The sequence below is a fragment of the Xiphias gladius genome, chromosome 1 (assembly GCF_016859285.1).
Source record: "Xiphias gladius isolate SHS-SW01 ecotype Sanya breed wild chromosome 1, ASM1685928v1, whole genome shotgun sequence".
In the NCBI taxonomy this organism is placed as follows: Eukaryota; Metazoa; Chordata; class Actinopteri; order Istiophoriformes; family Xiphiidae; genus Xiphias; species Xiphias gladius.
Genome location: NC_053400.1, coordinates 10,872,435 through 10,944,523, shown reverse-complemented (window position 1 = coordinate 10,944,523; position 72,089 = coordinate 10,872,435). Strand labels below are relative to the sequence as shown.

The 72,089-nt window shown below is 41.0% G+C and overlaps 3 protein-coding genes and 1 long non-coding RNA gene across 4 annotated transcripts in view; 1 reads left to right on the top strand and 3 right to left on the bottom strand.

Moving 5' to 3' along the window:
* slc6a2 (solute carrier family 6 member 2) overlaps positions 1-18,424 on the bottom strand; it is a 25,013-nt gene extending 6,589 nt beyond the window's left edge. Inside the window, exons 1-9 of the mRNA XM_040135891.1 lie at positions 18,387-18,424; positions 17,487-17,952; positions 15,444-15,575; positions 13,674-13,911; positions 4,898-5,036; positions 4,176-4,310; positions 3,325-3,428; positions 1,753-1,877; positions 1,515-1,627 (exon numbers count right to left, since the gene is read on the bottom strand). Of these exons, the coding sequence (XP_039991825.1) occupies positions 1,515-1,627; positions 1,753-1,877; positions 3,325-3,428; positions 4,176-4,310; positions 4,898-5,036; positions 13,674-13,911; positions 15,444-15,575; positions 17,487-17,784 (1,284 nt within the window). The 5' untranslated portion in view covers positions 17,785-17,952; positions 18,387-18,424. The remainder of the gene's footprint in view (positions 1-1,514; positions 1,628-1,752; positions 1,878-3,324; positions 3,429-4,175; positions 4,311-4,897; positions 5,037-13,673; positions 13,912-15,443; positions 15,576-17,486; positions 17,953-18,386) is intronic.
* A 6,098-nt stretch (positions 18,425-24,522) lies between these two features.
* On the bottom strand, positions 24,523-33,830 carry lpcat2 (lysophosphatidylcholine acyltransferase 2). The gene is made up of 14 exons (XM_040149496.1): positions 33,614-33,830; positions 33,077-33,219; positions 31,419-31,636; positions 30,731-30,843; positions 30,401-30,461; positions 29,892-29,950; positions 29,406-29,440; positions 29,157-29,211; positions 28,620-28,702; positions 28,114-28,239; positions 27,839-27,992; positions 27,056-27,154; positions 26,032-26,173; positions 24,523-25,824 (listed from the first exon to the last, which is right to left on the bottom strand). Exons 1-14 carry the CDS (start codon positions 33,722-33,724, stop codon positions 25,646-25,648), a joined length of 1,578 nt encoding a protein of 525 aa, XP_040005430.1. The 5' UTR covers positions 33,725-33,830; the 3' UTR covers positions 24,523-25,645.
* Positions 29,904-30,819, top strand: LOC120802098. The gene is made up of 3 exons (XR_005709188.1): positions 29,904-29,976; positions 30,115-30,225; positions 30,729-30,819. It is a non-coding gene; the product is annotated as an uncharacterized LOC120802098 (long non-coding RNA).
* A 957-nt stretch (positions 33,831-34,787) lies between the features above and the next one.
* On the bottom strand, positions 34,788-50,074 carry mmp2 (matrix metallopeptidase 2). The gene is made up of 13 exons (XM_040149370.1): positions 48,830-50,074; positions 48,402-48,628; positions 47,254-47,402; positions 46,197-46,325; positions 45,232-45,405; positions 44,264-44,437; positions 43,244-43,417; positions 42,778-42,933; positions 42,484-42,610; positions 38,339-38,475; positions 37,566-37,725; positions 37,146-37,255; positions 34,788-35,985 (listed from the first exon to the last, which is right to left on the bottom strand). Exons 1-13 carry the CDS (start codon positions 48,983-48,985, stop codon positions 35,882-35,884), a joined length of 1,977 nt encoding a protein of 658 aa, XP_040005304.1. The 5' UTR covers positions 48,986-50,074; the 3' UTR covers positions 34,788-35,881.
* Positions 50,075-72,089: the final 22,015 nt, after the last annotated feature.

Sequence of the window (72,089 nt, the reverse complement as noted above, 5' to 3'; positions counted from 1 at the left end):
GAAATTGTAACATTTTAATTTCCAACAAAACTTAAATTTAATTGGGTCATTTTGCAATTGCAGCATCATATGTCCATGTAAACAGTTTGATAGTATCGCTTTCAATTTTGACAGTTTGAAAAGATTAGAAATGCACTGTCCAGCCAGGGCTGGAAATGTGCCTTTGGTCCGATCTCAGCACAACAATAAAGTACAGGCATAAAAATAGGACACGATACGACACATACCCAGTACATTATAATAGGTAATTCATCTGATCTACTTGATTAATGATTCTAAAGAACAAGTTCATTACTCTGGGGCTTTTGCAGACAGATAAGAGGTGGTTTAACTGCCCTTTGTTTATTTAGCATCTGAGTGAGTCATTGCAAGGATGTTTGATTAAATTACTGCTTACTTTTGAAACGTCAAAGAAGAAAGTTTTTGTTGCCACAGACCGTTTACAGTCACTTTAACGCTGACCACAATGACACACAGTTTACTCATGTTTACTTCACTCATATTAGTATATTCTACAACTTGCCCACACCATGACATCAGTCATGAAGAATCAAAATTCGTTTATACTTTTTACCAATTTTTGGAATGCGCTGGACCAGGGTCTCCTCTCTCATTAACTTTATTATTTGGGCTCAATGAACAGTTGGAAAGCAGCCATACCAAATATAAAAGCCACTGGTATTATCATGTTGAATAAAACTTATTAAGTAATAAATTCAGTCTGTATGTTTATTTGATTAATAGTACTTTTTTGTTACTTAACAGCCCATTTTAACGTCAGTTATAAAGGCTGTTACCAGGAGCTGAAGTATAAACAAGAACAGGAAAAAAAACCAAAACACTTTTTTATTTAGAAGCTTCGACTCAAAAGACATTCCACTATGTTTTTTCCCTGTCATTTCAGACTAATTGTTCACGTCATACGTCATGTTAATCTCACATCATTCAAAACAAATAGGTGCTCTTTCTTGGAAATGAACTTGCACAGTGAGTATGCAATGAACTTCGTTTTCCGACAAATGTCAAGTTTAATGGACAACCCAGATAAGAAAGTCTTACAAAACGATGCATGGATATGTTTACTATCCAAGTCTGGTCTTGACAGACTCTGTGCCTGCTGTGTTCTGTGCATGCACAGTAAAGGTAGCACTGTTTTTCTTAGCTCTGGGTCAAAGACAAGGCATGCCTTGTTTAAGAAGAACTTTTTTCCAAAGACATTTTATCAATGTCTGCACCTTTGTACAGGCTGAGGCACTGTGCAAACCTATATCCAGTACTTTACAAGCATATGCTGTATGTATGCATGCATTTCATCAGTCAAATTTGTGTTTGTGCATTTATTCGTGTACTACCTGAAAAATTTTGAAATCTTTACCATTTGTGTATACTGTCATTATCTATCCATGTATACAGCAGGCTCTCTGTCCATTCCATCCTGCTAAAAAGATTCCTACTTGTTTTTATAAGGATATGATCTATCCTGTAGAGCAGTCTTTGTGGTTGTTGGGACTCACCGAGCTGTCGATGCCCAGAGTCAGCAACATGATGAAGAACACAATAGCCCAAAATGTTGAGCCAGGCAGTGTAGAAATTGCCTCAGGGTAGATGATAAACACCAGTCCTGCCCCTGTACGTACACACACAGAAACATACATACACAAAAGTTATGACTCTCCCAAATTACATGTGTTTACCAAATATTTTTTATCCCAGTTTAATTTCACAGCAGGTGAGAAAAAACATTTTGCTTACCCTCTGTTGCCACATCTTCTATTCTAACCCCATGTTTGTAAGCCATGTATCCGAGCACAGAGAAGATTGCAAACCCTGAGAAGAAACTGGTGATGCAATTCACAGTGCTGGTCAAGAGAGCATCCCTACAGAAAGAAGACACACAAGAAAAAAAAAAAAACAAGAAGTTAGAAGCGAAGTTAGCAGTGTTCTTTAATGCATTCATTTTCCATTTGTAAAATCCTCAAGTGTCCAACGTCGTAGGTACACTTACTGTATTTTTTAACAGAGACCATTAAGTCAGTACCATTCTTTTGACCTGAACATGACACTGTTTGTGTTACTAACACTGCTGAAACACTGCTAAAATCAGTGCTGGCGGTTATAGTAATAGTACATAATATACTATATTAAGCATAACAGGTGACTGCTTGGGGCCATATGTTACTTTTAAGTTTTCCATGAGTTGATCTTCAGCCTAACACTGTGTTTTAGAGGGGATATTCAAGTTAATGAGCAGCCTTTGTTCTCGGCTTCTGGTTGGCGGTTTGATCGGTAATTGTGTGCTGCTCTGTGGCCACATGCCTGTGGTTTACAGAATGAACAATTTCAACTTGACCTCGGCCACCTCCTGGGCTGAGGGAGCAGAAACTTTCCCTCGGATTTTTCTTTTCTTTTTGTGTTGTGTGCAGGCAGTGATAGAACCTTTTCAGTTTTTATTCAATTCTGCTCTTCAGTCTGGTCAGGTGATCTCACAAACTCAAAGGAAGAAGGAATCTGTGTCAATTTATGGACTGGTGGAAGCTGCCCAGTTGAAGTATTGTACAATGCTCTGGTAATGTTTTAACAAATTAGCTTTCAATAGTATTTCAGAATTCCTTGATCATTTTGAATAAAAGTTTTATTTTTTATTTTCCTGAATTATTTCACTTGGTTTTTATTTTAAATAGCTCAGTTTAGGAAAAATATTGTAATGATAAACCAGATGATTATTTTGAATTTTGTGTCCCGCTGGCCAGAGGACCTTTTGAAAGCAGGTATTTAACATAATCTAGACATAGTATCCAACAAAGAATGGCAGCAGTACTTTGGCCTCCTCCAGTAATCTTCTGACTGATGTTTCTGGTAAGGAGAACACATTTAAGCCTAGTTGAAAATAAATAAAATATATTTTCTGTGTCTTTTATTCGTATATACATTTTATATTAATTTATTTGAATTTCATTTTAGGAAAAGTTTAATGTATTAAGCATAATGCCAGTATAATCTGCCACTAAAAGCACCACTGTAACCTATTAATGTGGAAAAAGGTTAGCCAACCTCATGCCTGCTTTTTCGGACGAAGAGCAGCAGTATGACCAAACAGTCAACATGCAGCCTTTGGCTATAATCTGGCAACCCTTCCTGGCCTGTACTCTATCTTTTCCTGTTAACACCTGGCCATTGGGTTCAGCTGGACAGATTAGCATCACCTCTGCTGCTTCATTATCCAGTTACACATTGGAAACAGCCGACTGCTTAAAAACAGCAGGATGTTAGTTTGCTGTGGGCTTGTTCTGCATTAAAAATCACTAATACAGTGCAAACTCTTACCTGTAGCAGTTGTTGTCAAATTTGTTATAACTGGCAAATGCAATGAGCACACCAAATCCTGCTCCTAGTGAGTAGAATATCTGGGTGGCAGCATCAATCCACACCTACGGCAAACATAAAAGAAAAAATAAGAAATCTTTTGAATTCCTAAAAAGAATTCCCGGCTAAAATACCAAACAGACAGAGACTGACATGAATATAAATGCTAATTTTCATTATTTTGACCAATATTCAATTATTATGACCAATATGTGTGGCTTTCTTTGTAAAACACCTATACATTTTTATCAGCCTGGCCTCTGCCTCTGCTTTGCAAAACATGTGAATTAAGAATGTCTATATACAAGTCTATAATTCATTCAAGTGCAACACATATTCTGCAAAACGTGAACTTTTTCTCAACCCTAACACATGTACATCAACTCAGGTGGTGGAAGATCATATCTTAAGTATGCGTGTATAGAGTGCATTCATTCATATACATGCTGTACATTTAGTATGGGAGGCACCAATGGGAATCTACCCTTTCATCTACCCTGAGACCTTGACACACTCCACCCAGTGATTTACTGTAACACAGAAAGAGGGCTCTCTAAATCCACATAAACTCTGACGTAAATGTTATTTATAGAGTGTAAGATAAATAGATAGATCTGGAAGTCTCTGAAAAAACAGAGGTCAACAAATAACACGAAACTGGAGGTCTGTTTAGCATTGAATGCCATAGGAATTGGATTCCATACTAAAAGCATTCCTTTTTTTTTTTTTAAATAGTGATCCCGTGTCAACCCATTAAAAACATCTCCAACACTCGTGGATGGGTTGTGGCCAACAACAATACAGTCTCTAACCTCTAGATTGTTGAGACGCTTGAAATCAATGTGGAGGTAGGCCCTGATGCCGTCCATGGACCCTGGTAGAGTTATGCCTCGGATCAGCAACACAAAAAGGACCACGTAGGGCATAGTAGCTGTAATGTACACCACCTGAATACACATGCAGAAACAACAGGCAAAAGCTGAAATATATTTCACTGAACCTTTCTCTCAGTAAAAAGGCACAGAATGTGTTTGACAGTGTATATTAAGAAAGAAGAAAAAAGCATCCCACCCCCTTCTCTTACAGTCTGACTCCAAGAGTTTAAAGATTATATGATGCACAAATACAGCATGTATTACACACAATTTGTGGTGCTATATGCAGTTAGTATGATAACTTAAACGCTATGACTGCTTAGAAATCAAAATGTTTGCTAAAGTTTGTTGCTGGAATGCAAATAACCTTAGTGTATTATATGCTGAACACAAAGACTACATGGGAGATTAGCCTCTAGTCCTCACAATGTTCATCACTGCCTGTTGACTGGACTTTTTTTTGACCCGGTACCATCAGCTTATACTGAACTGTGATACAAGATGTCTGCAAAGGTCTCTGTAACAGAAGCTACAGATTCCTGTACAAATATTATTGTTGCCAAAAAATAATTCAGGTTATGTTTGGTTTTTTTTTTAATCAAAAGAAGAAAAGATTGAGAAAGTGGCATTTATTGTTGTTTAGTGGTGCAGGCCTGTACCTTCCCTGAGGACTTGACACCTTTCCACAGGCTGAAGTAGAGGATGAAGACAACCACAACCAGACACAAGGTCAACTCCCAGCGAGGCAGGCCCAGGTCATGGATACCTTTACTCTCATGGAGATGCAGCACACCCCGTCTGCATAAGGACACACAGAAAAAATGGGAAAAAAATAAATTATAAAATATCTATAAGGCCTTCTGTAATTTTGATATACCGTATACTTTCATTTTCAGCTGACAATAGAATTTCAGTAATTCATCTAGGATAAACTCGACTGCATAATACAATTGTATTGTTAATAGATAACAAAATTGCGCATCATGATTCATAGCACTATAATATGTACTGATATTAAACATAAGTGCCTCGGCAATGCATTTTAATGCATTTAGATGTGTTTTTGTCAAACAGTCCAAACCAGGTTCTACAGAAGCTGGGATCGTCTAAACGAAACAGCCCACGCTGTGGTTCCTGAGGTGAAGATGTGAGATTAAGTATGGGACAGAGTTTCTCAGGACATGCAATACATCACGTCACCTCAGTTTAACACTGACAACAAATGCGTTAAAATGTTATTCAACATGGATATAGATTAAATATCTTTTACCTCAAGTAAAGGTACCTAAGTGTCACTGGATGAAAAAGCCATCTTTTGCCCGGCCTTCAAATGATGGACACATTAGTGAGCTATTGAAGCTCTAGTTCCAGACTTCTGTGAGTGTAGTGTTATGAGTTTCACAGAGACATGGCTATAGGAAGATACTCTGGATCCCATTGCTACCCTCGCTAGTTTTCAGATGGTTCGGGCAGACAGGAATAAATCTGAGAGTGTAAAGAAAAGAGGTGGTGGGCTTGCCACTTTTATTAACAACAGATGGTTTCACCCTGGTCTCCTTACCGTAAAGGAATATTTCTACAGCCCAAACATTGAACTGTTAGCTTTGTGGCTACGTCCATACTATAAATCCAGGGAATTTTCACATGCCATCTTGATTGTTGTATACATTCCCCCCTCTGCTGACCTGGCAACCGCGTGTGACTTCATCCACTTATTCCACGAGACTCCAGATTCTGCACCCCAGTGCTTTCTTCAGGATCTCCGGGGACTTCAATAGTGAGAAACTGGACAAGACTCTCCCTACTTTCACTGAATTTGTGAACTGCACTACTAAAGGACACAAGACCCTGGACCTGCTGTATACTAATGTTAAAGAAGTGTACAGGGGCATTGCTCTCCCCCCAACTTCAAAGATCAGACCATGTCCACCTTCAGCCAAAGTACAGACAACTTGTCTTGGTCAACCCTGCCCGACCAAGACTATGAGGAAGTGCTCTTAGGAAACATACACGACTCTGCAATAGCTTTCAAGGCAATGACTGGGATGTTTTTCTCATGCCAAATGGTGCGGACATAGATGGACTGACAGACTGTTTGACAGAATACATCAACCTCTGAGTGGACACCTCTGCTCCAGTCAAAACTGCCCACTGTTTTCCCAATAACAAGCCCTGGGTTACCAAGGACATCAAAGCTCTTCTGAACAAGAAGAAGATGGCGTTCAAGTCAGGGGACGGGGATTCAGTACAGAGGTTCCAAAAACAGCTGTCAGTGAAGATCAGAGAAGAAAGGAGGCCTATAGGAGGAAGCTGGAGCAGCGGCTGTGGCAGCATGACTGCATGGAGGTCTGGAGAGGTATGAGGACCATGAATGGGTACAAGCCCAGCAGTCAGACGTTAGATGGGAGCATCAACTGAGCCATTGAGCTGGACCGTTTCCTCAATAGTATTAACATGCAGCCTCACATTGACCATTTTGAACAAAAACCACCCAGCAACAACGGCACCTCCAACCCACTCTGCTGACCAGGTGAGGAAGGTGCTGAGTAGAGTCTGCCCGGCAAAGGCCGCTGGTCCTGACAGCTTCAGCAGGAGATCGAGTACTCCTGCCACTCCTCTTTCCACTTGGGGATGGATGGTGGAGATGGTACAGGATTACAAATACCTGGGTATCCACTTGGACTGCAAACTGGACTGGACCAGGACCTCAATGGCTCTCTACAGGGAGGGCCAGAGTTGACTTTTTTCATGCACAGGCTCTGGTCCTTCAACGTCTGTGGCGCCATGCTGCGGATGTTTGATGAGTCTGTGGTGGCCAGTGGCATTTTCTCCGCTGTGGTCTGTTGGGGCAGAAGCCTGAGGGTAGCCCACGGCAACAGACTCAACGAAGTGATTCTGAGGGCCGCCTCAGTCCTGGGGCAGGAGCTGGATCCCCTGCATGTAGTTATGAAGAGGAGGATGTTGTCCAAACTCCTCTTCATAATGAACAACGTCTCTCACCTAATTCACAGTGCTCTGGTTAGCCAGAGGAGCACGTTTAGCAACAGACTCAGAATGACTAAGTGCGCCAGTGAAAGCCACAGGAGGTCCTTCCTTCCTGTGGCCATCCAGTTATACAATTCCTCCTCTTTCTGCACGTCTCCTTCAGTACTCTGCTGTTAAACTACTATTAATTTACTGTTGACCCACATTTCACTTTTCATTCAATTTATCTTTGAACTTTAGGGTTAATTTACTGATAAATTACTGTTAATATACTTTGCATGTTTCCATTTTGCACTTTTGTCCATACTGTGATTCTATCTCACATGTTCCTTTTTACTTTTTGGACATTTGTATTTGTACATTTTTCTATTCACTTAGTGCGTATTTATTTAGATTATTAAGTAGATTAATAGTTTTTACTCTTTACTTCCTTTGATAACTGAGAGTTGAGCAATTGTAACAATGCAATTTCCCTTCGGGGATCGGTCAAAGTTTTTCTGATTCTGATTCTGATAAAGTGAATTAACAACTTTTTTTTTCTCTCTCTCCCCATTACACACAGATGCTTTAAAAGTGTCAAAAATGACCTCTAGTATTGTTTTGCTGTTAACAGCCATGCTCGAGCCAAACACTTATGTCAGATCAAGGTGAGCGTTCAAAGGTTCAAGTGTTTTATTATGACTTAATGAAACAAGGGGAGACAAATAGTGTCTTTCCTTCCCTAACTAAATATTGTTTGCAGCTGCAAGCTCTTTAATGTGGCTGCAGACTGAGTAGTGGGAAGGAAGTGCACAACTTCCGTTTACAATAGTGGAGTAGAGGCTGAGTTCATACATTACATAAAATTGTTCAGGCCACTTTGGTCAGAAGGTGCCATAAGTATGTTGTCCTGTCACCTGGTGACAGTAAAGGCTCCAGTTTACTTAATGTCTTCTCAAAATGTTGTTCATCTCATTTAAAGAGCAGTGCTAGAGAAAATGTACTTTACACATGAGACTGTGTTTAAAGGAGTCGTCGACATTTTCAGAAATATGCTTATTTGCTTTCTGTCCGAGATTGAGATGAGAAAATGGTTATCAATCTCATATCTGACTGGAAGCATAGCGAACCATCATGCCCATAACGGTAAAGGTTACTTATTATCACGTTATAGCTGTATAAACTACATTATATCCATCACTGACTGAAAATGTAAATTAATTTTAGGGTTTACAAGACGTTAGGTGCTCGATCTCTTTCATTACAAACAACAGTAGGACACTGTGACTGTTTAGCTTCGTGATATTTTGTTGTCACAGTGAGATTGCCAGGTTTCTGGTACCATCATGCTTGTACAGAGGCTAAAAAATGTGCTGCACATGGATAGACAAACTCAGAAACTGTCATTGTTACATTTCTGTTTATGTACGGGTTAAACAAGCAAGATAAGCCGTGCTTACTCTAGGTTAGGCAGGTCCTGACTACAGCTCCATACTTAATGTACAGGACACATTTAGGCCAAATAGGGCCATTAAGTTTTAAGAGCCCAAAGAATAAAACTAAAGAACTCCATCAGGAAGTTCCTTTTGCACATTTGTGTTTCCATTAAATCTAAACAGCCATTAAGATTAGACAAATTACACCAATACAAACTAGGGCTTTGTTTGAGAAGTAATTTTTAGGGTAGGACAGAAACTGTTATATCCATTAATATCACTTACAGTAAGAAAAACAACAGGTGTGCCTGAAAAGTACAGAATAGAGTACCATTTTCTGTTGATGATGATGATACATCTTTGAGCCCATTACAGGTATTATATGTTACTTTATTGCTCATTTGTTTTGAAAAAAAGTGACTGACTCTGGCCACGGTTGGCCATTATTGGTTGCCGTCAGCAGCTCCTGGTTTCCATTTCATATAGGTATCACAGTTTAAGATCTTTTTTGGTTATTACTTCTCACAAATACTGGGTAAGAGTGTTTCAAGACATAACAAAAAATGCTGTGTGAAAAGGCAGTGTAAAACACTGTATTCACAAGGCCCTTGCAGATAAAAAAGATCTGTCTGTCTAGGAGTCATGATGGGAAAACATGAATCCTCGAACAAAGACAGATTACGTGATGTTTTAAATTCCAAGATGTCTGACCAGAGCAGAGAAACACTTGCAGCTGGTTGTACTTTATTTGGATATCAATATCCGACAGTAAAAACATTTAAAAGCACTTTTGTTCCCTCCACATTTGTCCTAAGACTTTCCTCAAGAAAGATTCAATTTAGTTGGCATGTGATGTTATGGGTGGATAAACAATGGAACAGGATTGGGATCTGATACTCAGGTTGCTTACACAACAGCTCAACACGAAAAACCCTCAGGAACACGCAAACTGAAGTATGTCCAGACATACCATCCGAAGGGACCAAAGGATCTGTGAAACTCCTCTTTAGCATTTACTTATCGTTGGCTGATAATAAATTCAAAGCTATAAGGTCTCTGGGGAGGCAGATAGCGGCGTGAAGACATCAGTTTATTTGGAGAGAGAAATTTAGAGTCTGTGCATGGTCTGGAGGCCGGGTGTTGTGTTGTAATGCCCCAAGGCCTCCTTGTTCATCTGATAGTATCGATAGTGCACTGCCAGTAAATGCTCACTATAACATCAGTCCAGGTCCCTTTGGCCCAGTTACTGTAAACACATTTACTCTTTTTCGCCACTCCACAAGCTGGTTATGCTGCTATCCTGACACTCAGTGCTGCCATTAGGTAGTCTGTGCATCCTTGAGGCTGGCACACTGTTGCATGCAGGCTGGTCCTGATGTTGGTTACAGAATGAGAAACAGGGCATACGAAAAATAAATAAATAAAAAGGACTACAGACCTGAGAACCAAAACACAGCTGAGGGGTTTTATCTAATTTAGACCTGATTTATTTAATTAATTCTGTCCTCGTTGTTTTAAAAGTAATTATTTCAACAAATATGTTAAATTGACTGAAGTGAAGCAATTTTCTCAAGTGTCTATGTAATTAGATCTTCTAGTTTAAATGAGGGCTATTTATCAAGTCTACTTATCCTTGACGTGAAATCATATGTGGTTGCTTCAGGATAGCTCTAAAGAGAAAGGATATGGGTTTGTGCGAAAGAAATGAATTGGTGTTCTTGTCCTTGTCCCTGTAATTTCTTAATTATTTTTTTAGTTTGAACTTTAGTTGATATGCTCATCTAGAGTTTGAGAAATTTGTCTAACCTTTATGCTTTAGGTCATACATTTTTTTTTAAATAAGTAAAACTAAATATCCTGAAGGTTAAGCTAAAATAGAAATAGTTTTTTTTTCTATTCCAGAAATACAGAAATCTGTTAATGACAGAAATACTGTAGTTGTGTACAGAATGATAATAGCCTGAACGAGATGTTCAAACCCTGCTTATTTTCTCACCTTCACACATCTGGCCAACTGCTGCTTGGGGTGGATGTGAGGGTCGGATTGTCGGTTTTGGAAAGTTACAGAAATTGTTGGACACAACCCTCCAATTCCGCTGTCGGAAAAGTGTTTATGGAGGGGGTTTTCAAAACTGTTCAACCATCCGACTGGCAGCTTAAGAACTCTGTGAAAGCTCATTCCCATTGCTTCAAGATTTGTATGCCTTCAAGCAATGAGACAGCCTTATTCTGTAAAGTTAGTGACATGATGCTGTCATTTAAAATTTTAACATCTCCGAGGTTTCTTTGACCTCTTGAGGCTGCACAAGTTACCAAATTAATCACAGAGAAATGCCCAGATATTTTGTTTCCAGGTCAGTTTTTTGGCAGAGGCCGTCCTCACATAGCTCCCTCCACTCCACATCTTCCAAACAAGCCCTCTCATATGACTTAAAATTCACTTTCATATCAACCTCACTGAGTCAAGTCGTATCAAGTTTTGCACTGTATTGTCACTGTATCATTGTTAAATTCTTACATGTGATGTGAAACTCACACCAGCTTGTTGTTCTCGGCTGCAGTGATTTTGATTGTATTCATTCTTCAGTGGTACAAATAGCAGGATGGTGTAAACTTGAACTTGTATTAGATAACTTTTGGAGAATAAACAGGTGAAAACGGGTTATGATTTGTGTTTAGTTAATGAAAACATTTGTAAAGGTTACAGATACTGTATGGAATTTCTTGATCAGTTAAGTTGACAGACTGATTAATAATATTGAATTGCTCTAGTTAGCCCTTCATAGTGTGATATTTGGTGATGAAGCAGGTTTGGTACTATAATTAATAGTTTTATATTAACAGTGGATCAAATAACTGTTTATGTGAAAGGTATCACTGTAGTGACAAACCCACAGAGAAATATCATTAGACTCTGCAGTTCCCCTCAGCTCTAATGAGCATTTTAGCATCTTTCAGCTCATTGTTTTAGTTTAATGGCCTGAAAATTTACTGCCCAGCACCAAATGGCAAACAGGCAGAGTTAGCAACTAGCTGGTAAACATAGAGTAGCATATAGCAGCTAAAGAGCCAGATAATTCCCCCAGAAGCTCATGGAGACTGAAAAAAGAGCAAAAATAAGAGTGAATACTGAACTGACATTCATCAGATGGCCAGAAGATGACTTCAAATGAATGCTAATGCTGCTCTTTGTCTGCTAGTTTTTTACACGTTCACCATAAGAATGTTGAGGTGATAATATGTCAATGCTGTGTTCACAGCTTGTTCCACTTCCTCCAAGTGGCCAAAAAAATCAATTAAGACAGGTTTAAGGACACCTGGATCACCAAGTAGACTCTTATTTCGGGAGCGCAATGTTTGTGTCTTCTTGTTTTTATGGCACAATGCCATTTTGAAGGTAACTCTTCAGCTAGAAAAAAAGCTTAATTATAATACAGTATATACTGTATCAAGTACATCGGTTAGGGAGCCCAGACTCCACTAACTAGCAAAAGCACACCAGCTGAGGTGTAAAGTCAGACTTTTTGTGTCACTGTTGAATTCCTGCAGCAAACTACATTTATGATAGTTGAAGACGATAGGCTAAAGGGGGCTTGGCGATGTAAAAACAGAGTGAGAGGTGAAGCAAGAGAATTGTTGACTTAGTTGACCTAACTCCTCATGCGGTGTCTTGGCATTGCTCCTTTGCTCAAAGCTAGCTGTGAGGAGGATTTATTGTCCCCTACAGAGCCTGACCCCATGCAAGATCATTCTTAAAGTACACTATTGTTGTCCATCTATGCATAGCTCCTGTTTTTTTCCTACAATTTAAGTGTAATAGTCACCCTGGAACATATGGTCCGCCGTCTGATTTTATGGATCATGTCTCCCCTTTGAGCGATATTGCATCACTTTTTTGCAGGTGTGTCAATTTATAATGAATCAAGTCTGACAGTCCCTGGAAGTTGAAAGATATCCAGGGATACTGATTAAATAAACATACTGCACGAATCACTGCAACCCAGCAGAATGGGCATGGAACTTTAGAAAACTCAATTATTGGCCGGGTTGCATGCTCAATGTATTCAGTGCGTCAAACTTAGCATGTGTCCCTTGTATTGTCCAAATCATTTCACAGACTTCCGTTGGGCAGCACAGTCAGTCTTCACAGAAGCTGGGGAAGAACTGGCTGTCTTTGAAGTATAAATAGATGGGGCTTTTTATGCACTTCAAAGGGGGCATTTGAACTTCTTATGTATACACCTTTTACAGTGCAAACATTTATGGCTGGATAATTTTGGAGTCCTCTACTCACGTGTCAGTGACTGGTCACCCTCTTCACATCGATAGTGGTTCCGTGGCTATGTACATACTGTGCTGGCATTATTCTGACAACTTTCACAAAACAGGAAAGTATCCTTCCGTGTGATGCTGTTGTCAGGTGGACCGTATTCAATACTGAGCCAAATTGTGTCAGTTATGATCGTCTAAATGAAACAAACATCCCCAAATAGACAATAAACAAAATATCCAAATATTGTCTTATGAAGACAGTGGCTACGTTTGCACTTGCAGGCCAATACTTTACTGCAATCATGACAATACTGTGATAAATGTTTTTATATGAGTATAGCATCTATCCCTGTAACACTGAGTAAGATCACTGCATTGTGACATTTACTGGATAGTTTGACTTTTGATTTTTAAATTATGTCAGTATAGATTCAGCTGTCATGTCTTAATAACAGCACTGCCAGAAAGTTGCAATGAAGCAACAGAAATTCAACAGAAGTGTGACAATAGGTTAATTTATTTGATGCGTTTTGTTGCTGTTGATTTGGCAAAATCAATTATAAAGGAGTTTAACTGAGTCTGCCGCTTGAATAGTTGTGATGTACTGGATACAGTATTGCGTTCCTGTCAAAAAAAGTCATGTCACCACAGAGTGGTTCTGTTACATTTTTTTTTTAAACTTACACAGAATCTAAATTATGCAATGACCTACACAGGTCACTATCTGATAAATGTATTGCTCTGACTTTCTGAAATCACTCACTCATAGTACTCTGCTGCCGGGGTGATCTTGTACTTGGCGTAAGAAGTTCCATTGCCAAGGACAGATCCGTTGATGGATTTGGGGTCGGTGCAGTTCTGACTGTTCCAGCTGTTGCCACATTTAAGCCACGGCAGCTCGCTGGTCATGGAGGAGAACAGGTAGTGCAGGGACCAGGCAATGATGACATTGTAGTAGAAGCCTACATACAGGGCTATAAGGATCACAGTGTAGCCCACACCTGAAAAACATGGGGTTGTTAGTGAGGGATATCAAAAATGATGATTTACTCTCACGCAGCGCTATTCATGTAATCACTAGTTTTTGCATACTGCATACACCTACAGTATCTGATCTGTACAACACTAGTTTTCTTTCCAATGATTGTGAGGAACATCAGCCAAGTGCAAAGTCACTTTACACACACCCCCTTTAGAGGTGAAAATATTTTACGTACTCATGGCTGTTAATATAGGTTTTTATATAGGTAACATAGGTTTCCACATAATCTATATAAATACATGCCACATCCCAGTATACCGTTAACTGCACTCAACTTTGAAAAAAGCAGGTGGATTTTAGCCATTACCCAACAAATGGTAGTAATGGTGGTAATCAACAGATCATGGAAAGCAGGTATGGATTGCAAGGTAAACTCATTCTGAAACATTAATTTCATCAACGTTTATCAGAAGCCACATCTCTGAGAAAATCTCACACCGCTAGCTGAAAAAAAAACCCCTTTCGTTAAGTTCTGTACAATTTTGTAAATGTGGATTGGATAAACAGTATATTGACTTATATTTGAGGCCTTGTGAACCAACAACACCATGGCATTGTCAGCATGAGGTACACATATCACTCCCTCAGCAGTGCGTCGGAGTTGTTTTATCTCCACTGGAATGTGATGTCCTTACATGAAAACAGAGCAGTCCATAAACCCATCATCCACTCATTCTCGGCAGGAAGGTAACAAACCCTCCTTAGCACTGGAGCCAACGAAAACAGTGACTGGACCTGATTAAATAGTGCAGACGGAGGTGCTTATCTGACAGTGTTAAATAATAATCTGTTGAATAAGAGACTACAAAGTAAGAAAAAGTCAGGTCTTATGTGCAGTTATAGTTTTTCGAGATATAAGTTGCTAGATCTTCTGTTATTGCAAATCTAATGTTAGTGAGGGGAGTTTAACAGCTTTTTGCAGGTTTGGCTTTATAGAAAAAAGAAAATTTTGGTAATGCCTAGTTGCTATAATTAACTCAAAGTTTAAAGTTTACACAACATAATTCTACGTCATTCAGTTTTTTATAGTTTACGCAAAGCTTTTCATTGTGATTTTTGGTTGTGTTTCTAAATGAATATGAATGACTGACTTGCACTTAAACTGCTACCAACCCTGTTCCTCAATGTGCCATGGACACTATCCTGGTTTGGTTTTGTCTCCCTCATTTGAAATTGACATTCGCACAAACATTAACAGGGGTATAAAGTTGCAAGAACAAGCAGAGCGAAATTATAAAAAAAAAAAAAAAAATACCGAGGTGAAATAGAGAAAGAGGCGATGTGACAGAGATATTAGTTACAAGTGACACTTATGAACGTATAAGGGGGAAAGGACAAGAGCAATGGGATGAAATGAAAGGGCAGGACACTGAGGAGAAGCAAAAAAGAGGATGGCAGAGCAGTAAGGGGTACAGTTTAAGGGGTTAGTGAGAGGCTCAAGTAATATGTGTGCGAGTGTGTGTGCGAGTGTGTGTTTATGTTACAGTTCACCTTTAAAGATGGGGCATATTTTCCAAACTGTAGCTGCTCCTTCCCTGTTATACTGGCCCAAAGCAAGTTCCATGTAGAACAATGGCATCCCCGCAATGACCAAGAAAAGAATGTAGGGGATCAAAAAGGCACCTGAAGAAAAAAAGAAATAGTTACATCTTACAATTTACATTTTGAGTATTTCTCAGCTAATTCCTTGCTAGCGTGACTTCAATTTTGCTTACAGTAAAAAAAAAAAAAAAAAAAAAAAAAAAAATATATATATATATATATATATATATATTTCTAAGGATAGTTGCTACATATGGAAATAAGTTCTAGACAAAACATAATACCAAATAAAGAAAAGGGGGAAAAAAGTTTGTGTGTGTGTGTGTGTGTGTGTGTGTGTGTGTGTGTGTGTGTGTGTGTGTGTGTGTGTGTGTGTGTGTGTGTGTGTGTGTGTGTGTGTGGCTTCACCATGGCAACATGACACCATGCCAGTGTCCACAGAAGTGTGTTTGACATTCTTGGAAAAACAACACACCATAACATATAAGCAGGAAGGCTCGCAGCTATTTTCATGCTGTGCCTCAGTAGCACATCCACCAAAAAGGAAATGACCTCTCATAATTAAATTGTTCTTGACATTGTCCATCACAAATGACACATTATCTACAGTAATGAATACATTTTGCTGAGGGCCAATATGATTGACAGGTCAGTGGTGGAGCTGACCCTTTGGGGCACTGAGCACAGCATGTTGATTTTCGCCATGAGAATGGACACAGGCAAACAGAGGACAGAGCACACCTTCTAGTGAGCACTCTGTTGTCATGAGTGTTGAGGGCAAAACAACACCGTTTAAAACCGTCCTTTGTTGACGCAAACACACGCACTGTACTTTCCCCCCCCCTCTTACTACAGAGCAGCTTCAGTGTTCAATAGCTTTGAAAACAGTAACAAGTTGCAAGTTGGCATCTGTTACTCTCTTGTATTCAGACTTACCGAGTGACCCAGAGCACAGACATTTTTCAAATTTTTAGTTAGTTCAGGCAAATAAACCTCACAGTATAAATATATATTTTTAAAATCAGATATTTACAACAGCTTCCAACAAAAGGAATTCAAATCATTTGCAAGTAGACGCTGACACTTTTCATGAAGAGTCTGACAATATGAATCGTCGGGGGTCACTTTTAGAGCTACAATGGCTTTACATACCTTTATTTCTTCATAATGTAAGCTTAAACGCTTTCTCATTAACAATGAAGGGATTTCGTTTTTGCCCTACTTTCACAACATTTAAAAGGAAAACTGAATTACGTTGGAGATAAAACCCTGTTTAAAACAACCTGTTGTTTTAAAGACCTGCGGAGTACTCATCAGGTGGGACACCTGTATTTACAGTGCGTCTATTTACAAATAAATCTTGCAGGAGATTAAAGTGTGTACGAAACAACAAATTGTGGATTTGCCAGGAGATATTGACACATTTTTATTTTCCCACAGTCTCACATGGTTACAGTTAAGAGGTAGCTGTTTTTTACAGTATCTTTTTTCATGTGCATGCCTTGATGAAATGAGGTATTTCCTTCATCATGTAAGCTAAACGCACTTCCTCATTAATACACCTGGGACTATTAAAAAGCTAATTAAAGGAGATGAAAGGAGCTAACATTAGCACAACAACAGAGAAAAACAACTAAAATCTAATCTAAATCTAATCTAAGATAACAATGCTGTTGTATTTCCTTTGCAAGAGTTTCAGCACATTTCTGAAACATTTGAAAGTAAAAATAGATACGCCTTGGCACCTGACCCCTAAATGAAAGAAGAGAGAACATCAATGAAGAAAAGAATTCTATACATTTACGGTGGGGACTTACTATAAGTTACAGCGTACCTGCGCGACCCAGTCATTCCTTGCAGCTCTTATTTTATGACTACAGGGATTTAGTGCCTGAACCCCGCGGTGCGCCACGGTAAGTTTTGCGACCTCTCCTAAATGTTTAAGCATCTGTGTACGCACATTTCTCGACCAGCAATACCGGGTTTACTCACCTCCTCCGTTTTTGTAGCACAAGTAAGGAAATCTCCAAACGTTGGCCAGGTCCACCGCGAAGCCAATGACCGACAGGAGAAAGTCTATTTTCTTGCCCCAAGTTTCCCGTTCGTCCTCAGAGGGGGCTCCGGGAGGACCAGAGTGGTGGCCAGGGGTGGGAATGATGGAGGAACTGGTGTACTGGACGCCATTCTGGTCCTTCACCAGTATCAGTTCTACTTCCTTTTTCTCCACATTGCACTGTTTCAGCGGGGCCACCGACGAGAGCTTGTGTTCTGGCAGAACCTGGATATTCATCTTCTCTGCGATGCGTACGAAGCCCACGCTGGCCCGGTGCTCTCACGGCCCCCTGCGGGTTCTGGCGGACCTGATGGTCTTGAATAAGGACGGCAATCCCGCAGACAAAAAAGCGGATAAACGAGCGTTCTGCACCGAAACTACAGCAGGGACCTCCGCGTGCATGGGCTGGAGAGGAGGGAAGAGAAACAGAGAGTTTGGACAGGTTTGGTGTTTGTGCGTAAAGTTTCAATACAGTTACGCACAGCGAGAAATACAGGTTAGGACTGCCAGGGGGGAATAGGTGACATTATTCCTCCTATAGCAGACAGACCTAACGTCTTAGTGCTACTAATAGAAGCACAGCATTAAGATCAAACATTGTATCTGTAGTCTGATGCAAAGCAGTAGCAGGTGTCAAGTGAAAGACACTTCAGAGCGAATTCCTCCCTACGTCACCGCGCGCACTGAGCGCATTGTGCGCTGAACAATCTACTCAATCAAACAATCACCAAGCTAAAACATCGTTCACAAGGATAGTGAGAAAGAGAAATGGTTGTCTCGATATGTCAGCGTTCCTAAAGCAATGTAAAGCCGCGCAACTGAGAGGCTCTCCGCCGTACTTGGTAAAGCTAGGGACACCTCTCCATGACCCGATGCTGCTGTTGTCCAGATGCGTCTGAGAGAAGACTGCCCATTCTGAAGGAACTATAAGACTCGCCTTCTCCAGCAGAGAACATATAAAATGCGAGCTTTTAAATCAGGTTCCTCTCTCTCTTCCACGTGATATGTTATAATTGAACACTTTCTCTCCAGTTTGATGTTGACTTGGCATGATCGCTTTTTGTCTCAGCTCAAGTTCCAATAAACTTGTGCATCTGCTGCTGACTTGACAGCGGAACAATCAGCCGGGAGTACAGTAGTTTTAAGATTAATCCATTTGGAGTGGTACATGATATGACGGCTTACCCTTTCCATAAATCAAATATTTTGTTCAGCAAAAAAATAAAAGAAATAAAATAAAATAAAATAAATAAAAAAATAAATAAAAACTTGACGTAAACTTGATAAGCTTGGGGCACGTTTATTTATTTGATGGAAAAGTTTTTCCATGGTAAGAGCAGGGTAGACAAACAGACCCTGTCCTTGTGTCTCAGAATGGTGCTTTAACGGTTACGATTTAACGTTTTGCAAGAGACATAGGATCCCTTTACCTTCAGCTTCACATGAATATTTGAATTTCACATACACCAAAACTTTTTTTAATGTTTTTATTTAGACTTTTATCTGTTTCTTCTCTGTACTAAACAGATTGAATTACAGTTTTCTAAGAAGCAGTAAAAGCATTGTGTTCCATGTGTAATTCAATTCTACAGCAGCTTTTGCTAGGGGCAATGATTTCTATTAGATATGGTTGATCAGTTCATCCCATTAAAGTCAATGAATGTCCTCTTTGCTCTCCAGCGCTTGTTTTTATAAAACCCTAATAGGGCTGGTTTTGGGCGTTTTGTTTGTGAAGATTGAATAACTGCAGTGATGGTAAAGCAAAGGACCAGGTAACAAGGAAGGATAACGTGTTATTACTGATGTTTTCTCCTGAATTACTTCTATTCTTCTTTGCACTTTGTTTTGTATTGTCAGGTACCTTTGAATATGCTATTTCAGGTTAATTCCCAACTAAAAATTAAAAAATGTTTTGTGTTGTGCTACCATCATATGCTATCACGATGTTGAGTGTATTTATAAATATGTGTGATGTTTTACATTCAACAACTTCAAATTTCAAATTCAGCCTCTTCAAATTTCAAGGCACGGGTTATGTATAGTGGACTATGCAATTTGATGGAAACTGTCCCTCAGAAGCAACTTATAGTGCGGGTGCATATTGCAGGTTATATATTGAGAAAGGACAATAACAAAAAGGAACTGAACCCATAACCTTGATAATCATGCTGTATCCCTGGAGGTGTACAGGACTGCTCAAGGCAAAATGATATCATCCTTCGCCTTTTACTTCGGTCATCTTGGACCCTCTCTTCTGGCTGTGAACAGTATCAAAGACCTCACCTCTTGCTCTGTCTGAAGGTTTGGACTCTTCCTTGTCGACATTAGGAGGAGAAGCTAATCAAAGAAGACGCAGCCTCTCCACAGTCACATTATGACCCTCTGGATTTAACCCAAGCATTTCTTTAAGGTCGCTGCAAAGATTCTGTTACTCTCTGTCCTTTTGACTCTCTATATGTCTTTACATTACCCTATTACACACTGCACACTGCACACTGCACACACCCCATCTTGACCCACCTGCTCTGAGTATTTCCTGTATATGAACCCACAGTTCCAGTCTCAGTCTCAAAAGCTACATCGTAAAATATGCGTAACTTCGCAGTGAGAAATAACCCTTTGACATTTAGCAGATGTTGTATGACACAGCTTAAATGAAACTTTTCAGCTTGTGCTTTATATGTGTAAGCCAGGATTCTAAAATTTGGAAAATGCTCGTCGATCCGTTATTAAAAGAGGGACATTCTTACATTGAGGACCTTTGTCCTCACAAATGAAAAAATGCGTGTTTTCTGTTTCTCATTCCTTAGACTTAAAGTACCAGGTCATTACCACATGGTAATCAAGTCATGGTATTAGCAATGAGTGGGATTTGTGTTGTTCTGCAACCCATTCCAAACTCTTTGGTTTAATTCTCTCCAGGCCTCAAGAAAGGAGGGTGTCATTAACCTTCTCTCTGGGCTTTACTAGTATCTGCAAAGATTTAAGCACCTCAGCAATGTTAAGTCTCGTTCCCTACAAGCAGGGTAAATAAGATGCCCAGTTACAGAGAGCAAGAGAAAGTTTTCTCTGCAGCCAACAGCACATCTGGGAAATGCAGTACACGAATTACCACCAAAAGGTGCAGGCCAATAAAGCGAACTCTTTACCAGTACCTCATCTTGTGCTTCAATTAACACCTACATTCCACAACAAACATGTGAGAATGTGGTGCCATTGTCCTCAAAATGTTTAAGATAATAACCAGATATGTTTGGTGGGTTCCTTAATCTATAAATCGGAGAGTTTTATCTTTCAGTAGGTCACGCCCCTTCAATCCCCAAGTGAGTGGTGAATGAGGAACACAGTAGGGGAGTTTGAATGGTGGGTGGTTATTAGGGGATACAAAAAGGAAGGCTTGACAGCATGAGGACTGGCATGATTGTTGTTTGAGCTGTGAGAGTGCTTGAAAAAAGAAAAAAAGGCTGATTGATTGACATGTCTCACAGTTAGGTTCAGACTGAAGTTCCTTCTCCCATAAGAGACAAATTTTTAATTTCAATAAGGACATTTTCTCTTATGTAATTGTTGGCAAGACATATTACTTCAGCCATAAACACTGTAATAAATCATACTTTCCCTCACTTGGTATCTAGAAATAAAAGGAGAAACACTGGTTACAGTGACTGAAATGTTTTTACTTGTCTTGCAGAGTGTAGAGAGATGAGCTTAAGTTTGTTTGGAATTTATAAATGCTTCCACACCTTATTTGGGCGGTCTCACTGACAAGTAAAAGACAAATGTTCTTTTTCCACAACCTCACACTGACCCATCCTCAAATATTACACAGGAAAAGTTTTTGCCCGTCATCCAAAAACTGTCTGGAAAAGAATCAAACACAGACATGTGGAACACACAAAATACTGAGCAAGAAAACAAACCTGGTCTGCAGATACCGGTGGAGATATCGCCGTTAGACCACTGATGTTTCACGCGGTTCCTCAAACCTTGCCCTCACCAGGACCTTCACTGTTCCTATAAACCATCACACAGGAAATGAGGAACAATCACTTTCCTGACAGAATAATAGGGGACAGAAAATCAACAAGGTGTCATCTGGTGCGATAAGGAAACGTAACAATGAGGTTTGGAGGAACTCCCCGAAGAGCTGATGGAGACAGCTTGCAAGCCTCAAGCCTGCAGGAGTCAAGGGTGATGTGTGTGTTGTGTGGTTGTGTGGATGAGTGCGTGACACATAACAGCATGTGTAAAAATTCACACCATGCCCGTGTCTATAGAAGTAAACACCCATCAGAGTTAAATGAACTCTATGCACCGAGCATTTGGATGGAATCCATATCCTCTGTGAGAGCAGATAAAGGAGTGGGTCCATCTTCCATCTTGTCAAAGGTATGTCCTGCTGCCAAGCATTGTTCGAAATCACTCTATTAGATGATGTGCACTTCACTAACCTGTAGGCTCATCTTAACGTGCCCTGTGCTGCCTGTTAGAGGCCCTACACCCATGTTCATCATGCAGGACAAAGAAGGGGTCACAGGATTGTACTGTATGTACACACCCAGGTATCCTGTTATTATAAGGATACCTTTGTCCTCTATAAGGATACCTAGGGAGGTCTATTCTATAGGGTCACACTGCCAAAGTAATTATGATTTCTTCCTCTTACATAACAATCCAAAAACATCCTTTGCACTTATGAAGCCCAATCCATCACTTTTACTTTTTAAGAAGCTGTCTGTTGCACTGTTATTGCACCGACAACAAAGCAGTGCTTTATGGTGGTTTTGTGGAAGGGCAAGTAAAATGTGCATCTTGGATGACTCTGGATAGAATGTATTTACACATTAAATAAATGTATAATGTTAAAAATGTGTTCATACTCTCAGTGGGCGGCAGAATTACTTTGAGTTAGAGTAAATAAAGAAAGTTGGAACGATGCATACAGCATTTACCCTTCTTAAGTCAAGCCAATCAACACTATACAATAGGATAACACCCTCAAAGTCTGTGAAATACACCAATCAGCCACAACATTAAAGCCAGTTACAGGTTCGCGGCTGATCGGTGAAAATGGCTAACTGGATCTATACTTGTGGAATGGAACTCAGACAGGACTCGTCCTCATTTTGCCTGAAAAAGCTGGGCTACTTGGTTAAACTGAGACGCACAGTAGTGTCACATCAGTTTAACAGCGAGGCCTGTCGGTTCTGACCTTTCCTTCCAGCCTGGCACAGTGAGTCCCCCATCCATATGTGGCCTGTGTCCAGCTTGGGTTCACAAACAGAGGCTGCTCACTCACTCAGGTCCTATGGAGACCAAATAAGATTACCCACACGTATCTCCCACAATCTACTGCGACAGGATCACCCCCCAGGCGGGGCTGAAATGGATACAGCAATATACAACAGCCATGCAGAGGAAAGAGGGGGGATGGAGCGGTGTGGGGCCAAAGAGGAGAGCAGGAGCTGTGCGGGTAGGGGAGGAGTCACACTGTTGTAAGCTCGGCAACAGTCTGACTTAATTGATTCCGTGCCACTCATCAATTTTGATTAAAATGAAATGAGCGTCTGTACGTTTGAAAAGGTTAAAACAAATTGAAGGTGGAAATCACAGCTGGTAATCACAGTTTTGTCTAACAGCAGGCATTTAATGAAGCGAGCCGCTCTCCATCATTCATTTCAACCCCCTTTGTGCATATGGAGCAAGACTGTGCATTTTTTTGTGTGTTTGTGTTCGTGCGAGCACAGTCTTGTAAATTGTATTTAGAACAGCATATATTAGGTTTGTATTAGCATTATGGCCTCCTTACAGATGAACCACTCTTCTGACAGCAGTTGAGCAGGAAAAAGCTGATAACACCAAAATGGATTCATGTTCCCAGCACCCACCGTAAAAACGTGTCGGAAAAGGAAGAAACTGTAGAAATGAATGAAAACGTTTATTTGATGCACACTTATTTACATCACATTTATCCTCAGTTTGAGGAATTCTATTCACATAGATAAGAATGTATGGTACGTGAAAACAAGAACAAACATTCACGTGGTAAAAAGTCCTTCAGAATCTGTCAAAAATGTTTTTGTCAACACATACAGTACATTTTTCTCCAGTGAGGCTCTTATGCCCGGTCTATATTGTTAATGATACATTTTCCTGTGGTGCACAAAAACTGTGTCTTTTCATGGTCTTTTTTCACCTCAAGGTAGAAACAGGTTAGGTCAGAGAAAGGCCAAATGAAGGAGTGGAACACAGATAATTCTGTAATGCAGACAAATTGATGATGCTATTATTTATCATTTAGGTTTTCTGGGCTTCAAAGACAAATTATAGATTTCTTGAAATGTTTATGTTCAAAATTAAAAAATCACTTCATTTTCTGCTGCTATGAAAGTATAAAGACGATAAAAGAAATCATTCATATCACATCTTAACTTCTGTTCTTGAGCTCACACGATTCAATGTGACTTGTTTTTACAACTTCAATATTTGCTCTGCACAGTCAATGATTCAGTTCAAAAGGACTTTTAGGTTAAATCAGAAAAAATAAAAACTTCAGTATACACAGAAAACCTACCTATGGTTATTGCTCTGGGTTATGCATTACATGTGCACAACACACCTGTGGTTTCTCCAGCCCTTATCAATGCATGCCACACCTTAAATAGGATTCTCACTCAGGTAAATCAGATCAGATTCAGATCCTTAACCTCAATTTAAAGGTCAGGCCGAAATAATGACAGGTTTAGAATTCAAACTGATACTCACAAGCAGACCAAAAACAAACACACACACACACAAACACAAATAACACTGTAATAGGTAGCTGCTGGCACCTGGTGGTAGTTTAGAGAACCAGCCCATTCGTTGCACTTATGCTTCATCATAAACAAAGCCTAAAAATTCATTACAAGTTTCCTCAGTGGTGCATATAAAAAACACAAGTCAGGCAAGAGTTAAAATTAAATTCTTGTTTTATTTCAAAAAGCAAACTTTGCAGAGTTAACAAAAAAGAGAAAAAAAAAAGAATCACATAATTGCAATCCACCCTGCTAAATAAATAACAGTGCTGCTAATTAATCTGAAAGCCTACCCCACTGGAATATGCTGTGGTGAAGAAGCACTGTTGCCTTTTTGCTCACAAATTGCCCTATTTTCAATGGTTGATTTGCTTTAGTAAACTTAAAGCTGCGTAGATGTGCTGCTGCCTCAGCACAACAATCTTCAGTAGAAATGCAAATAGATACACATGCAAAGCAAACCTCTGGCTAATTATACAGCCGCCTTACAAGGTCTGTGTCCCTGAGCGCTGGAAAAAAGTGTAATACACAGCATGTGTGCTCTGGTAGATATAACTTCAATACAGAACATCTGCACGTTGCCAGATTGGAGAGATCTTGATACAGCTTACAGTACACTAATTATACGGCAACACAGAAGCACAAGGACTCTTTGCTTATATTTAAAAAGGTGTTGGTCTGGCAATTTCGCCAATCATTTACAGAGGAACACAAAGACAGGAGGAGAAGGGAGACAAAGCTGTGTTCATCTAAGATCCAAGCAAATCTAGGCTCAATGAAATGTTTATCCCAGTCAAGAACACGGTGAGGCAGTTTACGGTTATCTGGAGAAAATATTTAAGAATATCATAAATCACTGTCACTAACATAAGAACTCCAAAGCCTGCAGGGTTCAGACATTTAACTAAAACACTGACGGCTTTTCTGACATATTCTTGCCACGTGACTAGCTTTTCATTTGTTTTTCTTTTTTCTTTTTCTTTTTCTAATGGATACATAACCAAAGCGCACGCACACACAAAACTTTACAGGTGGAAATTGTCTGCAATAAGACGTTTGTTGGGCGGTGACTTGGGGAGCTGTTCTTTAAAATCTCTATAAGGCACTAAAATTGGGAATAGAAGCCCTCTAAAAACCACGTTTATACAAAGGCAAGCACATGACCTATAATATGGCTCTGCTGTAGCAGACGACAGGAATTTGCTAGAAGTTGCAGGACACTGCCTTTTCCTTCTCAGTGCATTGAATACAGTTTTGTGTCTCTCAGTGCAGTCAAGCAGGGTTTACGGTGGTCGCATGTCTCAGTCATCTTTCTTGTCAGAGGAGCTGTCTTCCTGTTCGTCCCATGAACTGTTCTGACAAGCCAGTTCCAGATCACTTGAACTCGCCTCCTGGATTGCTTGATATCTCTGAAATTCCAGGTAGGTGGTGAAGAGCTTGGCGTACTCCGGGTGGGTCATGGCGAAGGCTTGAAATTCACCTGAAGAATGACAAGCACCGGGGAAAGCATTAGAATACAGTTCAGCTTGGCATAAGGGAAGTATAAATTAATACTGATTAAATACTATGCATCCATTTACTGCAAATGTTGCCATTCTATAATATCCTGGTGGAAATACAAAAGGAGACTAAAAGACCAAAATGTAGCTTGGCATTAGACCTTTGTCTTAAAGCAGCGTCTACTCACTGAAGGTGATGAAGCCAGAGCCGTCAGCATCAATCTCCTTGAAGAGCTTGGTCATGTTTAGATCTGACACACCCAGAGCGGAGCGCAGCAGAGCAGTAAATTCCTCTCGGGTGATTTTCTCATCCTCGTCTGTGTCAAAGAGCTGCATGAGAGAGGACAGCAAGGGATAAATTTGTATTTGCCTTTCAAGCGTTTGCATGTTCGGTAAAAAAAAAACAGATGTTATTTAAAGGTGTGAATATGGGTGGGTGGGTGAGACAAAAGCCTGCATAAAATTGGGGAAATTCATTTTTGCTTTTCAGTCACATTACATTAACACCAGATCTGTTTGTCCAAAACCACATTTGACCTTATGGCCAGCAAAAGGACTCCTTGCTCTCCCCAACAGATAACATTGTTAACTTGACATTAACTGAGCCTCTCTGAGTGCTGCCTCTGTTCTTCCTACAGTCGTACTGCTACTGTCTGCTAATATCAACTTAAGCTAGTGCTGAGTAATTTAGCTTAAATTTTATACTTTTTGAAATCTACTTGTTAAATATTTATTGCAATATTAATATTGTTATACTCTCTATATTTAGTATAAAAAGTAAACATTACATGTACTGTAGATATACACGTAATTTGTCACAGGTTCTTGTTGCAGCACCTCAACATTGTGTATTTTACCTGGTAAAACCAATGTTTCCCTAGAATAGAGTGATACAATCCAGTCTAAAAAAGATTCAGCAATAAAAAAAAAGAGAAAATCAGCAGGAAATGCATGATTCTGTGTAATCAGCATGATGAATGTGGAAACATTTCCGATACAGTGCCGAATACGTGCCTTGAAGAATTCAGGCTGTTTTCAGAGGCATAAGACTCCTAAAGAAGTTTAGGTAGTACTAGCCTGATTAACCCGGGAAAAGTGGATACCACCACATACACGCCTGTGTCTCTGTAAAGTTGCACATTCAAATATAGTACTGTATTTTCCTTCAAACCCTAGTCGAAGCAGAGCAGTACCAGCATATTTCTGTCCTACCTGGAAAGCCATCTGAAGAACATCTTCAGTGTTGGCTGGTCGACACAAGATGGTCACACCGATAACGTACTCTCTGAAGTCTATGGTGCCATCTCCGTTCTAGACGGGGTGAAAGTGACAGCAACAAAAGGCTTGATTATTATGATGGATAGTCCTTTACCCTTTATGGTCTACAAACACACATTTGTCTAATATCAAGTGTTTAATGTTGAAGGGAGTACTGGGAATTTAAAAGGTAACATGTTATAAGAGACAAAAGCATGAGTGATTGCTATAAATGGAAATTCTCTAACACTGGATTCTTTTTCTTTTTTACTCATTGAAATGCATGTTAGAGGCTGTTTTTATGCTTCCATCCTCTCTTCCCACTCAGACTTCTGGCAGACCCACCAAGGAAAGAGGCCAAACTGCTTTGATCATAGTTTCCCCTTCCAGGGGATATAAATCCTGAATCCACAGTATGATTCCCCCTGTATTTTACTTTCATTGGTACACATGATATGCGGTGATGTAATGTGACCATGATTCTGTAAACTGAATACTAAGATTATTAGAAATTACGTTGTCAGGCATTACGTTTATGGTGTGTATCATGTGTGTAGTGTTGGGGCCAATTTCTTACGGAAATAAGATGAATTCCAGCAGCCTGGCTGTGTGTCAACAAAAGGAACTTTAGTATTTAGTTGGTCATTTCTAATGGTATTATTCAGTGGTCTAACTTTCTGTGTTCTTATAAAGACTATTAGGCAGGAAAATATTTTACGTACAGTACATGTGTCTCACCCTGTCAAACAGTTCAAACAGCTCCTCAAGGGCCGGGCTGACAGGTAGCTTCAGGAATCCGGCAAACTCTGCAATGGTGATCCGTCCTCCCTTACAGGAGCTGGCCATGGCTGCAAAGCCCTCCAGCTCTTTTTTCACATTGTCCCACTTCAGACTGAGTGAGCAGGGTAGAATGAGTCATACTGAACAGTATCAAAAAAATTAAGTAATAAAAAAAGGCATCTTCAGTCTTAATTTTCCCTGCCTGACAGTGTACTTAAGTCAGATGTTCTTACTGGAGTTTGCGGCTAATTTTAGTGAACTCAACCAGGCCGGCCTCCATGGGCAGTGTTAGTTCGCCAGCTGAGATCATCAGGCGGCAGTCCTCATACGTGTGGTCGGTTACTGGAACTCCCAAAGCACTGTAAACAGACAGTTCGCGCATGCAGTTTTCAGCTCAAACGCTTGTGATGCTTGTAACGAGCCGGACGCAGCAGGCCAGGAAGGTATGCAAAAGCTCAGACCGATCAGAGGAATGCAATAACCAAACTTACTGTACACTACTTAATTCCTAATGTCTGCGAAAAAAGCAGAATTATTGGTTTTAATTTAAATTTTGGCCATCATGTTAAACAGCATTCTCTCACCTCTCTTCATTTTCTCATCAGCTCACATGTACATATGTGTTTAACATTGTATTTACCACTTCTATAAGCATATATACTTTTGCTTTTCTATTTTACTTTATTCGACTGCATGCTCGACAATGGAATGTGCACTTAAGACCAATGACTTTACTTACTGGGCCATACTTTCCCGCACTCTGCTGGCAAACAGGGCCGGGCTTTTCTTCTCCTCTTCTGTAGGGATATGCGGCGGCAGGAACTGGAAAACAGAGCAGACACATAAAAAAGGTCACAAGAAAGGTCAAGCAGAAAGCAAACTCCTAAACCTTGGCGTGGAAACCAAATCCCCTCCTGCAGAAAACACATCCCCTCCTTCAGTTGATATAGTACCTTCGAGCACAGCATAAAATCCAACTATATTTCAGCAGTGACAGCAGGAAGTGGCACTGATACTACCAGTAAAGCTCAAATAATTTAATAAGATTTCACAACAAGGTGCTGTGTACACCCACTGGAGTTCACACTGAGTTTCACACATAAACGACAATGAATGAAATATAACATAAAAATGCTTCTTAATGTACAATTTCTTCACATTAAAAGTTTTTTGTAAATAATGTTTATGTTTATCAATGTTGTAAAACCACTTTTCAAGATCTGAGAGAACAAGAAAGATTTTGGTCAAGATAATAGGAAAACAGAATGCGTGTTACCTCTATCTCCACTGTGGTGTACAACTGGCACAGCGTTAGAAGCAGCAGTGTCTTCCTGCACACAATACAAGCAAGGTTTCGATTCACTAGTACCAAAAGCTTTCGCAGTGAAACGCAACGTTTCCGTGTTTTAGTAGTGTTTATCGTCTAAGAAAAAGCAGCAGCAGACACCACATTCAACAAACATGCATACTACAGGTGAAACGTGAGAAACAGCGCAAGATGCACAACCGTAGAAAGCATCCTTACGAGTGGAAACCCTGCCAAGTCCAGGTCACTGTATCCTGGAGTAAAAAAAAAAAAAAAGAGGGGAATACATAAAGCTTCATAAAACATTAACAGTGGGATGAGACAGCTACACGGTGGCTAGTAGGTTTGTGATACAGTTCAGCTTCTAGTCTTGCTATCAGTTTGTCGTTGTGAATGATTTCACTCAAACGTCTGTCAGTGATTCAGTCAGCAAAAGTAAACAACTGAAATATACAGTAAGAGGATGATAACATTACCTAAAAGTTGCTTAGATTTGGTTTACGGACAATCCATGCATTTTGCTTGGTAGGAGTTAAATTCGCGACCGATTAGTGTGTATATCCTAACAATCATTCATGTATGGCTCCGCCTCTGTGTATTTATCTTTTGTGTAAACTATCAGAGTACAGCGTGGCGGTCAACAAACAGTATTTGGCTCTCAAGATGTGGGGTGAAATATACTAATGTTGCATCACAATCACTCACCAGTTTGCTGGGATACCTCAACAGCACAGGCTGCACAGGGACTCCTGGGATAAAGGCACCTAGACGGGGGGGTTTGGAACACACGGTATGAAAAAAAATAAAAACCAACAAAAAAAAAAAACATGTCAATTGCAATATCTCCTTCCAAATGAAGGCAAGCTGAAAAGGTGTACAACTGCGGGACTTTACAAAACTGACATTGCTGTTCTCTCGCATCACTCAGATCGAGTTTCGTGGACTTAACAACAAGACCATCACACAGTGAATGAATGGAGCTGTGCAGTATATCAAGTCTTCTTTCTGTTGTGTGGCCTTTTTGCTCAGTGGATTTGATGTAAGTTAAGTGGAAATGCTAAATGTGCTATAAGCAACAGATGAAAGTGTTAGTAAATACTTTTGTTTTTTTTTTCATTTATCTGTTATCATTTTCCTTATCTTTAGTATGCTTTGTTGCAAAAGACTACTATTTACTACATTACATCACATTGAGTTTGAATGTTATAACTTACCTTGTTTGAAAGTGATGAGACATGAGCGATTTGTACATGTTCCCTCTGGAAATATCAGAACCTGAGGAACAAAGCGTCATTGGTAAATGTTAAAATCACGTTTAATTACTTCTGTCAAGTAGGCAATGATATTCTACTGTCACCACTATGCAAAGCATGTTTATGGAAAACAGTACTTGTGTTTGGATTGACAATGTATTCATTTTGGCTGATTCTGTAAAAGTATTAAAGAATTTTCTCAGCTGACGAGCTCAAAGTTTTCTCAGCAGCTGTACAGACGTCAGAGCTGATAGTCCATGTGGATGTTTTCTTTGGTGTGTTGTAACAGACCTGTGGCCAGCGGCCTCCTGACTTGGCTCTGGATTCAATCTCCTGGATCGTATTCTTCCGTGAGTCTGGGTCCTTTCTGGACACCAGCACTGGCTGGAGACAGCGCACAAACCCTTCAGAGAGAGCCAAACGCATACTGCACATTAACGTACCGTACACAGATAGAAGAGGAAAAACGGATTGTTTTCTGTCATATTTTTCACTGGTTATTTAACATACAGGCCTTGGTTAATTGCATGGTTTTGTAAGCATTAAACAGAGCAGGGCAGTCACCTACGGATGACATCAGCATTATGTGACACTTGTTAAATGAAAAAAGTGCTGTGCGTCACTCCTATCAAAAAGATGGATGAAATAGCTCATATTTGTCATGTCCTCAGCACACTCTTACATTACAAAGCACAATTGTAAAAGTTATGATATCTGATGGACAAGGGTTTATGTCAATGGAATTTCCAAAGTGTTGAAATGAATGGTATGCTATACGCGGCATAAGATAAAGACTGTACACTCAGATGAAGCGAAAGAAAAAATTAACCACATGACAGAAATTTCACACTTCTGTGTATTTTTACACACCCACGTACTGGAGGTTGAGAGAACAAAACAGCCCCCACAAACACATGCGAGCTGATTTCCCTGTACTGAAAAAACAGAGCAAATAAAAAAAAAAAAAAAAGTGTCTCACTGCCAAAGATGGGCGTAGCCAGGTTCTCGACGCGGGAGACGGTGGAGGGCAGGCCTGCAACAATGCACACAATCCCATCAAAAAAGGTGGAGTGGGGGGCTACAGCCAGGATGGGGGCCTCGCTGCTGCTGACCTGCTTGCCCTTGACCACCACTCTGAAGCCCATGCAGAAAAAGTAAGCCCTCCCCAAGGCAGCCATCATCCTCCGACACATGAACCTGGGGATGGGCGCAGCATTGTATATGATGGTATTCACGAGATTACGTAAAGTGTGGAAAAATAAACGTGTAGCATGTGAGCAGTGCAAGGCATGAACTAATTAAGAAATGCATAAAATCCAAACTCATACTTTTGTTTGATAAAGTACTTTAGATGTTCCTCCAGCATGTTTCTGCAGAATTTTTTTGTTTTAATCACAATCACCCGCCGGACTGTTATGTGACAGGGGCCAAAGCGTCAGTGTTATTTTTAACAAGTGGACTAGTAACAGGAAGTTTTGCACAATTTTGTACTTTTCTCTATCCCCACAATTGCACACACTTTTTCTAATACTAGTTACTTCCTCATAATCTAGAGAGAGGGTAGGAAGTCATAGTGTACTTTAGACCGGGGCACTGCGAACCTATAAACCTACGAACATTTAGAGCTGCAATAATCTTTCCGATCAATGGGGCGGGAGGCTTAATGCCACAGAAAGCAGTCTTGAGAGTAGGAAGCGTCTTACACAAACATAAAGAATCATCACCATCCGGATGTACCATCCGCTTATAAAATTATAGTGAATAATATATTGCCTGCTTAAATATGCAGAAGGCACTAAACAACACGGACTTGCATTTGGAGTTTTTCACCACCTGTCTAACACAGGTCCAAAATATACTGGTCTGTATGCACGGCTACCATTCTATCATAGCTCACTGGGCAAGGAGCATTCCTCTTTCTTTTCCGAGAACTGAGGGGAACTGAACTGAAGTAATGCTTACGGTGAAGATACGATCTAGAGTAGCATGATCTGGCAGAAGTGCAAAGCAGATGCACATTCTTCAAGTCAGGCAAGGAACTACTGTGTTGAGATTATGCTACCTTCGCTGTGTTTAAATGTCCAGTTTATGAAGCCAGCAAACACATTGATTCTGCTACTTCTCGCTTTAGTAGAATTAATATAGTGAAAATAAATGCTTGTTTGCTGAATCATAATTCATTTCTTCACCAGTGGTTAATGTTTAAATACACTGAATGGGATAGCTTACGTGCTAAAAAGGACAACTTCGTCTTTGTAGGTTAAGTTTGAAATATGGTGACAATGTTATAACTGGCCGAAGTAAGTTAAAAAAAAAAGAAAGAAAAAAACTATGTCCAGGAAGGTTTCTGATGCCCTAGCCTAGGTAATTGTTACTTGTATTAAGCCAAACTCACTTAACTTGAGCAACCACGTTAAAGAATTTAGTTTAATGTGCACGTAATCAAAACCGCAGACAAAGATTCATACTTTGTGCTACGTTTTTAAGCAATTTAAAGTTTCTGTGAATGTGATCAAGTGTGTCTGATATCCAAAAGGCCAAGGCCTTTGATGGCAGCCTGGGACCGTGTCCCCCTGCGGCCCAGGCAGCTCTGTGGGAGGCTTTAGCGCAGCGGGACGGTGTCTGTGCCCTAGTTACCGTCTCCAGCCCGTCATCGGCTCCACGGCTCCTTTCAGAGGATGCTTGAAGGTTATTATGACAGCCACCAGCCAAGTCACCATGAGAACCAGGGCTATCAGGACGGCGCGGAGCGGGACCAGGAAGATCCCCAGGAGGACACACTGCGCGGAGAGGGGCACACAGGCAGATACACCATCAGTCAAGGGTAGGCCCAGGCCATGAAGGGGACACTGCTGTCAGAGTGAACTACACCTTGGCTTTTGACATTCCACAGAGCAGAGATAGGCACCAGTGTGTAAATCCACATCACTGGACAGCTTTCTAGAAAGCCCTCAACGGCCCTCATTGTTTGTGCTGCATGTAACGAGGCATTACAAGCCGAGGGTGAAAGCCTCTTTGGAGAAGATTATAGGCCCTGGTTGCACAGGAACCTGCGGGTGTAAAACTCACGCATCGGACGAAGCCCTGCAGCGTTCGCCGTGCTTCCATGGGCGACGACTATATCCCTGAAAAGGTCGCCTTTACATGACCACTGAACTGAAATACCATACTCACTTTCGTTAGAGCGGCTTTGGTTAGTTTTGTGTCCTGCACAAAGGGGTTGATGACCGCGGGCAGGAGCAGAGACTGCTGCCTCGGCAGGGCGAACACTCGTTGCGGGGGCATCGCAGTCCAGGGAGCGAGGACACGGGCAGGAACGTGGTCGTCGTCGTCGTCGTGGTCTAGGCGCCGTTGTGTTGCCCTCTGACTTCCTCAACGAGGGCCGTGCGCTCTCATGTCTCCGCTTGTCGGACGAGCGCACCGGCGAGCGCAAGACACCTACCGGCGACTGCGGCGTCGTGCCGCCGACGGAAGCTCCACCTCCAACGTGCTTGCAGCGAGAGGTCGAGTCCGATCGGTGTGTATCTGTGCGTGTTTTTTTTTTGTTTTTCTTTCTTTCTTTCTTTTTTCTTTCTCTCTGGCCCGTCGGCCGGCGAATTCCCATCGGTCTCCGCGGCCTGTGCACCCTCAACACGAACGTCGGAAGGATGCCGTCACGCCGCTGGACTTCGCTCTCAGAGATACTACGAACCAGATGAGAGGGGGGCGCGAGGGGGTCCCGACACGGACCGGACAGATCGCTGATCCGGAAACGCGTAGACTTCACACGCCCGTGCAGAACATTCGTGTGGGTCCGAAGGCACCGCTCCAGATGATGCCCAGGTGTCGAACGAGCACCGAAAATTAAGAGAATAAATGTGGTGTGCGAACATGTTTGTTTACAAGCTCTCGCAGGAGCCCGCGAGATGGCGCCGTTTCATAGCCAATCTCATTTGGTCATGCCCTGCAAAGCAGACCCCGACTCTCCTCCAAGGAGCTGTTACTTAGCAGGGATGGAGATCAAGGACGTGTACTCGAGTACTGTACAGCTCTGAGGTACCCGTACTTTAATTTAGGCATTTTCAGAATGAGTTAGTGAGTAAATATTCAAATGACATACAAATATGTCACTTACAGGGGCCATTCTACATGCATTCCTTTTCCTTTGGAAACAAGTACATTTGTGCTGTTAATACCGACTAATTACTTGAATGCAGGACTTTTACTTGTAACAGAATACTTTTGCACCGGGGTATTGCTGCTCTTGCTGTAAGAAAACAATTTGAAACCTTTTTCCCACCACTGTTATTCAGTATGTGGTTGCTATAGTCGCCGAGCTCCTCCTGTTTTTTCACCGATCCACATTATATTGACCATCTTTCATCTTTATTGATGACAGTAACAAAGTGCACAAGCATTAAAAACAACACAAAACACAATGACTGTACTGCTAAAACCCAAGACAGAAAAGAGAATATAAAACAAACAAACAAAAAAAGATTATTAAACAATACTACTGCGGTACTCTAGTCATGATTCCATCATGCAGCAAACCTATACAGCCTCTAGAGGCAACCTGTGCCTTTAATCTCTCTGTACCATTAGTGTAGGGAACTGCAACATGGAGTTGCCATGACAATAATTTGGTCACCATATTGTGCAGATCCCTTGTATAGTCCTATAAAAAGTGCTAACCAAATGAAGAATAATGTGTGCCTGCGAATACTACCTTCTGACATTCAGAGGATACTAAGTAGTCCCATCAGACATAGTTAGACTGAATATAAGTTGTGTATATACATGTATATATATTTAGGACTATATGCAAAAAGCAATCTCTAAAGCACCATTTTCGGTCAGACACATTGTGCAAATTCATTTTTTCAAATGTATTGCACAACAATGAGAATATTAATTAATTAAAACTGATACATTTATAAAACTGCACTTAGTACAACAGACATAGAAGTCATTCTAAGCCAACATCTCATATGGTGTAAAACAGCCTTTCAGAATCAAATTTGCATAAAACGGCAATATCTCACAGCACAGTATAGCACTGCGTTCAATGCAGTGTGGACATACCTGATGTCTGAGTTTTTAAAAAAAAAAAAAAAAAAAAAAAAAAACTATAAAACACTAAAACAGGGGGTACATGTTGTAATAAATCTGCATCAGCATAACAAATACAATGCCAATATCACACAGTAATATAGCAAATATCCAGTTGCCTTTGTTCAGCCTGTGTAGAAGGTCCCGAGGTGCCTTTCTACAAAGCTGGAGGCTGGTTATACAGGCTGGAAGGCACATGTCTCCCACAGAAGCGTGCATAGTTGCCAGGATAAAAACTTACAACAGTGTGCACTGCAGCGACCTCAAATTGTGTACGATACTATAGCAATGTCCTCATGAGGCCAGACGTCATTACAGGAATTAGCAAGTTGCGAGACATTTTGGAAATGCTCAACAACCGAGCCAGTCCTTTGTGATTTCGCCCAGCTTGACAATCTTCAAGCTGTTGTCTTCCAGTTTGAAATAGTGGTTGCCTTTGAAGAAGTAGCTGTAATCTGTTAAAAATAAGCACAATGCACACTGTGTTCAATATATTTGCTGAAGTCAGTCTTCCACGGCATAAAAATAGTTTGTGTAAAACAAGGGGAAAACTACCTTGTAACAGTAAAATGATCAAGCTAAAAAAGCATATAGACTAACAGTGTAATCAGTCTCAATCAGGCCTTGGGCCTCCCTCTCTCTGAATTATGCTAATCAGGAAGCATACACAGGCACCTCTGTGGAGGGGAACAGACTTTCTTTATATAAATGTGTTTGTTCAATGAGTGGGGAAGGGGCTATGTGATGCTTACAGTACTGTGTGTATGTTAGGTGAGCAGTAATGGAAAAATCCCTGGCTGCTTGCCATAGACAAAAATCTACATACCACTTCTAACCCCAAGGATACATGGCTGACAGTGACAGTCTCAGAGGAAGTTTACCAGTATCATGCCTAAAATACACCGCAATAGACTGGATTTCTTGCACTGCCAATGCCCCGCGCACTTACAAGCAAAGCGAATGTAACATGTCACGTGTTATTCATTCACAGCAAATTCTAGCAATGAGTAAGAGATATAAAGCAACTGCTCTCCCACTGACTGTCTCCTTCTACCACATCAGACCACAGATGACTCCATAACCACAGAACTACCCCCTTTGGCCTGTTTTACTTCTTATGCTCCTCGTGTAGTCAGTTCCTCTAAACAGTTCCCTTCTGGCTTGATGGCATCATCACTGCTTGCTGGGTTCTGGGATATGAGAATTTTGTATTGACAGAGGCACAGTGCCAGCCTCGCTGATAGAGCTGACTGGATTTGTCTGCAATCTCACCAGAAGGAAAGCCAGTCTGGCCACCACAAAAACTCTTTTCCCTCAGCTCAACTTAAAGACCCCCTTGATGACTTTGCTATTTTGTCTCTTTTCGATTTATAACCAGAGCAGTGATCACTGTTAGTCGATTTTTGCACAATACTTGTCATCTCTTCTTGTGACTAGCGGCTATATTGATGTAGCATTTGTTTCATGGTGTAAAATTTATACCCTCTATGTGTCACTGTCATTGTGAGCATTGTTACCAACTTGTTCTGCTAGCCTCTGGTAAAAGTTTGCCTCTTCAAATCATACAGAGCCTCTTCATTCACAAATTATGAAGAAATAAAACATTTTTTTTTACCAATGCCATTAAGACTGAAGGCAGAGTCCATGCCGTCTGGGATGCCATTCCATGAATCAGCAACAAGTTTGGGGAAGCCAGGGTCCATTTTCTTCTTATCTTCATCGTATCTGTACAGATGTGAAAGCAAAAGTGCATCCTTTAATGAGTGTCTCAGAATTCCCTCAAATACACAAAAACACACTCACCACTCATACTTTTCTATGGAAATAAAAGAGTTAGTTGTCAACACTATGAACTCACATGTTGTGCAAGGGCTAACAGGGCTGTTGTGGTTTACAATACAGTTTAGGTTACACCAGACCCTAACTAGACCCACATGTAGCCTGACGTACTGCGATAAGAAGTGACGATACCAATAGCACAAGCTAGGTTATGTCAAACAAGGGTTTTAGGCTCACAAATGGTTGCAAAATTTACCTCCAGAATTTGTCCCCAGCAAATAGATAAGTCTTTCTGTTCTTCCTAAAGTTGAAGGCAGCATCGATTTGCTGCAGGTCAGTGGGAAGGTCAAGGCTGGAGAGCCTCTTGGGGTAACCCCTCTCCAACTCATCTGCTTTGTAGACCCACATCTCGTTGCCTGGAAGTAAAAAGTAAGTAGAAAAGTAGAACCGTGGCTAAAATAAAATTGAAGACTGATGGAAAGTAACTTTTTCAACACTGTTAAAACAAGATTTTATCCCGTATTCCTAAAAACCTACTGACCAAATATATAACATCATCAGTATGAAATCATGCATTAACTATTCAGGGTAGTAAGTCTACACCTATAGCCAAACCAGCTCTGCTGCTAATGTCTTCAAAGCTGACAAATATATTATGTAAATCTCATCAGTATTCAGGAAGATTGTCATATCGGTAAAATGCAAGGAACGCATCATAAACCACTAATAACTATGGTGGAATATCTCAAGTGTCCCTAGAGTGCACACCGCACATAAGAGTGCTCAGCCAACATTCCTGCTTCTCCTAATGTTTCAGTTCGTAGAAATGCTTGACCGTTAAGGGAAAAACATCCAAATGGTAAAAAAAAGTGAAGTCCCTTCTTCATTACTCATAGAAGTGGAACTGTCTGTTCATTAGTGGCACAGGGATGATGTGAACAGGGTGCACAGTTCATGGAATAGGACATTAACACTGAGCAAGGTTTAAATCAGCTGTTTCTTCACAGTTACTTGTCTTCTCCAGCATACCTGAGAAGAAGACTGTTTTTTCATCCACTGGGTTTTCATAGGCAGCATCTATCTTGGAAGGCAGGTCAGGCCAGTAGGTGGCCACAAGCAGAGGGCCGTTGGGCTTGCTTCTGAAGTTGACTGACCTGAACAGGAACCTGTCAGACACAGAATGAGTGGCTGAGCAATCGTAAGGTAGATGAGTTGGGGATGAAATGCGCATGAGAGTGAAAGAGGGGCAGAGGGGGTTGATGAGGAGGTGGGGAGTGTGTGTGTGAGGGGGGGGGGGTTAGTGCAAGTGCTTCACTGGCTGAGCCGGCCACAATGGCCTGATTCATGAGCATCTGGTTCTCGTTAGGTCTAAGGCTGCAGACGCCAGCGGAACAAGACCCATCTTGCCCGGATTTCCAATACACAGCTGCACAACAACAGCAGCTTCCCAAATTTTTTTCCACTGACCTATTTTTTAAATAGGAAAAGATCTACTTATTGCAAAGATGAGTTGTGATAATGATAAAATGAAGATGAGACTAAAACTTTACATACATGAATAGTATATATACATACGACATACACAAAGTTTTGTATACATTTGTCAGGATGGAATAGGAGACATTTTCCAATCTGAACGAATCGTCTATAAATTGCATTATTTAAGCTGTGTTCTTGTGTATCAGTTTGCTAAATTTATGCCATGTACCAACAATATCCAGAGTGCTATAAGTTCGTATCACATCTTTAATGTTATCCTTTCCTCCCTCTGTCTTTTCTTCTCGTATCTATTGAATAAAAAGGCAAAAATATATCTGGCTTAGTGGATGGTTATGAGGACAGACTTACACAATAGAAAGAGATTAGATTAGGTTAGAAAGAGATTTTTCCAAAGCACTGATAATGTTTTAGATTTTTTAATGTGTTTTCAATTTTTGGTCTTACCTTTCAGGCAGCTATTGGTTTCCAGGTTCTTTTTTGTACTGTATAACTATATAATTGCTGAGACTTCAAATCTTCAAGTAGTAATTTATTCATCCTGCCTTTATTGTTATCAAAATAATGCTCTACCCGTGTGCTAATACAGGTTGATGTTAAAGGTCTGCACTGCATTACGATGCAGCGATAATGTAAGTCTGACAAAAATTTTGCTCACTTTAATTGATTCTTCATCTCAGACAAGTTTTACGTTAGGAAACCTTCAAATATCTAAATCATGAGATGCCTTGAAAATGGGAAAAAATTGAAAATGGCTGTGTGTGTTAAGTATGGGATTTTCCATGAATGGACTAAGACATGCAAACACTAGATATATATACAGTATCTCCTCTTTGTCTCCTTGTTGTTTTGGTGGCTAGTTTGGTGGAGAGGCCGACTGGCACTTGACAGCGTGTTCTCAGGACTCTATGTACTAGATTCAGATTGCCCATCTACACACGAGCGATTCACAGGAAAACAATGCATGCATGCAATTCAGTTCAATTTGATGTTATTGATAACAGCTTCACTGTTTACTGTTCACCTTTCTTCACACCACTGGAGATGTATTAAATTACTGCTAATGCAATTGGAAAATGTCCTACTGTCACTGCTTCATAATAAAAGTGTTCAACTAGCCAAAAAAGGTGTCTTTTATCATGACTATTTTTGAAGCAGCCCCACGAAACGCTATGTCAGACAATGGTCATTTTTGCCAGTTTTTGTCAGCGGCTTCACAACTCCAACTCCTGAGCAAGGTAACCAACTTTACTGTAATCTGCTGTTGTGTGCAAAAATACCTGCATCATGTGCAGTATGAAATCAGATTGTGGTTGCAATTATTCTTGACTGACTTCTTAATTAAAACAGCATTAGTTTTTTGGGTTGTATTGTGAAAGAATACACCCGTTGCTCTCTTGATGTATTTCTGACAGAGCGGACGCTGAACGAGTGCTTGTTATAGTATTAAACTGCAATTTCTGTTATCATCGAAACCATGTGTGTTGCCAGATCAACCAGGACTGGAATCTTAAGGATTACAACAATAGGAAATGATGTATATTGCAAACTGCCTCTGCCTAGTGCTACATGATACATGCTACAACACAAGCACATAAGCATGCGTTACCTCTTTGAATATCTGTTCTTTAAAAATACAGACGTAAACACACAAGGAGCCTAATTAGTAGGTTGGACAAAATGTTTCTGTGAGACTGACTTTAAAAATGCCTTCTCTTTAAGCCTCCAGACAGACAGACACACTTTAATTGCTGAGCTAAGGGAATGCTACAAGCATTGCTCATTGCATCATGTCAAGATTTGTCCTGCATTATAAATTTTGTTAAGTCAGGAGAAGAGGAAGGATCCCACTTGTACAATGGAAGAGTCAAGTGAGCATTATCCCTGGGGCCCACGGGGCACTGCTCTTTCTCTGAAGCTATAAAGCTTAGCTTGTACCACAGCTCCTTAGCTTACTAGCCTGACATGGCTCACAACAACAGGCCCACACTGAAACTTTACTTATCTCAGACTTTGGAAAGTTCTACAGTACTGTACGTTCACTTCAGTGACTTGAGAGAACTCTGTCCTCAATTTCTCTCCCTCGCCTTTAGATAAGTGGCTCATTTTCTCGAGCACTGACACATTTTCACATATTAACTGAAATTCAACGCATTTCAAATTAATAACTTCTTGAAAATATCATAAAGTACAAAGCCTTATGATTACACACGAGAGCTAACAAAGACAGTGAGCTGTTGAACAAACCATTGCAATAGATTATGATAGTTTAAATATTGGCTGAAATAGGCCAAGCTGCAGATAACCATCATTCAAAGAGAACACAGGGAATATATTGAATATAACATCTACTGATACCTCAAAAGTATCTAAATGTAATCTTTGCATCTTTATGTCATAGTTAATAGTCATAGGACAACACAGATGGTGATCAGGTATGTTTATCATCCTTTTTCATAGTTGTTACTCAGCCTGAAGCTTCAAAGAGAATAAAGTTTTGAATCAGCTTGATTTCCAACAACTAGGCCAAAGTTTCATGGTCCACAAAGCACCCTGTGAGTTCATGTGCTGCTCTGTTGATCACTGCGAATGTGTGGAAAAGAAGCACAGCAAGGTGAAAAGTAATTCTGTATTAAAGCAGGATTTGTGAGCAGGATTGTGGCTTCTTTCTCCCAGTTTCTAAGTCCAACTTCTCAGGGGAGGAAGACCAGGCAAACTGAAAGACTACACTCTTAGGTATAGAGGTCTGCTGGCTTGTTTACTTTGGACGATATTTCAAAATGGTCATGACAGATATATAGCTCTGTTAACATTAAAATTTCAAGGAGTTGACATAACACAGCACATCTAGAAGGGGTTAAAACATCATAACTAACAAGATTGCTATTTGTGTTTTCTATCAGTTCCTTTTTCCCACATTATTGTTTTTGTTTTAAGTGACCCTCATGAGAATTTGACTGTAACAAACTTCGGCTGTTTTTGAAAATGTTCACCGTCGTACAGGGAAAATGTACTGACTCACAAAGACTTCTCGACCAAACCACAGCACTTCATGAAACTCCTCTTCTACTCAGGGTCTGCCAGTAGACACGGTAATCTTACAAGACTTTGGATTCACTGGCGCCGGTGGAGGAGTGGACTGTAGACTGTGTTTATTACTGATGACTACTTTGGTTGTCACTGCATGCGTAGAGGAATAGTTTGTTTTTCCCGCTTAGTAATTGTCACATCATGAAACAAGCATCTAAACCACAATCTTCAAGTGGCACAAGACTGCAATAGGAGAAATAATAATTAACAGGAAACTTCATATCAAATTGCTGATTGTTTGTGGGAAAATTATAACGAAATCCAACTTGTGTAGGCTGCTTTTTTTTCACTCACACAAGTCATAAAGCCAGAAGTAGGCTATTGGGTTTTGTTTGTCGTTCTTCCCATAGATCACAGACAGGAAATTCAGCCAGACTTTGGCAGTGCTTGCAAGTTCTGAGAGAGTCAACACGGAGCTAATGAAAATATTGCAGCTAGCGCATTCAAACAACGTGATCAAGAGCTTTGAATTTGGATGGATTACTTGTTAGTGCCCCTTCCACAATTGGTCTTACTGTGCCATATGCACACTTGGTGAAGTATTTAGTGTCAAAACGATATTAGGACTTCCTGTATGATGTGATTACCTGTCCTTGAAGAAGAAGGTCTCTCCTCTGATTTGTGCTACAGCATCAAAGACAACGGGCTCCTTACAGATGTCCATTGGAGTGACTGGACCGTGAGTTGGAGGCAGAGGCTTGTCAGTCGACACACCTGATTTTGAGAGATTTACCAGAGTGTTTCATCTTTGAGGGAGTAATTACACACTCATATTACATTAATCTTTACTGACTTTTAATAAGGAAAACACACTTTTTTTGTTCTCCTATTAGACTTAATCGCTATCCAAGAAACTAGTCACACATGACATTTAATCTCACCGTAGAGCTCCTGGATGCCTTTGATGTCATCATGAGAAAGTCTGAAGTCTTTAGTGAAGGTGTAAATGGGGGCCATCAATGCTCCGGGGTCCTGAGAGTGCTCCAAGCCAAGGGCATGACCAAACTCATGGGCTGCTACCAGGAACAAACTGTAGCCTGAAAACACGTGACACAGAGAATCTTCACATCAGAGACAATGCATTTGGTTGACAAAGGTTGAAAAAGTCAGATTAAATAAGTATGATGACTTAACTTTTAAGCACTTACACAATAAATAGAACATCAGTTCCCTCAATTCTGACTGACAGTTGTCTAAACAATTATGGGTAACTATTACGTAGCTTTTGTAATTATCTAAACTGTCTGGCATCCATTTCTTTGTCCTTTGTGGGAAATCCACTTGGCTGCTATTCCCACAACTACAGCAGGAACTGTCCACAAATTCTACTGGCCGATGCCTTCATACCTTGGTCAGGACAGAAACCCCATTTGCGGTCATCATCATAGCTCCTGGTGGTAGCACACCACATCTTGCCATCGCTGCGTCCAGATGAGGTGCAGGATTCATAGTTGTCACCCAGGAAGGTGAAGGGGAAGACACAAGGACTTCCTTCTGCGTTTCCTCCCACTGTTGACATGGCTGGAGGGATAAACAAATAGTAAAACTGTAAAAGTGAAGTGCAGTGCAGTGAACTTATTTCATCTCACTGTCTTACAAACTCATTTGTATGCCAAAAATTTTCCTGCAGAGCAGTTTGGATGGATTATATTGTGAAATCAATGCAGATGATGTTGAAAACAACATCATGAAAGCAGCTGGCACACCGCACACAACATCAATAACTAATCCACTGGGCACAAAACCAAAAAGCACCCGCCCAAACTGATTTTCTTTCAAAGACATCATTTTCAATTTGGCAAGACTGGTTTTGTGCTGTATTAAAGAAAAAAATCATTTCATATTCAGCACAAGCGATCACACAAGGCTTTACAACAAAGCTACATTCCAAATCAATTAGAACCAGATGAAAGTCCCAGTGGCTGTACCTCTCCCTGTCTATCTCACTGCCTCTCCCTCCCTACTACACTACCTCAACCCTAAAACCATTCCCACTGACAGAATGGAAAATAAGCCCTGCCACTGCACATTAAAATACTTTCACAGCCATTCAGCAGACCACGAGCAAGACCGAAAACCTCCAACTAGAGCATTCCTGTAGACCAGCACACGGCAGGGCAACATACAGTGCGTATCAAAATAAACACAGACAGTAAGATGCACTATATGCACCAACGCAAGCCCGTAAACGGGACACATAAACTGAAGACAATGTATACACCTGTATACATGCATACACTGTGTGAGCATCCCTAGGACAGAAAAGGAAACTAAGTTTTTACTTGGTTGTATCCTAGTTGAATAGGAAGTATCCTATTACGTGATGAGCATAGTCTGACATAACAGACAGTATATGACTCCACCTACCAGTTTCAGGGCAGAACCCATAGGTTTTGTCACGGTCATAGTCCTCAGTAGTAGCACACCAGCGGTAACCATCATCCCTGCCCACAGTGGTGCATCCGTCATACTTCTCCCCCTGAAAGTTGAAGGGGAACTTACATGGAGAGCCCTCTGCATTTCCACCCAGGGTGAATAGCACTGTAGAACAAAGGTAAACCAATAAAGATATAGATTACAGATATTATTGACAACCTAATAATATTATTATAAACGTTTTAATTTTTTTCCAATTGCTTACAAAGAATATGCTCCAGTTCCTACATGATTATGCAAGCAACTAAGACGTTTGACCCCTGAGTGACGATTTAAGAAACTGGTGCTCAGAGAGAAAGATAAACTATGATTAAGGAAATAGGTGGAGAGGAACTTTTTTACATCAGTGCAAAAGCTTAACAGAACAGACGGCTCCAGCAGGAACAGTCCTCAGTTGTGTTCTCATCATATAAAACAACTTAATATGTGTACCTTGTCAGTTTGTTGTAATAGGCATGTGATCATGTTAGTACCATGGACAGCAACATAACACAGATAAACAAAATGTTTGACAAAGCCCGGTGTTCGAAAGTGGGGCAGTAACTTGGAAAGGAAATATTCTATACTCCACTCCAAACAAAAAAACAACCGTTTCCTGGCATACTGTCCAACCTACTTTCTTTCTGTCCAAAATCCGCAGAGCAGCTTTGAATATAGCAATAATCTGATATGGAGTATTACTATGCTTCTTTACCAAACTACTTCTTGTTTTTTGTGGTTCAGAAAGATAAAAGTAGGGCAAGACAACAATGCTGCTACGGTCAAGTGGTGCCACAAAAGTATATAAATCTATACGAACACCAAGGAAAAATATGTAAAGAAACATTACAATGCCAAATTATATAGATATTTAGTATGTTATTTCAAAAAAATAATGGGGAACCACATGAAAAACTTACATTCATGAGGACAGAATCCATATTTGCTGTCTTCATCAAAGTTGTAAGTGGTGGAGCACCACAGGAAGCCGTCTTCACGGCCCTGGGACGTACAGCTGTTGTACTCAGTGCCCATGAACAGAAAGGGGAATTTACAGAACTCCCCGTCAGCATTGCCAAACTTCACCTTCACCACTGTTGAAAAGATAAAGGATCATGCCATCGCTTGTTGATGCTAAAACTCATTTACTGTAAATCCTTAACACACTGCATTACTATCATTCATATAAAGCTGACACTGTGTTCAGTATGAGACTACGTACTCAAGCAAGTTTAAAATTCCTCCAAGTAAACTCGGATATTGTTTTGAACTAAATGGAAACAAGTGGCCACCTAGACTATGGTAAGAAATTTAAAAAGTACACTCTCAAAAATGGTCAGCAGTTCAAAAGCAAGATACTGATGTAAACCACAAGCAATAGTATATATCTTGTTAAAGCCCTGATATACTAACAAAAGAGTTCATTCTAAGTGTTGTGAGAGATACTTTTGCACAAGTGATAAATTCAGACAAGATGAAACTGAATAATGGGAAATAGATAAAACTATCTGGGTCAATGCGTGCAGATATAAATGCGGGCAATAGAGATTTTTTTTCTATTCAGCTTCCAGATGGCTGAGATTCGCCTTCTTGAGTGCCAGAAAGTTCAGAGAAAGTTAGGGCAATCAAAACAAAGTATCCAAAAGTCAAACTAATATTATGAATGTCAAAATTAGTGACCTATCATCTCAACTGATATGTACTTAAGCTGTTGAATAAATTCACATCACCTGTACTATAGAGGTCCCTTTAAGTTGTTCTGAATAAAAGACTGAAATTGTCTCTAGACAAACTGATACAAATTATATTGCAACCGCTATACTGAAAAATAGTGTAGCTTTTGCAATACACATTAGCGTTTTTGTAAATAGTGTTTCTCCATTACCTTGGCCCTCTCCCAGTGTCCACTGCTCATCATCATCAAAGTGGGAGTCTCCCCCAATGCCTGGCCCTGGAGCAAAGGCATGAGCCAAGAGGCCATCTTTGCCGTCAAAGGGGTAACCATCTCCATGCTCTGTTAAAGACATCATTCAATATTAACGAATCAAGAGAAATCTCAGAAGTCATTTTCTTTTTTTCAACGGGCAACAACCGGTACAGCTTTTAGCTAGCTAGTAAAAGTCAGAAAGTGGCACAAGAAGTTGTTTTAAAGAGAAAATACTAATTATAAGAGTGGGGAAATATTTTGAACATGGTGTGACATTTCTGTATTTATTAAAACATCAAATATTTTTCTTGCTAAAACAACAGTTCGAATCTTCTGAGGTGGCTGGTTTCTGTTTGTGTGCCATGATAACTGCTGAATTCCTTCTCGACAGGGTCAGCTAAGGCTAAACAGAGTGATATTCTAACCGTGTGAAAAAATTTCAGATGGTTGTTTTAACTGGAAAGACTGGAATGACCAGTGTTACAGCCACAGTTCTCTTTATTTTATAAATTGTTCCTAACATATTGGTTGGCAGGGCGCAGAGTCACTGTAGTAACATGTGTTATTGCTCCTTCACCATTAGTCAACGAGGCACTGAACTTCTGTTCAATCGTTTCTAAACTTGGCGTCTAGGAAGGCAACTTCACCTAATCATAGATTGGTTATTAGAGTCTAAAATCATCCTTGTGGAGAAAACCTTAATTTTAATTTTTGAATTTTAACCTGAGAATTCATCCCATCCTTCTGCCCCATTAAGGCCCCATCAAATTTCGCTGAGATCTGAAAGAACTCTCAAGAGCATTCACTACCGTTGCATACCCCAAGACAAGAGATCAGAATGTGACAGTTAGAGTAAGCAGGGTCTTTTTGAGGTCACATGGGGTCATTTTGCTATAAAATAAAATGAATTTGATACTGAGATTTGAGTTGCAGGCATGTAGTCTCACTGCAGCTGTCTTTTAAGTACGGCATTTCGAAAAATATCGCAAGTATCTATATACTCTACATTGCATACCATTGCGGCCAAAATTAATCATGATGTCAGCCTCTCCATCCATGATGCGGGTGAATTCGAGTGGGGTGACATCACTCCATACTTTGAAGGCTCTGAAGAAAGCATCATTTATGACTTCCTCATCCAGATCAGGAGTGTATCCCAGAATTCTAGAGAGAAAACAGAGGGCATCTTTCATTCTAAACCAAGACAGGCAGGGAAAACTCAGACCAAACTCACCTTAGAGACAAAAAGCCAGTGTGATCAGGATAGTCTTTCGGTGTCACATTGTGAAAGATACATAGACCTATAACTAGATCTCTCTCTCTGCTTAAGATCATGGAAAATAATCTAGCTAAAGCCAGCCAATAACAGTGAGTGAGTCATCTGGTGAAAATGCTTCCTGAAACAATGTTCAACCACAAACTCTGTATTATGCCTGTCTACACGGCCCTTTTCCTAACAACAGTCTAAGATCTTTTGGTTGTTATTGTCTTTGGCCTGCAGTCTTCCTTACAAACATACAGGCAGACGGGCTGGAATGATCAGGGCACACAAAACGGCTGATATAAATAAACCAATTCCACACTTTTGTAAAGCTCAAACAGAACAGAAACAAAAGACCTGACACATACTGTGTAGGAATGTTGCTATTAGCAAGACACAAGATGCAAGCGCTTCGCGGCTGTGTGGATGGGGGTGGGGTGGACTGGGGGTTGAGGAAAGGGGGGGGGGGGGGTCAGGCGGGGCCAAGCTGTGGTCCATCTCTCAAAGCAAACAGACTCTGGCCTTGAATTTTTACTTTTGTGCACTCGTCAAGCACTGCTTTGGGAATTAGATTCAAACTGAAAGACTGTCGTGTTATAATGGATTGACTAGTAGTAGTCAATACTTATGGTTTGATTTATGGGCTGTAGTCCAGTGGGGATAAAGTTATTTTACCTTTGTCTGACATGAAATGTATCTATAGTATTGGGTCTATTTGTAATGTTATTACCTTTTTTATGGGCCATACCGTTAAACACGCCCATGATAGCATTAGATTGTCAGAATGAATTGGAACCCACTCCCATCATAAAATGCCCCTTGCAGGGATTCACTTGAACACTTAAAGTGCAGGATAATCCAATGTCTCTTCAGTAATGTGCGGATAATGTTATTTCTCTGACCTGTAGGTGATGTCTTTATTCTGCCACATGGGTTTCCTGTGGAAGAAGTTGTAATTGGCCACATCTGGGACGCCACAGCGGGGCTTTTTCATGATCTCCACAGTTTTGGCATCGATCTCTCCGGTTTCTTGCAGAGAAAAGAACTTTTGCATTTTCTTCAGGGTGTCCTTGAGCACCATAAGGTTGCATCTGTCTTGCGGGCATCCATAAAACTTATTCAGATAGTGCTAAAAGAGAAAAACAGACATGCAGATGGTTCAACTCTCTTACAGGATTTCTATTAAAGTGGTCCAATACATAAATAAATAAATAATGCACAAACTGTTCCCCAGCAGATCAGTTCCTATACTTCAGAAGTAAAAACTGTTCATTCCCACCTGACTGACCCACTTAGACATAGTTTTAGGAAAAACGACCAATAAACTTACCAGAGCAACTTCTTTGTCTGTTTTGGGGGTAGTATCGTCTCCAGGAAACCTGATAATAGGCGAAGGGGCGGCATATGTTGCATGAAAGACGATGAACTGAACTAAAAACAATTTGAGAACAACCCGACGACAACTAAATATCGTCGGAAAACCCATTTTTCCACGTTAACAGTGTCTTAAGTGGGGTAAATGCCGTTCACTCCGGCTTGCGATCCTTCCAGTCCGTCAGCTTGTGTTGCCTCTGCTCCTCTGGAGGCTTTTTTTTTTTTTTTTTTTCTTCTCCTCAACGGGACATCCTGCACCTCGGCTCTATGAACTTTCTCAGTTCTGCTTGCACATGCACTTTTCCCCGACGCTTTCTGCGCAGTCTCCAGGTTGGGAGAGAGGAGCGGGGGAGCCCGCAAACATTGGGATAATTTCATGCTTACTCATATGCTTGGATTTCTCACTCCCTCTTGTTTTTACTGGAAGCCACGAACGGATAAAGGAAGAGCTTCAAGGATTAAAGACCATGGTGCCCGGACATGACAGCTGACTGCTGCTATCTGATGTACACAAAACCTGTATATGTACTGACCTCGTCAAGTAATTCAAATAATAAGACACTACTTCTTTCTTCTGCTCCCCGTTCACGTGAACCAGTTCAGCACTTGGTAAACCTGTCATCGAGAATCAGCCCTGAGGTCAGATCTTGTCTGCCTCTTTCAGCGTCATACTGCGCTGTGTGTGTTTTGACGAAATGGCCACTTTGCAGGATTGTAGCCCCTCAGAGAGGCTGTAACATGCACGAGGAGAGGTGAGCACGGCGACTGACTTCGTACTGACGCGTTTTGCAAAATGTGCCATTTACCTCTTTTACGTCAAAACGTTTTTCTAGAACTCAGAGGTACTGAGAATAAAGCGATGGCCTACAAACTTGCTTCTGTTTTTGTGTCCCAGCCACTGTTTGTACATGACTTTATAATAACAAGAAGTGGGTGTTGCCTCTATCTTGCACCATCTGTTTATTTCTGTGTCCGTGTTTACTTCACCCCCTGCTACGCATGTGTTTTTACTATTCCCCCTGCAGGCACAGCCAGGTCCCAAAGTCACAATGACGCCGGCCTCATCTTGCTGGGGCGAAACGCTGCCTGTGGTTCATGCCCAAGCCGGACCCATCGCTTTTCCTTCCTCGTCTGGGCGCCACGATCCTCACGGGGAACCGGGGGACTCGTTTCGATCGACTTGGCTTCTGCAGATAAGAGACTGAATGTTTGCCGGGAACCTCATACTGTGCGTCACGTGACCAGACCCGAAGCGTCGCCCAGCTGTAGGCAGGCCGGGAGATATTTCAAGTGCTCGGTTGACATCTGGTGGCAGTACGTGGAAAGTCACCCCGGTATCAGCTTGAAAAGAGCCCATGTAACCATAAAACCACAAACCTGGCAGCACCGGTTTTTTTTTGTGGGGGGTCATCATATCTTACATCTCATTTATTTATCTCGGTTATTTGACAAAGTCCTATGCACTTACACATACGCCAAAACGAAGCAGGCGTAAGTGATTGCCAACCACGTGAGACCATTTATTAAACTGAAGAGATTTCTGTCACCTGACTTCTGCACGTAAGCTTGGAAAATTAAGGGTCTCCGTGCAGGTGAAAAAAAAAGCAAAAGAGGCTGTGAGTGTTCAGAGGCAGAAATGTCTGCTGACGAAGTGTTTACAGATGTTGCTTAAATCATCCCAGTGCACTGGAAGCTCGGCTTCCAGGAACGGCTCCACAAAGCACTGTAAATGCAATATCTTCTGATTAGCTCACCTAAATCAAACTCATCTTTTTATTCATTTCGTATGAAGCTTATGTCAAACATTTGTTTTAAATCGCCTTTTTTCCACCGTCCGGGGCCAACTCAGGGGAGCCGCGTTGTGGGGCTGTGAACTAACCACCGTGTGCTGCGGGAACACGTGTCGCAGGTCACTGGCTCGCTGCCGGGCGAAAACGCTGCCACGAGTTCACAGCGCTGCGCAGCGACGCGCAGCCGCCGGACCAGGGACACATTCGACACAAACTGTACAGGATGAGTTGGTTGCGGCGACGAGGCGTCGGCAGCACTGCCCTCTGGTGGCTGACAAAAGCCTAGCGTCTCCGTCTATTTCGGGGCCCTTGGGGCGAGTCGTTGTCCACGGCACAGATTTAGGATTCACTCTAACTCTCTCTGACATGTCTTTGTTTCCACTCTCACACTGGTTTAATCCGAACAGCATATGAGAGCAGACTCTTTAACAGAGAGAGCTGGAGGACTTTTTTTTTTTTTTTTTTCTTTTGCAAAGAGATCTGACAGATGGATCGCTCACAAACAGGATTTTGTGGTATACCTAGCAAAGCAATTTCCCCTCCCTTTAGCCAGAGTACAGTTAATTTTTCATAGCCGGGGCCGCTGCTGCTGGTGGTTGCAGAGTAAATTTAACATCCATTTGCCAACAATATCCAGGGCCTGTCACTTTGGAGCAGGAGCTTTATTTCATGCACTGATACATGCTGCCATCTCCTCTAACTGACACACTCGCAGTGATCCCTCGCAGAGCCGGGGAACAGAATGGCTACCTATTAAATGTACATGGGCCTGCCTCTCCAAATAGAAAAAGCTGAGATGTGAAAAGTTGAGCCACAGCTACAGTAATTGAATGCCTCTGTGCATATGAATGCAATTTTGCAGGCAAAAGTGGCATAAGGAGATCGAGATGATAAGATTTGATTTGCATGTAAATTGTTTTCTTTTTTTTTTTTGGTGAATTCTTTAGCTTCGTCTAGATTGGAACACCTCACAATGTCTGCGAGTGATTTGATGAAATACTGTTGGCTTTTTTTTTTTTTTTTTATGTGTGTCTTGTTGCCGTTGATTGCCAGTGCATCTCTTCCATTTGTATTTGTTTGTTGCTGAGATAGCTGGTTTAAACACAATCATGGTTTTGTGGAATGCTTTACACTAGCAGCTGATTTGTACTTCAACATTTACACTGACACATATAAATTATACAAGTCACTTTCATTATAAACAATTTCTTTTTAGTCTGAATGAGAGATTTCTACATGAATTACAAATGCAACTTAAAGAAAAAACTGCGCTATGCTCAATCTGGTCAGACACCGTACAAACTCGAGTAATTAATTATGAGGATGAGTGGCTTCCTCCAGCATGCCAGCGCGGCCTCCTCTTGCGACTGGGAATGAGACATTCCGGACATGAAGGCCAGTTGTATCATGGCTCTCCAGCTGGCCCTGGATCTTCAGGCCCACTTGATTGACCCCAGTCCAGCTGAACAGACCGCGGCCCCGGATGTCACCCTCTTCCCCCACCCTGGTCCTCTGGCTCTTGCAAGGACCCAGACAAGATTCTCTGATGGGTCATCAAACCAAACTGTCTGCACGGCTAGCTGGCATCAAGGTCACGAATGACAAATCTCGCGGCCCCTTTTGCTCTCTTCACACTGCGACTCAGAGCTGCGCAGAGTGCTGGGGAGGATAACGTGTAATGTTCAGTGCTGTTTGGTTCAGACATGAATGCATAGTTAGCCGGGCTGTGTAGTCAATTCTGACACTGAGTGGTTTAGAATCAGTGTATTGGCATTGTTTGTTTTATGTGCTTTGCAGGAGTAATTAAGCAATGGTTGCTGAGTAAATGAATGCAGCAACAGCCCTGTCAATAAATCTGTTTCAAGATAACTTAATTTGGCTAAGCACTGTGTTACAGAATACTGTGACACACATTATATCACTCGGTTTGAAACATTCTGATGATGAATTATTGAACATAAATCCATTATCTTGAACATATTTTATTTATGAATGCACCAAGACACTGGAGGACTTTAACACTGCAGGGTAATTATTGTTCCACATTGTGTCACCACTCTTCTCTCAGATGCAACTGCCAGAGCAAACTGCAATGAATCATAGAATTGCGACTTTTGATTGACATTTTGTGTGAGCACAAGGCCCAAAGCGACATTAGCCGAATTACTTTATTTAATGCTTTCTCTCTCATTCTGTTTCTCTTTTAGAACGCCTTGTAAACACTGATGCAATAATGCATTCCATTATACAGAGGAGAGGAGATGAGTGTCTCTCGTGGCTCTTCTCCATCTCAATAATAGGTCAACAGCTGTATTTAAAAAATTAATCACATTCTTGGCAGTTGCAAAGGTTAGCCGCAACGCTCTGAGATGCAATATTGGAAGCTCAGATCAGCAGCAAATCTCGGCGGAGATGAGGAAGAGTTGCCTTTGATGAGTACAGCATGTAAATGATTTGTGTGTGTTTATAGGACACGGGGCTGGCCCTGCCTCACTCCAAGACAGCGGTGTCGGCACCACTCTATGGCAGAGGCTGGCAACGGCAGATGGAAATGAGCAAGAGGGGGAGGGCTGACCCCACTACAGCACTTCACACTTTCTCTCTTTCAGGAGAATGCTTCTCTTTCTTTTTCCTCTCAGTCTGTTTGTCTTTCACTTTAAGCCCTGTTGCACTGGGTTTTTGATTCTTAAATCCTGGATCCCATGTTCTTAATTTTTCCGCTTTGTGTCTTGTATGTTGACAACTCCACTTATTTTTAAGTAGCTGGGAGATTTCAATGTTATAGAAAGTCCCTGTGATGTTACATTTTCAGAGGTTGTTCACCCAGGAAACATGCTAATTTTTTAACACCGAATTTCACACTTTCCCTGTACATCCTCAGGACTCCCAGGTTTACTGTGAGCTCTGAATTGTAGCTATCACGACTCAGAACAACGAAACAGCTTGTTTGTTAATCCTATGTTTCCTGATGGAGACATTATCAGCCTGTGTGGGATCTTTTAAGAAAATAAAATATTGATGCCTTTTTCACATCAAAGACAAATTACTCTCAAAGATATCTTGAGGTATGAGGACATGCAGATGAAATATGCATGTCTACCTTGGATTGCTTTTAGTAATTCTGAAATATTCAAAGTGGTATTTTTGGATTGCCATGGCTCCTGCTCATTGTGCGCAGGCTGACACTTGGGGATGAATTTTTCAGCAGTGATCTGATTTGGCCGTCACAGTAAATGGATAGCCCTGATAAATCAAGAACATTGTTTCTTGGATTGTTGGATGAAAATGAAATGCCGCATGATGCAAGTGACTGAAAGGAGTGTTGAAATGTTGCCGTCTGTCTGGTGCTCTTGACAGCTCTGAGACTTGTGCCGCAGATTAGCTATTATGTTGTTTGCACATGTCGGCAACGGAAACTTCTGTATATTTCCTATTTGCTTTTAGCATACGAATGAATAAAACCCTACGATAATTACTACTTTACCCAAATGTTCAAACTTCACTGGGACAATTTATCTTAACACATTTCTGCTCAATATCTCGGGGTCCCACCACAGCCATAGTTCATGCGTTAACACCGGTTTTTTATGCTAATGCTTTTTTTTCCCCCCCCTTGGAGTGTAATTAAGAATGAAAAAAACAATCAGGAGATAAGTAATCGTCCATTAAAAGAGAATGTGAATAGTGTTTTCAAAACAACAGCGACCCTTTGGGAAATCAGATTCACAATAATTTCCTTTCACTCATTAAAAGAAGAAAACGACCAGGCCAGGCAACATCCTGGCTCGTTCAGCTTTAAACTGCCTTGCCTCCTTTTGACATATTTCTTTACCATGCAGTTTCCTTAGTTGCAAGGCAAGACCAGTTTCAAATCAAAGTCTTTGACTGTCATAAATTACTCAGTTTTGGGAAGATGCTGCACGGTCAGCCAGGAGAGGACTAGAGTGACTAGTCCCTCAGGGTTGTTCAGAGAAAGTGTAATACACCCAGGTAATAAGCTTTAATCAGATTAGGGCACACAAACAGAATAACCGACTGAATTTGATTTAATTTGATGTGTATCTTTCCACGTGTCTCCTTTACGTATTAGGACAAATTTCAACAGCTGGGCTTAATTTTTTTTGCTTTTGCTTTTTTCCCCCCGAAATTCAAAGATCAATCACATTTGAAGCTGCTCAAACAAATCCCCACAGTCACCTTACCAAACCTGCTTCCTGGAAGATTACAGGAATGCCTCTAAAGCTCAACAGGTCATTCATTATTATGGTTTGAGCCCACCGACACAAAATCCAGACAAAAATCAATTTCCTATTCCCTGTCAATAACAAGCTCAATGTCACCTCTGAAGGTGAGGGAGCATGATTCAATAAAGTTTCCCTTTTTGTTTTTTGACCCCGTGTCACCTTGTTTGTGAGAGAGAGTTGAATTACAGTTTTTCTTTTCCCTCTGGCAAGTACCAGCCAGGCTTCCTAGAAACTCACTAGAATGATTATCCATTGGAAACCTCTGTTAACATGGTTCATCCAGTAGAAAATGTCAGTTTTACAGCCACATAACCACAACCCCCCCCCAAAAAAACAAACAAACAAACAAACAACACAGCATATTTTCCAGGGATTGATTTAGGTTTCTTATAAAGACACAGACATGATTACTTCACCAGGCACTAAGATTTTTAGCATTCAAAACTTAGTTTCTGGCCTGTGCCATGCATAAAGTGAGTGTTTGTGACACTTTATGATGTTTTTGTAGGGAGTAGTTGATAAAAGTAATCAAATTCTTGATTCGGATGTACAATATACACCTCTTTTTCTGTATTCCCAAAAAATTAAAAAGGTTTCCGAATGATGGTTTGTCCAGTATCTAGACTATGTTGCATGAAAACAGCTTTGTTGTGTGATTCTGTCTACGGAAGCCGTGCCTCCTCCTATTGCGTCTACCTGTGATCTGAGCCCTGTTGTGGTGCTGTTTCTGCAGCCCATAGGCCCCCTGTGCTTTAAGTACCGGATGGCACGCACGCCGCCGCCGTCCGTGTTTGCAGGATATTGAAAAAGACCTCTGTCAGGAAGCTGAGGCCCACTGGCTTTTGGGGAGCAGTGATCGTGCTGCTCCACATCACCATATCACCTTTCCGTCTTCATTCTAATAAACAACAAAGTCAGACGTCTGAATGGTGACACTCATGCAACAGGCGCTTTTGCTTTAAAAAATGCACCCTAAAAGGAACAGCAAAAGATGAGTAATCTCCTTGTCTCGGTTTGATTTTCCACTGGAGTGAATTTATTGCTGTATAAAAAAATACACAGTATAATGCATGGCAGGTGGTAACATATCTTGTGTGCATTGTGCATTGTGTTTGCAGCATTGAAATATAACTAGAAATGAATCAATGTACAAGGTAGCCCTGGTGCCATTACTATGCAAACCAGGTAGATTGCTTACATTTAATTTATATAATATTCCCTGAATAATCATTTTTATTACTGGGGATCTCTTTTCGGAATATTTGGCCTATAAAGAAATTAACTTTGTCTCTTTGCTAAGTACACCAATGCATCAAGCCATTATCTCCGGGATAGATTAATCATATTTGATATTATGCGAGACAAATGTATTCATATTGCATATTTTTCTAATTTTTCCTGTCTCACCATCTGTGTGTGTTACGTCTTACCAAGATTAATCTGCTGATCCTATTGGGATAGAGGGCAGGTGTTTTTCCCTAACACACAACTGTAAGTAGGAGCTGATATCAAAGCATAATCCACCACATTATATTTTAGATCTCTGTAATGTATCAGGCACAGTGCTTTCCACAACTGGGCCATATTGAGACCTGATTTATGCTGTATTATTATTTCATGTGTGTGTGTTTGTGTGTGTGTTAAGACTAAGCCAAAGGGGGCAGACCGTAGCCAGAAAAATCATATGTAGAGCATTATGAATATCAGTGGCATATGAAATAGTACTTTTGTCCTTGGATCAGTGTGCTAAATCATTTAAGCAGAATGACCCTTGACTGGATTAGAGGGAGGAGGGTGAACCAGGTGCACACTGAGACCCGTTTGGCTGGAGAGACAAAGGGCAAAGGTCGCAATCCGACATGATCACTTTTGACCCAAATTCCATCCATCCTGAGCAACAAAGATCTGCTGATTATTTTTCCAGGAAACTGTAGCATTTGATCACACCTACACCTCTTCCTGTACTGAGGTGGCTCTGGGTTAGGTGTGATTGAAGTCAGACAGTGATTTACACAGGCAACACTCACCTAGCACGCTGTTCGGCCTGTTATAGCCACTGTTTTACATGTGCCCTCCTAAATTCACTTATGTAGAACACTTGTCTTTCCCAAGGTATCAGACAGGATGAGTGGATGCACAGACAGATTGCAAACTAGTGTTAATGATCAGCCTGTCAGGCAGAATCTCTATTACTTAATCTCCTGGTCCTGCTGTACATGATCAAAGCAATGTAAATGCAATGGGGTATTGATTTCTACAGCATCTCTTGCGCTTACATTACTCCTTTTACTGCTAGCTACAGTTTCCATTCACATCTCTAATCCCAGAACTATTGTCATTAAAACAACCTGGAACTATAAAGATGGTCTTTTACTATGTTTTAGTTAATGTACATGAAGCTACTTTTGCTTGATGGTTAACAGAATACAAGTGATGTTACACTGATCAGCCACAACATTAAAATGTATAATTATAATAAAAAATGTAATTGGTATTTTATAAAATCTGTATATCTCACTGTGGATATGAAACTTGTCAACTGAAGATCAAGGGATTAAAGAAGATACAGAGCTGTAACACAGCTGCATGATTTGTCTTAAACGCTAATCCTGTCAGGATTTCCCATAACCAGTTGTGATTGATACATTCTGACATATTGTAAAAGTTATACTCTATGGGGTGTTTACTGTTACCTCTACACTCCCTAAAACCCTGTCTTCACAAATGATAGACTGCCCCCCCAAAAAAAACAGGACAAGAGAGTGAATTGTAAGTGATGCTGTTTTGATCAAGAAGTCTGTCTGAATTTGGTTAAAATCCCTGTTACTACTCGTAAAGAATATTACTGGACAGATATGAAATCTTTCTCAAGTCCCATTCTTGAAATGAGAGCAGTCACAGTGAACTCTCGGTCACAGTGAGACATGGTGATTAAGACAGCCAGTGAGAGACGAAAATGAATTCCTTCAGCTCCGAAAAGGTGTTGTATGGAATTGTCACAGGTCACCCTCCAGGCATCTGCCATTTGCAAACTAATTCATCCAACCCATTATCCCAGTAATGATAAATTTCAAGCATTATGGATAGGGATGTTTCCTTACACATTACGTTAAATGATATTTAGGTAAAAGGTCTAAGTATCATTTGCCTTTTTTTTCTTCTTATTTCTCACACGCTTCTGTTGCAGACTTGATATTCTGTTTAATCTCAATGAGCAATCTGTGACCTACAGAGAGACACAGTGAAGTCCCACCAGGCCTTTGTCTTTTAATTCATACCCTACTAAAACAGTTTTGTTATTTATTTGTGATTTTCTCTCTTTATTTTTACCCAGTTTGAATAGTGACTTATATGGACCTGCAAGAACACATTTTTTTGACCACTTGTGGGCAGCAGAAACAAGCTGTGAACACAACACTGACATTTTACAACCTTTTAAATTGATGTGGTATACTTGTTAGCAAACAGTTCCTTATTTACACATCAGATATTGAGCAACATAAGCATCTGAAGTTGTGCTTCTAGCCACCTGGCGGATGTAAGTCCAATGCTCACTCACCTATTAGCTCTGGTTTGGTTCCCACTAACTCCCGAGGGAAATATGCGGCTCTTTAGCTGCTAAATGTTCCACTATGTTCACCATCTATTCGCTAACTTAGTCTGTCTACTTGTTTGGTGCTGGACAGGTAGTGTGAAGTAGGTTGTTAGGTTTTTTTGCTGAAAACACATTCTTGCTGTTGCCAAAAAAAGAGCGTGAGAGTTGGGTGATTATTCTATGTGAGTATTGATTGTATCTTGAATTTGCCATCCAAGGTTTCAAGAATAATGTCAGAAGTGACAAGCTAAAAATAATATGCTATATGTAAGTCCGTGACAACTCACTTAATCCACTTTTAACATTTGTCGGGTTTTTACAAATGTAATCACTGTTATGATTTATAATTCCGAATAATAGCTTAAATTTGGTTGTCAAACTTAGCATATGTTGGAGCACCTACCCTGTCATTATGTACTGTATGCCTGGTGGAATATAATCTCCATTATGCCAGTGATCTTCCTTTATATCAGCTTCTACAGCAGGGCATTTAGTTTTGCGCAATACAGTAATGTGCAGTGTGTTCAGTATGAATACATTTGGGGGAAAAAGGAATGATAGAGAGACATTTTTATTCGTGCAAGCTCTGTTTTGGAACATTAGTGCACATCAACCCATCTTGTGCTACAGGGGAAATATGATTAATTTAAAACTTTTGTATGTATGCAAAATACTACGGGGCTGATATACTGTCGGTATATTTGCAAGTACTAGGCTTCTTATTAAAACTACTTTTTGTTGACCTTACAGCAGGCCGATTACATGTTATTAGTTAAACTCTTTTGCTGAGTAAGTTCAAACAAAACCAGCAAAGAATGCTGAAGAATAATAAAAGCACCTATCGTGTAACATTGCTGTTTACTGGCCCTGTATGATTGTAGGTCTGAAATCGTTTTAGCAATGCTGTCTGCTTAACTCAAATCCAAATAGTGGCTGTGCTTGTGTGTGGATGGCACCCTTCAGTTTCCTAATTGATGACTACTGGGTGCAGTCCGACGGAAGCAGTCTGCAGGCAAACACATGGGAGGAAACTGCTGCCAAGACAGCTTTTCTATCAGATTGCTCTTTGAACTTCGGCTTATGAGCTGCTGACAAACTCAGACTCTGCATGGTGGTGTGCTGCAGAGCCCCTTGCCTTCCTTCCTCTGCTCAATCCCTGAGACCTTGTGGAATCTACAAAGTCAACATTAGAGTCTAAAGACGGGGAATATCCTGCTGTTTTTCCCCCACAAATGTGTGCAATCTCTGGCGCTCTGTGATTCCAACTTAACTCTAAATGGAAACAGTGTTGTTTCTTTTCTTTCATGCCACCACCTAGCAGCAGAACAGCGTGTCAGACCACTTTCCCCTGGATAATTTCAGACATGAGAGGCCCGTTTCAGCCCTTTCTTTTGCACTCTTTGTCTGCATGGCCTGGCCTTCATTAGGTTGACTTATTGGTTGCATATGGCCAAAGTGGACTGTGTGTTATCCTCACGCAAAAGGTGCTGAGGAAATTGCTGAGTCTTCTGTCATAAGACAGGTCCTGAAGGTGATTTCCTTGGCTCGCTTTGCACGCGTGGCCTGGCGTCAGCCCGCTGGCAAGGGGAATAATGAGGCTTAGAGTGAGCAGGGCCTTAAGCTTGGCAGGTCCTCATGCCTCACTGAAAACTGATATCTACATTGGGCCAAATGCAGAGCCCTGAGGGATCTCTGATGCAGTCCTATGGGAGATTAGCTTTGCTACCCTTCACCTTGTATGCTTCCTTTCTTAATTCACTAAACTAATAGTGTGCTCACACACCAGGGAGGAAAAAAATAAGATTAAATAATCACACAAAGTGGCTGCTGCAAAGATTAGATGTGTTGTGGCTACTTCATGTGATTAATGATAGGCCTAGTGACGGAATTTAGCATAGGTTCAGTGGGCTCATGCAGCCCATCTGATAGGTTATGTATATGTAATCTCTGTGTCTGCATGCAGGAATGCAGAATTTGGGTTTTCATCTTGAAATAATACATAAAAGACAAAAAAAGATGTAAGACAAAAGGTGATTATACGGTATATGTACACCATCCAGCCGCATCGTTAAAATTGGTAACTGGTTTTATTGTTGTGGCCGATTGGTGTATGTTGGAAGAAAAAAGGATCAATGCACCATGACACAGAGCCTATCTAAAGAAATATTGCTGTGATAAACATAACAAGACACAAATCTAAGCGAATACCCAGACACCTACTGTTATTATGTGTTTATATGTCTTGCCATGTGTGTGCTCTTGTGCCCTGGGTGAAGATGAAAAGTTTTTTGGACTTGTAACCCCTCTTCCCCTGCCGGTAATCACCCCAGAGCCCTGTAATCCCTGGCGCATGCAGATGCCGCTGGGGGAATATTACTGTTCATAATGTTAATCTGCTCTCAAATTCCTTTCTGTTACCAAGATGAGGGGCCTCGTGCACCATGTTCTTTTGGGTATTAAGTGTGCTACAAGAGATTCATCGAGAGGTAGATTCTGACTCGTCATGGATCAAGCCCAGCCTGAGGTCGTATTGCTGCTTTAAGGAACACCCGCGAGCACGCAAAACCCATCTCCATATTCTCATAAACAGCCTGACATGAAAGACGCTGTGCCACAGCAGGGACTCAAATCCTCACCCAGCCCACATGAATCATGTCAGCTTGATCCAGAGGAGGGTTAAAGCCTCTTTAAGGTGCTCGGTCCCTGGCTGTGATACCTGACTTAGCAGCAGGTAAAACCCCCCGTTCCACAGGGTTGAGGAGAGCTGCATTGTCTCCATCAGCTGATCAAAGGTGTGACAGCACGCCACCACCGCGCACTTCTAAAACCACAGGAACAGAAATGCATAGGAACCTGCCAGACGGATTTTAACCCCTTTCCCATTCAGCTGCTGTTCATCATCCTGTACCTAGAATTTTGCATTGTAACATTTGTTGTACTATAGCTTAGAGCCAGGTTGCATTTGTGGCTTTTCCAGGGGATTCAGCACAACAGTGTAATCATACTAAGCCTGTGGGAATTTATTATTAAACAAATGCAAGGCTAATGACCACAATTATTTTAATCAGAGAGTAGCTGTCTTTGAGGTGTGGAGAATATTCAGCTAATATGAGCTGTTAAGCACTCTGATGACCCTTTTCCCAAATGACAAATTTCTCAGCTTCTCTCATTTTTATGCTGATGATGTACAGCACCACTGGAGTATATATATGTTTCTTTTTTAAACAAGAAACCTGATGAGTTCAGGAGTTGAGAAGCAAGTCTTACAGATGAAAGCCTCACTCTGTCCATAGCTGGCTCTCTTTATTAGTTAATGTTTCTTTTTTTCCCTCTTCCTCATGCCTCGTGCATGTTCTTGCCTGAGATGTCTTAGCGGGTGTGGAATTGGATGCAGTCCACTGTGTCACTCGGAGTATTTATGCAATCAGGAAGTGAGCAGGCGGAGGTGAGGTGGTGCCAGTGGCATGTGAAATCTGACGGCAGGATTGACACTTGGGTGATGGATACCTGTAAAATACAATCACGCCTCTGAGAAGGAAGGATTATTTGTATAGTGTTACACAAAACAATCAGCGACACAACTGATGGATTCCATCCTCCCTCCACGGTATAAGAAGAGGAACCCTGTCTGAAGTTAGGCTGAGGTAAAATGAAGGGAAAGGCCCCCACCGCCATATTCAGATCATTTTGAAATGCACATTCAATTATAGAGGCAGTGCTGCTTGTAAAGCTTTTTGTTCACTTCCCTGAGCAGACCAGCCAAACTGAGAACTTGTAATGGAAAGTCGTTCTCTTGAAACATCGGGCATTTACATGCAAGGTGTTTATGTTCTGCCTTCTTGGGAGATTGGATGGAAATCTACATTATTTCTACATTATGTGTCTCCATGTCTGATCTTGTAGAGAGAAACAAAGAAAGATGGAGGAATATGTAATGCAACATATTGATCAGTGTTAGCTGGTGTCTCTGTATCGTTTTCCTGTAAGTGGTGTGGCGTATTATGACCCTTAGCTTCCCTCTACAGGGGTATTAGTCACCATTAGCTGTTCTAAGGTCACCTTGCAATGAGCCGACTATCCCTGTGGAGGTGACACTGTCAGAGTGTCACTTGGCATATGTAGACTTGTATCTTAACCTTGACCAAAGAAAATGTATTTTCTGGTAGTTAAAGATTTCCAATGGGGCCCAAGGCTATAAGGCCTCAGGGATTTTACTGTCCAACCCCCTCTGCTTATCCTGCTGCCTGCCCTGTTAGCTATCAGTATAAATGCAGACCACCAGTCATGCATTAAGTGCATAATTATTCCATTTCCAAGATAAATCTGGTGTGTAGTGTCATATCCATCATGGCTGTCACCTCCTACATGGAGAGTAGGGCACTAAATGAAAGTCTTTTTGCTCATATGCACTTCTATATAGTCATCAATTTTGAGCAGTCTATTCATTGTTCGGTTTGACAGACGTGAGCTAATAATGAATGATCAAGCAATGCCCCTCAAACAAGAACAGCCAGCATAAGCATACACAGGCAGTAAGGAAGAGGAGGAGGGGTGTCATTCCGCAACACAGAGCTAGACAGGCAATCCTCTTCGACACTACCCCTTATTTTTTCAAGGTTGCTGTTTTGGCAATGGGGACAATTTCAGAAATTTGTAGCGATCAATATTTGTGAGTATATCTGATCAAGAGAAGGACCAATATACAAGTGTTAACAAAGGGCCTAGGCCATACCAATGCGGATTTACAGCTTGTATACACTGGGATATGATGTGAAAACAGTGGTTCAGACCTCAGATGGTGCCCAAAGAGGAGCTCTGATCCTTGTCCCCGCCTTGTTTCACAAAAAATAACACTGCTTGTCCACTCAGGACGGACATGGAAAAGAGATTTAGGCCTTGGCCGCAGGATGATGTTTACTTTTTCCTTTTATTATTTGTTATTCCGTTTAACATGGGATTAGGCATGTTACTGCTGATGTAAAGCTGAAGTAAGGCTTCTGGGCTGATTGGAAGTAAAGCAGGTTATGTGATGTACATAATAAGAATATTTAGGCAATATTGGGGTTATTTTGAAAGGCTTAGCTGAGGACAGCAATCCAAAAACCACTGGTTTCATACTGCTTCTCTCTGGGGGCTTAGGTTTGAAGACATGCTACAATGTGCCATTCAAGGATTGAGAATAAAAATAACTACCACCTCTCACAGTATATGAAAATGTTTCAAAACCTATTTGTCAACTAAAGCAAATGTGCTATGAAGGTGTCATAAATTACAGTGGTATTGATATGTTGTTTTTTTTTTTGACTGAAGTGGCAATTTTACAGTACCTGCTTTGATTCAGTGTCAGCTGAAAACATCACCATATGTGTATCTGATATTAGAAATCTGACTCTCTTTGTTGGCTAATATTAGTTTCTTACAAAAGGTGCATTACAGATTTATCCAACATCCTTGAGGGGATGTATGTGCCATGAATTAGTTTAGAATTTTGTTGGCTACCCTACAGAATTTCACAATAGGTTGTCCAAAGGCTGCTTCAGGCTCGCCAAACTGAACTGTGAAGATATGTCAAATGTTACATGCTTGACTGCCCCTGTTGCATTTACAATAATTGATTCTTTTGAATGATTTTAAAATGCTGAGGCCCCTGCTGCTGTTGCATGTTTAAAGGAGTGCGGGCATGTCACGCATGGCTTACTTCCACAGATGTGCTGCTATCTTGTAATTCAATCTGGACTTTCTACACCAAACCAAGGTGTTTAAACTCCCTCGGACACAAGTGCTACTGGACTTTCTCTTGTGGATTATACCCACGTGCAGTAACCTCCTATTTGGTCAAAAATAGTGTTAAGACCTAAAGAATTATTAGCATATTTACTGTGTAAAAATATTTTGCCAAATGTATAATTTCTATGAAAACAGCATTTTTATTTTCGCAGAAAAAAACTGATCGGAACTAAAAACCAAGCCTGTTGCTCAGGCTGCAATAACTAAATGTGGTAATCTCTGGGCTGCAGTATATAAACCCACTATTGCACTTATTGCACTCTGTCATAAAGAAACAGCCACCTAGATGGCAAAAGAATGAGGGTCATATCAAGCAATAGATAGCTGGTGACATAGCCACAGCTAGCCACAGCTAAAGCTAAAACTAAATTTGGGCTACTTCTGGATTTTTACCCAGCATTCAATAAGGTATAACCCATTTTGATTAACTGACATCTTCTTAATTCAGTCAGTTATTCCACATACACTAGTGGTCAAAACATTTAGAACACCCCCATTTTTCCAGTATTTTATTGAAATTTCAGCAGTTCAAGTCCAGTGAATAACCCTAAATGGCACAAAAAATGTTTCGGTCACCAAATACTGGAAAATTTTGTAAATTTCATAGAAAACTGGCTTTTTTCAGGGATTAAGAAATTGGTTAATTTACAGCTTTTCTTCAGCAATGGAAGTAAATGAAGCCTTGAAAGCAATGCAAACGATTCCTACAGGTGCCCCAATTTTGTTGATTACTTGCAAACCCTCTGTCTGTTCAAAGGCAGTTTTGGAACAAACTGTGTTACTTCACCCTCTGATGCACTATTAGGACCATACTGTAGGTCTGTACAGTTCTACAGCAGGAAGTAGAACTGTATGTTGCTATCACAATGGTGAGAAAAAGAAAAGTAACAAAGGCAGCGAGACGGGTTCGTCAGGGGTTCATCCAATAGCAAGATAGCGACCCAAAACATTAGAAGAAAAGAACTGGACGGTGGCTTCAAATGATGGAAGAACAGCACAGTATCCAGACTTAAAAAAATGTCACGAGTGTGTTCGGCTGCTGGATGAGTAAAAAATGTAGATTAAATTTACAATTTAAGATTACAGGAAAGAAAAAATCTATTATTATACTTTATTATTTATTTGTTCTATGTTTTAATTTCAGACTACACTGAGAAATTATACTATGTAAATTAGGCTATTACATAGGTTCTAAATCGGCATAAAATGACAGCATTACAACCTTTCTGTCTGTGTAGAACAGATAATGCTAGGGTGATCTTTCTCTAATTTTTAGAAAAGTTCAAGATGTGGCTCAACTCATTTAATCTTATGGTTTTCCATTTTTTTTTTTTTACATGTTTGCAATATTGCTGTCAGTGGGACCTCACCCACATCATACTGTATTTTAAAAAGCAGCCTATGAATTTTTGATAAACACATTGTAGACCAACCAGTGAAGTAATGCACACACAATGAAAAAAAAAAAAGGGATGTATCAAATGCGCTTCACAGCCTTTATCTGTATTGTACTGGTAAACAACAGAGAAGTTATTTTAGAAATGAAGCAATTAAGCAGATCCAAAATGAACACAACCCCCTTGTAAACCAGCACATGGCAATGTCATTTGCATGCCTTTGAATAACTAATCTCTGAGGGGAGTTCCTTCAGATGGAATTCTCAATGCCATGCGCTCTTTGTTTTAGACACAGCAAACAAACAAACAAAAGCGTCCTGGGTCCAGAGTTACTTCAGCTGCCCCCCCCCCCCACTCCCTATCCCAACTCTCTGTCTCTCTATCTCTGCTGTCAGATGACCTACAGCTGACTGACAGTGACTATAAAGGCCACTCACCACCACCAGCAAGAAAAAAGGATGGGGGGGGGGGGTAACCTCTTATTAGATAAACAAAAAGAATGAAAAAAGGAAAATAGCATCTCAAGTTCAGTGTAGCTCCTTTTTTTCCCCTTTTTTTGGTCTTAATTAGAATCACCATCCATCATGGTCAGAGCATTTCTATTCATCCAGCTGATTGGGGACATGACAAATGAATCTGGGAATAAACGGAGTGTCAGGCAGGGGAGGGAGATGGATGTTCTCTCAGCAGGGAGGAGTGGGAGAAGTGCAGTGAGCGCTGGCAAGTGGCCAGAGCTTCTGGGCTCCATGTCTCTCCACGCATCACTCCAGGGGCGATAAGGAGGAGCACTTTCCCTCGTCTGGACCTCCTGTCACCCTCCTTTTCCCTATTTATTAGTAAATTAACACCATGTCACATTGATACACTTTCACTTCTCCCGCCACCTGCCCCAAATGTCCTAACTCACCTCCATGACCCGAAGTATCTGGATGTCGATCAAAATGAAAAAAAAAAAAAAAAAAAGTGCTGGCATGCGAAAAGGCTTCTTTTAAGAAACTCCTCTTCACAACTTCCATGGTGTGATGGTGTCTAATAGCAAGAATGTATGATGAATGTTAAGAGTTGTACTAGTTGTTGTCTGGATGTAATTATAAAACAGACGCACTGAACATTAACCAAAGCCTAACAGTGAATAGATTAAAGACAGTTTAGTACAATGCTGTGTTTTATTCTGCCCGACTGTGTTCTCGGCAGGAGCTGGAGGGCCACTGTGCTCACTGATGTGTAAAGCGGAGCGAGCAGTGCAAAGGGTTTCTGAGTACAGACTGAATTAGACACCATTAGAAAGTGTTTGACTGACACACTGTAAGCCCCTTCTTCTTCAGATATTATTAGCAAACTCACTTTGATCCTATTATACAGCAGATAATTGTTATTCTAGAAATGAAGAAAAAATAATAATGTTATAAAGATTAATGCACCCCTACACCTCATTCTTCCATCCGCCCACTTTTGCATAGACCTGGCTCTCATATAAATTTGAATTGGTTTTTCAATTATTAGAGTGCCTCAGCTCTCTCTGGCTAAACAAAGAATTTCCATCGGATTCATTGAGATGAAGTTAGATTATGCATTACTGCAATATCCAATTTAATAACTCAGATTTTCTTTTATTGTTTTTTCTGTTTGCGTTGTATTCCTTTGAACGACTTAACCAGGCTCGATGGCAGGCTGGCATAGACAGGAGTTCTGCAGCTTCGCCTGACAAAGACATACACAGGGCTCACTTCAATGGCTGAGAGCATGAATAAATACAGGTCCTCTTCAGTGAAGATGACAAAAAGTTGAATTCATGGTTCAACTGACTTAGTAGAGCAGAATAAATGTGATTAAATTACTTACAGAGTAAATCACCATCTGTCTCAGCTCAAATAGCTTCAAAAAATAGCAATGATCATTGTCAGTTAAACTTATATTAATAATATTTTAATCACAGTTCATCTTAGAGCTTGCACTTTGTTGTTCTGCCATTCTGGTACCTTTATTGTACAGTTTGAAATAACACATAGTTTGTCCACAGTATATATCTATATATTTAGGTATTTGATAATATACACTGTATACTTGTTTCTTAAATGACAAGCAGCCAATCTTGGCACAGAAAGATCTCACAGCTCCGATTCTCTAAAAGAGAGCACGTCAGTGCTGTCATTTCAAATTTGAAGAATTATAGTGATTGAGCCGCATAAACAACCTGCCGAGGAAGTCAGATTCACTGTCACATCCAGACGCTTTACTTTGGGAAACAAAGAGAGTGGAAAAAGGGATTGTGATCGCAGCTCCGTGGCATATTGGAACAAAAGCCCAACCTGAATGATTTATCTTTTTCCCCTCTTTGAAGCAGAGAAATGCTGTCTCCCCACTGCCTCTGTTTGAGCTGCGCTGGCGGAGTACCTGGGGAGGGCAGCATCATGCAAGACAGTAGGTTGTGGGGCTCTTGTCCTCATATTTAGTCTACGCAGAGACAGTGCATACAAAAGGGAAAGGGAGTACAGCGGTTCTGGCCTGAGGCTATCTTGTGTAGGGCTCCCTGTGCTTTAACAAAGTGCGTGAGACATTTTTGAAACACAGATGCATTTTGTTACAGAAAAAAAGAATAGATGAGAAGTAATGACAACTCATGGAAATGAAAAAAAGGACAAGCTCTGATGGATACCATGTTTCAGCAAGATCCCCTGGGTGATTACATTCTATTGAAATAACCAACATGATGCTTGCCATGACTTGTCAGTATTAAAGCAGAGAGGCAGTGTTAAATAAGGCCATTTGATACAAATCTGTCACTTTATACCCCCTCTGGTATCTTATAATGCATGATGTAAGTGAAGAGCTCTTGAACTCCGAGTTACCTTCCCTGTAAGCGTGATTGAATGCATGTCTAAAGTTTTTATTTATTTATGAATGTATTTTTGAAAAAAAAAATCAGATTTCCCTTATTTATACCAGAAATACGATGTTCTGAAGACATCTGTTATGTTATTAATTTCACATAAATCTTAAGCTCCTCTGTGTTTGAAATGAGGCTTCATTGAAGCTGAATTAATGAAACATGATTGTAAGTCCCTCACGTGGAAAAGGCTGTCATACAATATTGCGTTGCTTATAATCACTGTGTAATCTCACTGTCTGCCAGGGGAGGGCGGCGCGAAAGCCCTCTGTAAAACAATGTCTTGAGGACATCAGAAGCCTTTGCCTGTATGTGGCAGGATAAAAAGCCAGGGAGACTGCAGTGAGGGAGTAAAAATGACTCGTTGGTCGTCAGCAGAGAAAAACTACAGATTGATGCTGTGTACCCAACTGCTGTGATATGTGGTAATTGTCAAGATCAGAGTGCTGCATGTTTGCTTGAACTTGGGTAATTGTGCAAGTGAGTGTCTGGCAGTGCGCAGGGAGATGCTCTGAGGCCTCATCTGTGAAGCAGAGTTGAGGACGCCCACTGCCATGACTGCCAGCATCACTAACTCTCAAGCTAGCGGGTGAAAGACCCTTGGGTGCGAGCCACAAATGGGACTCACCATGAGAGAAAGCTGAGGTAGGTCCTTGCTGCCATGAATAATAAAATGTAGAAGCAAAAGCAGAAGTGTGTGCACGTGTGTGTGTACACGTCTTCATCAGTCTTTTTTTTTTCTTTTTCGGTTTTAACAGCGTTCTTTGGCGTGCGCTGTGTTTCATCTGGTGTGCACAGACTGCTGGGGCTGAATGCCAGACAAGGAAGGTCTCAGGTGTGTTGATGTGTTTAATGTCAGCGGCGTGGACAGCTATGGCCATAGCACTTCATCAGACAGACAGCACCTGTTGCCAAGGGTCACCGGTCACGGCACATCGGATGGCTGGGCTCACACTAGGCCATTCTTGTCACATCGTGTAGCGCTTGTCACACCTCCGCTACAGTGTCACTGCATTACTTGGCAAGGTTTTGTTACACACCTGCCCTGCGACGGACAACTCTCCAAAATAGAGTCATTTTGTAAATCGTTTTGCGGTGCCAAGACAGCACATGGCATTCAATCTGTGTCAACACCCAGTGACGTATAATGTACTTCATCACCTACTGTACATTAGTCAAGGGAACACAGCTTTATCTGCCATCTCCATCCAACACTGCTGCTCCAACCCAGCCTAATTATCTTTTATGCAAAGCAACACAAGAGGAGCGAGTGACACAAAAACACAGTCGAAATTGGGCTAGACCTCATCATTGTTTGGCTGCACCCACAACTTAATTAAAATTCGCAAGGAGCCTGGCTCCTTTGTTCCCTCTGTATTGCAGCATTGTTCATCAGAAGTGAGCAGGAGTACAAATAATCGAGTGCAAACACTTCCTCCGGTGAAGCTAGCCCTTTCTCTAGAGGTTTACCCTACTTTACTTTTCAAACTGACAGAAATGGGTTGTCTCAAATCTGCCACGGCATCGCTTCATTAAAGAAGTAGCCTGCTTTAAAACAAACAAACAATACACCCACCCACCACAATCCCACACCCCCCCTGAGCAGGCACATGCACACTTGACACCCCACCCATCCAAAATGTGTCACATCCCCAGCAATCTGTAATTTTGGACTCGAGGGGTTAATTGCCTGCCATCGCATCAAAGGAGAGTTTTGAAGTGCTTTTTGAGGGCTGTCTTTAGCCAGGCTAGGGAGTAGAAGGGAGAGAGGAGTGAAAAGAGGGAGGGATGTGGTGAGAGCAGAAGGAGAGGAGGGCACATGAGATTTCACTCGCGGCATAGCAGCGCAGGCGTCTCCTCAGGTAATCCTGCCTCTCAAAGGCATTATTGAATTTTCTTGTTTTTCTTCTTCTCTTTGTCAAGGCAGGGAGGAGAGAGGGTGAGCAGAGGGAGAATTGGGGAGGGGGGGGTTAAACAGAGTGAGCCTGACTTCTGAAGGGTCTGCAGCGGGTGCTTGATTCTCATTCACCTCTGCGGATCCACGTCAAAACACAGCCAGACCTTTTAAGGCGCCTGGCTTTGAAGTAAGAGGAGAGCCTCAAATCCAAGCTCTCTGCCACATATGCCCAGTCTGAAAAATTAGCAGCCATGTGCGTCTCCCTGCCCCTTTGAAGTTCCACAGATTGCTCTTCTCTCCATGTTCTAACAGAGGAATTGGAAGGTATGCAGCCTGACTCCCAGATTAAGGATGGTGATCGTGCTCGATGGTAGCACAGGAAAAGTGCCTTGTCTCTGGCTTTTGTTCAGTCAGACCATGAAAACCTCTACCTTGTTAACACTGTTTACCTAACTCTTCAGAAAAGCTCTGCAAAGTTGAAACAACTAGTAAAACAGTCAGTTGTGACAAAACCCCTCTGTGATCTGCCTGACATGGATCTAAAGAGATGCATGTGAATCAAACCAGCAGCAGCACACATCTAAGACATTACCCAATTTTCTTTTCTTTAACAATAAAAGCTGTAGAGAAAGTCTCCCACCTGACAGCTAGGTCTTTGCTGTTTATGAGCAGCCACGAAGCATTAGTTATGACTAACCTGTCTGACAAAAAGTCACTTCAAGTTTAATCAAATGTGCAACACAAGGACAGCATTAAAGGGCAGAGCATTTGCCCTGAGGGACCCTAATGTAAAGAAAAAGAGCAAGGGGGGAAAGGGACTGGAGAAAGCCTCTGTAAGCCCTTTGAGAAAAGGGTGTAACACAAAAAAGAATTTAACAAAGAACTGCACAAAAATCATAGAAAAGTCCCTATAAGAATATTTCTAGATGTTGCTGCATCACTTCTGGCAGACCTACTTTGTAAAAAGCAATTATGAAAATAATTTTGCGTTGTCTTGACATAATACACACCACCTCTTGTTGCAGGGACACGGGACTTTGGAAGGCCCGTCAAGAAACAAGTATTAACCACACAATGTGCTGCTTATCCCATTGTAATCTGACTTGATTGGAAGGGTTTGATTAAAAGCGAAGGGGGCCACACGCCTCCTAATCCCTGCTGAGCAACGCTCCACGACCACTTCTAACCTCCTCAAATGCCATAAGGCCTCCTCCTGTCAAGATGGCTCAGTGCACAATACCAGACAGTGGAGTGTGCTGTGCAAGAGTTTAGGGCAACTAATCCCCAAGCTTGTCTTGTCCCTTTCTCCTCTTATCCTCATCAATGAGACTTTCTCTCCTCACGAGAAGATTTGGGAGAAGACTGCTATTTTGGTGCTGGAAAGTGAAATAGCCCCAAGGGGCTGTGTAAACATTGTGGCTTAGCGCTAACCGTCATAAGAGAGGCTTCGAGACTAGTCTCCGTACTTCTGAGGCAAGCAAATCCGCATCTTGTTATGAGGGAATCGGCTGTGCTAAAGCCTTGCTTACTGACACATGTTGTTGTCAGAGGGTTTGTCTAAACAGGTATCACAGCTGCAAGCTGTCGTATCACTATGCACCATCGGCATCCTCTGAACT

Bases quoted from the DNA above. Each gene is read 5' to 3' on its own strand.
- mmp2 (XM_040149370.1), bottom strand. From the start codon at position 48,985: ATGGGTTTTCCGACGATATTTAGTTGTCGTCGGGTTGTTCTCAAATTG. The intron at 48,629-48,829 runs GTAAGTTTATTG...TTTCTCTTTTAG, and splicing joins CAGACAAAGAAGTTGCTCTG to CACTATCTGAATAAGTTTTA. The intron at 38,476-42,483 runs GTAATCACATCA...TGTGTCTGACAG, and splicing joins ACCTTCTTCTTCAAGGACAG to GTTCCTGTTCAGGTCAGTCA.
- lpcat2 (XM_040149496.1), bottom strand. From the start codon at position 33,724: ATGCCCCCGCAACGAGTGTTCGCCCTGCCGAGGCAGCAGTCTCTGCTC. The intron at 31,637-33,076 runs GTAACTAGGGCA...GCCCATCCCCAG, and splicing joins CCGATGACGGGCTGGAGACG to GTTCATGTGTCGGAGGATGA. The intron at 29,441-29,891 runs GTGAGTGATTGT...TTTTTACTCCAG, and splicing joins TGAGGTATCCCAGCAAACTG to GATACAGTGACCTGGACTTG.